The sequence below is a fragment of the Cydia pomonella genome, chromosome 23, assembly GCF_033807575.1.
Source record: "Cydia pomonella isolate Wapato2018A chromosome 23, ilCydPomo1, whole genome shotgun sequence".
Lineage (NCBI taxonomy): Eukaryota > Metazoa > Arthropoda > Insecta > Lepidoptera > Tortricidae > Cydia > Cydia pomonella.
The window spans coordinates 10,415,497-10,487,585 of NC_084725.1; the positions used below are offsets into that span (position 1 = coordinate 10,415,497).

Here is a 72,089-nt window from a genome sequence, read left to right on the forward strand (position 1 = left end):
AAATGTTTGAGTTTTGACTTTTTAGAAATTTTGAGCTACAAATATTTTTGAAGAGAAATGACGAATCCGCAACAGTGTTGCAACTGCAATTGACATTCGAACACAATATCTAAGCAACGCGCATGTTACATCGCTAAATTTGCCTGCAGGACATGGATGTATCTACTTACCTTCAAGTGGGCCGTAAACCTGTTTGCATTGTTATATTGTATTTAAAAAACTAATAGGTACTGCTCAATAATAAAAAGCATAGAATTATTCGTAAATTTGAAAGGTTTAGTGCACACACATCAATCACTTATCTAAATAAACAAATTATTAAAATCAAAGAATCTTCAGACTATAAAATCAGCAAAACAACCACTTCTCACAGAATATGTACTAACAGCAACACTAACCATAGATAGACCTTGGCGCCTTTAAAATAAGGTTTAAATATATTTAACAGTGTAAACTATACAAGTCTAACCCAGGCAAATAAAAAACATGCAAAGCAAATTAACTATAAACCGCAAACATTTGAGATGCCCTTTGAAACAGAGTTAGACATCCGTTGGTTTTTCTTAGCGGTTTACGATTTAGGGCGGACTCGTAAAGCTCAGTTTTTGCCGGCCCTGTTGCACACCGGAAAGAATCTTTCAATTTGGTATGCTCCGTCGAGTTCATTCAGTCATGTCTAAAACTAAAACATTATATTAATAATAAACCTTTATTTGTCCATGCAAAAAAATAACAATGCTAAAGTCCGTTAACATTCGATTTAACTTAAATAATATAAATTAATAGTTTGAATATTTATGCAGTAGTAAATTTAACATAATTGGAATGAATTATACTTAATTATAATTAATTACTTTTGGATTATTCGTTTTTAGATTATTAGAATATAGATATTTATAAATTTTCATTTAATTTTTGGATGGACCCCCTACGGGTAGCCTACTAAAGCCTAGTATAATACAGTTAGCATCAATAGTAGCGGATGGAACAACGCGCCAGAATTATCAGCCGTTCTGGAATACGTTTTCAAATAGAGATATATATCTACAGTTCGCGTTCAATAGTTATACAAGTGCGGAAAGTAGGAAATTCACAACGCGTGGGTATATTTTAAAACAGGACCAAAGGGTGTCTTTTAAATGAACGCGAGTTGCGATTTTTTTTATGGTAGAGGAGGCAAACGAGCAGACGGATCACCTGATTGAAGCGATTACGTCTGGGTTTGTTAGAATTAAGTGTTAGTTGCCTATTTAAAGAAAAAGATAGTCAGCGATAAAAGCTTGTGTCAAGAATGACATTATTGACCAGAAAACTTTTTTTTTATAAGCGCTACGCAGTCAATTTGCTACCTAAATAAAATGCGCTTTAAAAGTGTATTATTAAGTTGTTGTCGAAACATCTAGTTGCTACTTAACTAGTAAGTTGGAAAATCAAACTAATTATTGTGTTGAGTTTCCTATCGAACATTCGGCAAAAAATATTATGCGAGTAATTGGTTGCAAAATGACATTCGGCAAAATAATTTAAGCCAATGATTTAAAGAACCATAAAAAGAGTTTCATCCCGTTGGGAAGATCTCCTTCTTTTTTATCTTATTTGCCTAGTCGAATACTAACGTCTATTTTTAAAGAATGTATCCGCTATCTCGCTTTTGGTTTTGCCTCTTCTGAGGTGGTGGTGGGTGGAATGTATTGTTACACGATGGTGTAATAGGCGGCCGCTATTAATAGTTACTGCAGCCTTCGAAACATCGTTTTATACAATTATAATTAGGTTTATAGACCTTGTAAACATTTACGCTAGTTTACGCACTGTTTTACTGTTACGTTGCGGTGTGAGGTAGGGATTTAACGCGAATTTGTTGTTGTGTTTAAACTAGTTTTAATGAATTGTGTTTATTAAAATGTTTGGTTTTGCGGTAACGATGTGGAGTAATTTAAAACAGCTGTTGTCGTAATATGGTTGAATGCAATATGGTTTTGGGTAAATTCATTTCACATTTTGTTAGTTAATTTATTTCGAGGATTAAAGGAGGCTTCAAGGGATTACCTATAGAATTTGTTCGTGGCAAAAATTAGCAATGTTTTTAAAAGTACCTACATTCAATAGGTAACTCGTTTTAGAATTTTCATTTTTAGGGTTCCGTAGCCAAATGGCAAAAAACGGAACCCTTATAGATTCGTCATGTCCGTCTGTCTGTCCGATTACGTCACAGCCACTTTTTTGTAATTCAAACCCATCGATCAATATATATTTTTTTTAAATAATAAACGACACCACCGGCACTGGTTCGAATCCCGGTAAGGGCATTTATTTGTGTGATGAACACAGATATTGGTTCATAAGTCATGGGAGTTTTCTATGTATCATCATCTTCCTCGCATTGTCCCGGAATTTTGCCACGGCTCATGGGAGCCTGGGGTCCGCTTGGCAACTAATCCCGAGCATTGACGAAGGCACTAGTTTTTACTAAAGCGACTGCCACCGGACCTTCCAACCCAGAGGGTAAACTAGGCCTTATTGGGATTAGTCCGGTTTCCTCACGATGTTTTCCTTCACCGAAAAGTGACTGGTAAATATCAAATGAGATTTCGTGCATAAGTTCCGAAAAACTCATTGGTACGAGCCGGGGTTTGAACCCGCGACCTCCGGATTGCAAGTCGCACGCTCTTACCGCTAGGCCAACAGCGCTTCAGCGCGGTATTTTAAGTGTATGTATGTGTGTATGTATATGTATGTGTAAAGTATGTGTTTATCGTCGCCTCGTACCCCATAGTACAAGCATTGCTTATTTTGGGGCTAGGTAGATCTGTGTAAGATGTCCCCTGATATTTATTTTATTTTTTTATATATCATTTGTTTTCTTTTAATAACGTTTATAGAAATTGAAACATAAAATTCATAAATACCAACGTCAATTTCCTAAAGATATGGGTATGTCATTTGATACCAATTTTCCAGTGGTTTTTCAGTAGCCAATTATATTCAGGTTTTCATTCAAATATTGGGAACTGAATGCATATAAAATGTAGGTCACTGCGTCAGTGCGTCAAATTTAAAATGTAAACATGGCCGAAGCGATATCATCGATGTTTTAATACGGGTACCAGAGTATGTTTATATAGAGAAGGCCATCATTAAACCAAATTTGATGCTCAGTAGGGCTAAGATGGTCGGTTCTTTATTATTTGTCACCATGCCTGTCCCGCTCTAACAATTATGTAAGCGCGAAAGTGACAGGCATAATGACAAGTGATAAAAATGGAACCATGCTGCCACCGCAGGTCGCGAGCGTATAAGTCACTAGATAAGTATATTAGGCCGGCTGTTTGGATTTTTAGAATGAGGGCTACCGTTTTTGTGCTCACCAGGTGGCGCCACACTCAAAATTTTGCTTTGCTTATTTAAAAAAAAAACAATAAGTTCTAATATACACAAAGGTATTTTAACGTTTAAATGTGTATTTTAGATGTGCACTTTTTTCGAACCACTAACATTTATTGAACTAATTAATTCTAACGATTACCATGATTAATCTAAGATGGAAAAAGATTTACCATAATTAAGAATAGGGAGTAAATTTGCGATAAAAAAAGCTTGCAATCCCTAAAAATTCTATGCATTTGACATTTTGAATGACCTTCGTCTACACTAGCGCCCCTAGCGGCGAAATTAATCGCGGTAGCCCTCATTGTCTCGATGAGTATTCGTTGCCTGTTTGAAGAAAAGTATAGTCAGCAATAAAAGCTTGTATCTTCTTCTTCCTCGCGTTATCCCGGCATTTTGTCCCGGCTCATGGGAGCCTGGGATCCGTTTGACAACTAAAATAAAAGCTTGTATCAAAAATGAATATTTTGACACAAACTTATTTGTAAAATAGCTTACTGTTAATACGTACACTATGTCGGTACTTTTCGAATTTAATACCGGTACAGACAATGAGCGAAAATTGCACGTTGCAGTCGATAGAGATCGGTACAGCGTATAAAATTAAGAGCATCGTGCTGTGGAAATCATTCACATGGGAGCGGATCAGATAATTGACGATAAAATGATGTATGTGTTTGATAATAACGATAATAATATGTTCCACGTATCGGGGGAAAGTGGATTCTTTCTTTATTATCCTATCAGCTAAAATAAGTCCAGTGTCCTTAACTTTTGAGTGCAGAAGAGACATTTTTTTGCTGTATATGACTCATATATGTATCATGTAAAGTTTCATGAAAACTTAAATAAAAAACATTCGAACCTGCGTTCTATAATTTGAGAGGAGTCTTGAGTACTCGGTGATCAAATATTTTTTACAGACACCTATTTTATGAAAGCGAATCATTTATAAACTATGTTAAGTCAATTCACCAGCGGAATGCGTCCACAACAGACGATATTTTAGACTTCTTTTATTGCATCTGGAACACCTACTGACATAACATATATATATATATTTTTTAGTTCCGCTACCTAAAGGTTGTGTGCAAGAGATCGCTTTTTAGCGATAAGACCGCCTGTTGTTTACCTCTTCTTTATGTGTTGTATTATTTGTACTGTTTCTGTATTGAGGTGTACAATAAAGTGTATTTGTATTGTATTGTATTTTATTCACATCAATAATGATGTATGGATAAGTATAGAGATGGGCCGAATATGGAGTTTGCCGAATACGAATATTCGGCCGAATGTTCCGTCCGGATCTTATCACTCATACATTTTTTATAAATCATCCGAAAACGTCTTAATTGCAATCGCAGCTAGAGAGATAAACTGCTCCCTTGAAGCATTCAGATTTCGTAAAAGGCAAACGACTCGCGAACAAATTTTCTAGTGATCTTTTAGTCCCGTGAATACCTAGTAGGTATGCATCATAGGTACATTTTATAATGTTAATAGAAAAATTGTATGCAGAGTTGAATGAACATCAAGTATGAAAAACATTTGCCGAATATTCGGCATTTGAACAGAATAAATAATAGTACTACGTACAGAAGGTTCACTGTACAACAAAACCCCTGTTTATGTATACCGAATGTTCCTAAAACGTTGCCGATTGGACATATTATGTGTTGTCAGCATTATTGTCATTGCTTCCGCAACTAGCTGCGATGCAGTGTTTACTTCTTTTACGTCCCGATTCGAAGAATGATTAAGACACGTTTAAGATCTTGGAAATATCTTTAAAAGATCGATAACTAAGCGACATGTCAAAATTGACGTTTATTTTGATTCCGCTATGATCACAATAGGATCTAGCTACGATATTTCTAACGTCAAAGTGACATTGGTTGCCCGAATCAAGCTGCTTCTGTCAATTATACGACACACAAACGATATCTAAATGAGAACTTATCTAAACCAGATCTTATTGTTGTCGTCGTTTTCGTATGTCATTTTTCGAATCGGGCCATTAGACATGTTTTTGCGACTTTGCGACACCAATTTTTGTGCAGAGATTTACCCCAGCGAATACGAATATTGAAAAACTTGCCGAATGCCGGATAATTACCGGATATTTAGGCCATCCCTAGTTGAGAATGACAATAAATTCCATCGTCAATGTAAATTGGTTGACGGTGGTCGGCATTCTTTTGTATGAGGCCGTGAGTCATGAAAACGTTTTTAAGGAACTATAGGAATTTTGAAGAAAAAACAAGATTCTAGCTGGCTATGACGAGACAGCTTTAAGTGTAATTTAGTCATCGTGAAAAAGGAAATGTGAAAGTTTGGATAAACGATTCTTTATGCAAAGAAATACTAAAAAACCTTGTAAGTACATTTACATGATATATAATTTATTTTTCACCATACTATCATTCGCGCCTGCAATAATATGTTACACAACGAAAGCCGCAAAAATATCTGACCCGATCTTATTCGTAGAGCCATAAGAGCGTGTCACATATTTTTGCGGTCTTCAAAGAGTAACATATTATTGCATTGCAGGTTACGAGCGGCTGTTGTTTGACGTTTTGCATCGTATGAGAGCCTCAAAGCCTTCACAATCTAACAATCAGTTTTGCTATATTTCGGAACAACGGGGATTTTGTAAATCAAATCATATTTTTTAACAATACTTAAATAAAGCAGGTTTTACTAGTTTAATTAATTTCATAATTTTTGATTGGGATAAGTTCGCCATTATACAATTAATGTGTGTTCTTTCCTGTTTTTTGTTTCTTTTTGTACAATAAAGTGTTTTAATACTACTACTACTATAACTCCCACACACCTTAGAGCTCGTTCCCACTTGTTTTTTTTTCTTGTTTATTGCAGTCATGTACATGTCGGATATCGGATCCGGATTTTAATAGGATGTCCCAGTGGCAGAACATTTTATATATTATAATAATAATAATAAATAAATATTATAAGACATTATTACACAAATTGACTAAGCCCCACAGTAAGCTCAAGAACGCTTGTGTTGTGAGTACTCGGACAACGATATATATAATATATAAATATGTATAAATACTTAAATACATAGAAAACACCCAAGAATCATGAACAAATATCCGTGCTCATCACACAAATAAATGCCCTTACCAGGATTTGAACCCGGGACCATCGGCTTCATAGGCAGGGTCACTACCCACTAGGCCAGACTGGTCGTCGTTATATGAAGCTATTCACACTTGCCCGACACCGATTTGCCTGCAACTGGGACATCCGATTTAAATCTTTTACTCTAATTGATTCAATTTCAATTCAATTCATTTCTTTATTCGTTCATCACAGGTACATAAATAGGTGGTAACTCAGTATTCTAAGGAACAGCTATGATGTGCCTTTTGGCGTACGAAATAACTTCTTATTATCTAACTATATACATATACATGATTAATCAGAGTAATCATTAAAAATACGATTGATGCTTTCGTCACCTACTAAACATGCACGAAGTGTGCAACACGCGCTTTCTCACTTCGAGTGTACTTACGCAAGCGGAAGTACAGTCGGCGTAATTATTCAGAACAACCATTATAGCGATATTTTTAACGGCGAAACCGCGTCAGTTATATTGCATGTCATCATTTGTACTGAGATTCCGAATTTAAAAGAGGCGGCGCAAGTTACAAAACGTAGCGAATTATTTAGATATTGCTTGCTATTTGTGTCTTTATTTTGATTTAGAATTTTATCCACAATAAAAAAAAGTTACATACTCTGGAAGTGGTTGTTTGGAAGAGATCGCGTTTTAGCGATAAGACCGCCTGTTGTCTGCCTCTATCACTAATCAATTGTTTTTCTTTAAACTGTATCTTTTTTTTTTATGCAGAATAGGCAGGCGTTTGACCACGATCACACCTGATGGTAAGTGATGATGCGGTCTACGGTGGAGCACGCTTACCTATGAGATACCTATTTACTCTAGCCTTGAAGAGATTCAGATTGAACTCATACGGAAACACAGACTCGGGCAAGGCATTCCACTCCTTGGCAGTTCGCATATCTTTTACTGAGGTGTGCCAATAAAGAGTATTCTGTCTATTATCTACATAAAAAAATCCTCCGCTAGATTTTTCATATTTTTTGTTGTAATAAGTACTCGTAACAATAATAACTGATGGGCACCTCCTCTCATGTGCGAGAGGGCTTGGGCTGGCCCAATGTGGATTGGGGGCTTCACATACACCTTTGAATTTTTTCGCAGATGGTTTTGTTGTAGTACTTATTAGGAATTTGATAGTTATGGCACTCTACTATTTAATCAGATTACTGCGTTACTTAAAATTACTTTTATTGTAAATCTACGCCTATCCCTAGACTTGCCACAGGCACTATGTAGTGTAGTTCTTATAAAGCGAGCATCTGACCCCTCATCCCACAAGGGCAACTTGGCATCATTGGGAAAAGTTGGGTTTTCTCACGATGTTTTGCGTCACCACGTAAGGACTGGTATCATCAAAGGATATATGTATGATACGAAATGATAAAGGATAGATGGTAATTTCATAGATACCTACCAAGTATATAAATATTAAATACCGAAAAACACATTGGTAGGTGCCAGGGTTCGAAACCGCGACTCTTGGTTTGAAAGTCACGCCTTAAACTTAAGAGAAAACTGGACGGCCCTGCGTAAGCGCTTCTTTATACAAATACCTCTTCCTCTCTAAATATTAACATAATTTGGAGTATATTAGCCACAGCTCTTTTAATTATCTTTAGTTAAATTGTGTAGGTATGCAATTTGTTTTTTCCCTAAATCCAAAGAAACCTTAAGAATTCGAACGGAGGGACATAGCTATGGTGAATATACATCAAACTTTGTGAAAATATTTTCCGGATTGTAATATGAGGATGTTATTTGTATAGAGAAAGAGTCGGCCAACGATAAATATACTTGTTTGAAAAAATATTTTATCAAAATGCTGTCACTTTATTTACTTCTGGATAAGTACTTGTATAAGTAACACGCTTAAGCTTGTCACGGGGACCCCTCCCAGCGTCCAGCAAGATGGAGATTAATGACATTAAGCCCGCCTCTCAGTAAATCACCTAATGCGATAATCTTGTAACCAAAACAATGGGCTCGCCGCCCGTACATTTTATTAATTAATACATAAATAAACTATGCTCTGCTGGCTTTTTGAGAGTGAACTTCACATTCAACCAGTAACGAAAAAGGAAGGTTATTGTTTTTGACGCTTTGATGCTTCGGAGTACCTAGTGTTGTATGTGTGTTGGCCCCGCCACACGACGCTGTAACGTTGCACGACGCCGCAACATGACACGACGTCGTATCGTGGGCATGTGTGTTGGCTTGGCCCTTATACGGTAATTGCCTCGGTACGTACAGTCAGCATCAAAAGTAGCGGATCAAACAAGGTGTCAAAAGTATCTACCATCCTGTAACAGCTTAACAAAATAAGATTTTTATTACACTGCGTCGGTGGCAAACAAGCCTACGGTAAGCAGTCTCCGTAGCCCATGGACGACTGCAACTCCTGAGGTGTTACATGCGCGTTGTGGACCCTAACACCGCGCTCCCTCGTTGAGCTCCGGCAACCTGGCAATTTTTTTTATATGATACGGAAATATTCTAAAGATTTCTCTTTAAACAGGGCAATTTAAGACACGGCAAAATTTGATAGGAACAGCAATTTATCACAATAATGTGGATATTAAAATATTTAATGTAATTTATGGAAATGATAAAAAAAATGCAGGACCTAATTGGTTTCAAATTGTAAGTAAGATTTTTTTTTACTACTAAAAAGAATTTTATCCAAAAATAGCTTGTATAAATATATTGATACCATTAGTAAAAATTTGTCATCTAGCCTATTGCAGGCTAACCGTAATACTATTTAAATCAGGAGTCTCCAAACCCCAAGGCAAGGGCCAAATGCGGCCTGCGAGGCGTTCCAATCTGGCCCGCGGACACCCAACGCGTCAGCCCACGGTCCAGCCCGCGGGAGGTTGCTAAACGGATCCCAGGCTCCAGAGGTTCAGCATTCATTGAGAGTGGAACTGAACCTAACAGCAGAAACTAGACCACCTCGACGCAGAAACCGATGGTGGCTCGCACGAAAGTTTCTACACGATGGGCCATCATACTGGCCCACTGAGATGGGCCAGCGTGTAGAGGGGCTAGTGGTGTCGGATGGATTATGGCGCGGCGGAATGGCGATGGGATGGCCGTGGTGTCGGTTTTTTGTCCGCACCAGCGATGGGGCGTACGCGTCTACACGTGGCCCATTCCATAGATCATGCTCTCAATCATCGCAAGGCCACCTCGCTGGTCCAATGCTGGGCCATCGTGCCATGAGCCATTAAATTGTTAAATGAGGTAGCATTGACAGTTGACAGTTACTAAGAGCTTTCAATAACTTCTTGAAATGACAGTCGTTTGACACTTGTCACTACACGCGTTGCACCGTAAATGACAACGTCAAAATTAGCGCATATTTTAACATATATTATCGACTCATCTGATTGTAAATCAAAAACCAATATATCACCTTCCAAACCTGCGTTTAACAACTCAACTTCAACGTTTAATATTTCTAAAAAGCAGTAAGTGCCCTTTAAAAAGATGCATATTACTCTTTTTTGGTTGTAAAGTTACGTTATATTTCTTAAAAGTAGTAAGTGCTATTTATGAATAAGAAACTTAAGACCTTTTGGTTGTAAAATATAGAAATCGACATGTATGTCAAAACAATAAATACCGATTGGGATTAACAGATAATACGGTGTGGATTTCATAATGGCGGACAATGTGTGTTGCTCAATATGGAGCTATGCATTGCTTGTATGAAAGTGATTGGAGGGCTATTCTGTACGTTTTTATAATGTGTAAACGTGCAAATGCTTAATCCGTCTTTCATTTCATTTTATGGTAGTAGGTATGCACCACCTACTGAAATATTTAAATATAAATGATTTTTGAATGTTTCAAAGTGTACGTGGCAAATATTATCAAATTAGGATTTTCAGAATTTATTGAAAATTTACTCCGTTAACTTTTCGTGTAAAATATGTTTCTTGTTAAGACTCGGAAGTTTAAATTCTGTTTTTAAATTCAGAACCTTATTATGTAAAATTTAAATTGTGGAATTTGTCCTTCATAAAGGACTCGAGGATAGATAGATAGAATACTATTGGCACACCTCAGTAAAAAGATACAAAAGAAAAGAAAAAAAAAACAATTGAGTCAATGTAAAGTCAGACAACAAGCTGATCTAGGTGCTTATGCGTGTAAACCAGGGATCGGAAACCGGTATTTTTTGTATGGGAACGAAAACGGTATTTTTTCGTTCTTTGTTAATTATTTCATTTCTAATTGGGCAATTTAATAATACGAAGTCGTTATCTAAAAACACAACCGAGTCCTATATTTGGAGTATAAAATAAACCGAAATATATGTTTATTTCAAAGTTTTTCCAAAAAACCGGTTCCGATCCCTGGTGTAAACCACAAAAACCTTATAAAATATTTCCAGCGGTCGGTATTTAAATACACTTACCCAAAAACAAGAACAAAAGTAGCACACGCGTATGTAAACAATACTATCACATATACAGATACCAAACCAGCCAGTATATCGTAGCTTTCGCAATTTTATGACGGCAATGAGGGCCAGCAATGACTGGCTGAACAGCTTTTATGGCCGAGATATAAACGGTTTAAAAAACAACGGTTTCGTGGAAAGCATTTGTACATGTAAACGTGAGGAAAATTTGGTTTTATGAAGAGGAATTATACCTAGTGATGACATTCATTTAAAACACCAATAGTAAATCATTAAAAAAGCTGGTGGTCTAACGGTAAGAGCCTGCGACTTGCAATCCGGATGTCGCGGGTTCAAACCCCGGCTCATACCATTGAGTCTTTCAGAATTTATGAATTAAATATCATTTGATATTTACCAGTCGCTCTTCGGTGAAGGAAAACATCGTGAAGAAACCGGACTAACCCCAAAAGGTCTAGTCGGAAGGTCAGATGGCAGTCGGTTTCGTAAAAACTAGTGCCTACGCCAATTCTAGGGATCAGTTGCCAAGCGGACCTCAGGCTCCCATGAGCCGTGGAAAAATGCCGGGACAACGCGCGGAAGACGATGACAAATAATAGCTAGATTCAAATATTTAAATGTTTTAATCAAGGGCCAATTCTATAAAAAAAATCACACGCAAACTAGACTATATTTGCGAGGGCAGACTCAAAGAAAACCTTAGAAGGTTAAAGTTAGCTCGAATACAAAAAAACATTATAAATGTTTAATTTTATTTTTTTGTAGCTGTATATTCTTCCTAATTTTAGTATACAAATAGCTGGTGATACAGCTGAGCGATCTAACGAACAAAAATATAAATAAAAGGGTATTTTCAGAGTAATAGGGTTGTTTCCACCTACAAATCTTAGGGCAGAATTGTATCCCAATAAATTCTTTTGGATTATAAGAACATGTTAAACTACTTTTAGGGGATCTGTAATGACCATATTTTTGTAAATATTGAATTTAAAATATCTTTTGGCACACGTCACGTGACCAAACTCGAAACGTCTTTGAAGATTTTGATGACGTCACAACTCGCGGATTGACACTGTTGACAGTTAGGCGATAGACAACAAATGATAAATGTCGTTTGACAGCTCGTATCTTCTACGTGTGTATGTAGTTATGTGTCAAACCGTAAACTGTGACGTCACTTTTCAAAGAGCGTTTTGGGCGCGAAAGTATCCGTTAAAATATATTTTGTTCATTTAACTTATTTAAAGCCGTTTTTAGTATAAAGATGAATTTTAGGGCAACTTTAAGTTAATATAGAACGTAATACGAGCGTTTCAAAAAATTGGAAACAACCCTATTGAGAATCTTCTGTCGCAGTTTCACGCGTCGCGCCGGATCTATTGTTTAATTTCCTGCCCCCTCTTAATTATTACTTCTTCTATAGCCTACTGTACTCGCTTACTATCAGGCGGACTGTAATTACTGTGTACTAACGATAAAACATGTCTGCCATTGACCTGATGGCAAATAAATCATTAGGACTAATTTTCCACTTAAATTGGATATGCACTTTTGCAGATTGCTGCTTGCTCCAACGTCTGTCATCGACATCAAATAAATCAATAGACTTATTATAAAACCAGAATGATTGAAAATCTTTTCTTCTTAAGAGGTAGTATAATGTGCAGAATACCCCCGATGAGTAATGCCCCTCGTGACGGACAGCCGGCGACAGGGACACGGCTGATTAACGACTCGTTTAGGAGCTTTGTGTGAACACACGGACTGATACACTCAAGGTTTATCGTTTGCTACTTGACTACTTTGTGACCGTAGCTAGTATTATTCTAATAAATATTTAAACGCAAGGTAAAATACATGTAGAAAAATGGGCATGTTTATTTAGAATTGACCACTGTTTTTGTTTTATTTGCTTTTAAGAGCTCCGAATAAAACTTTATTGATGGAGCTCTTATTTTTTCCATCTAGGTACTTAGAATCTTGAGCATTTACGATCCTAATAGACGAAATAAGTCTTTCATCCGGTAATTTTTTTATTAAATTTCTATTGAAATTTAAATTGCAATAGGCAGCTTTCATTTTATTTTACTGGCATACATAACGTATTATTAAATAAAACAGTAATAAATAACGCGCTAAGGTATCCAAAACATCAATTGGGTCAAATATTTAAAGAATTACCATTATCACAAATATTTTCTTGCAATTAAGTACCAGAAATTGTTGCGATATCTACAAAAGGCTTAAGGCCAGACTTAAAAAAACAAATAATCGAAACACAATACTCATTCGACCATAAAATACGTAAACTTCTAAAAGAGACCAGCTGAACAAAACGCTATTAAAAACCCATTAAAACTCACGCAAATTTATCTTTAAACGAATTTACATTGCCTTAATTTTTGATGATATTTTAATTACTTTTAATAAGGTAAAAGAACTCCCAACTTTTCGGTTTCTCCCCTTTGAATGCATAATTCATACGTAAATCTAGATTTTTTCCAACACACGTTAAGCTGTGTCCACATATGCGCAGATAAGGCACGATCCCCATCCAAACTTTAATTAATTGAGGGTCGTGTCGCGAAGAAAAAATGCCTCGTCATGTGGACTTGCCTTTAGCGACACTTGACAGGGTGATTTGTGTCTTATATGGGTTAGTTAAGGTTGGAATTGGGGTGGATTGAGATTTTAGATGCATCATGTTGGTTGGTTAATTTGAAAGGGTTTTATGAAGCATGTATAGTTAGTTCATCTAAGGTTTGGGCTGTAAAGAGTTTTTTGACGTTCGGATCTTATTTTAGTTAGTAATATACCCATAAAATACAATATTCTTAAATACTTGAATGTTTATTATGTTTTTAATCACTATATTAGAAATCTAGGTGTACATTTCTATTTTATATGTAGGTAGTAGGTAACTACTACCTAGTAGTCGTCACGATTAAAAATTGCGTCGCGTTTTGTTAATACAAAACATCCGTTTCAATTTCAATTGTTTGTTTACTTTTCCTATTTTTTTTTTTAATTTAAATTGAAACTTTGAAATCAAAATAGTAGTTACCACAACACAGTGTAAGTAACTGTCTCTTTGCAATCATTTTTACTTTTAATTTAGACATTCTTTTAATTAGACAAGTTCATAGACTTAATTATATAGTAATGAGAATGATATGTATGTTTGTAATCATATTCAATTATTTATCAATAGAAGCAAAATAAAGCGATATTTAGTATCAAACAATAGTTATATGTTTTACAAGGGGGCAAAGTTGTTGTTTAACTATTGATAACCGAGCAAGCGAAAGATTCCAAAATTGAACCACGAGCGCAGTGAGTGTTTCGAAAAGTGGAATCTTGAGCGTTGCGGCGGTTTCAAGGCACGAGGGTTAAACAAATTTTGCCCCCGAGTGAAACACAAAATTTTCAACACACCAATCGGGGGAAAATATCAACTCAAAAACTCAAATCAAATTATTTTTGACGATAAATCTAAAATCATCATTTATAAAAATCAATTCTACCAGCCTTCAGAAGGAATAAACTTAAAATTTGCATCTGTAGGAAAGATGGTCGGCTTTTTATCATTTGTCACTGTGTCTGTCACGTTATAAAAAGTACGTAAGCGCGAAAGTGACCGGCATAGTGACAAGTGATAAAAATGGAACCATGATACCACTGCAGATTACTTTGCCCCACATGTAAATAAAATGCAACTTTCTCATCAGTTTTTGAACAATCAAGAGAGCCTGTGGTGAAAAATTATATTGTTTATGAATAAAACCACATGTTTCCTACTCGTAGACTATTGTTTGTGAAACTAGCAAACGCTTAAACCGATATACCTAAACTAAACTACATAACTAGCAACGTTATTGTGAACACAGCGCCTGAATAGAGGCACGTACAGCCAACAAATACCGTGACAAAAAGTTTATTGCGTTCGGAAGTTCGTCGAGCTGCACTGCAAGTGCATTCGTGTTGCTTAGGGAGGTTAGGCGAATGCTCGCTTCGAAATCATACGAGCGAATTTGCTTAACGCAGAAGGAGGAATTCAGATTTTGACCGCATCAGCTTTACTATTGCACTGTCTTATTTTATCAAGGAGACTGACTCCTTGATAAAATAAGTAACAACTATCCCCTTCATTAATGAAACTTTTCTCTTTCGTACAAATCCCCCCATCTCCGTTCTTCCACCGTGGGACTAGACGCGGCAGGGATCGGAACCGGTTTTTTGGAAAAGCTTTGAAATAAACATATATTTCGGTTTTATTTTATACTCCAAATATAGGACTCGGTGGTGTTTTAGATAACGACTTCGTAATATTAGATTGCCCAATTAGAAATGAAATAATTAACAAAGAACGAAAAAATACCGTTTTCGTTCCCGTACAAAAAATACCGGTTTCCGATCCCTGAGACGCGGACTTGCGTTTAACCCCTATGTCGTTACTCTACCACTGATTTGCACGAAACGCTGTGCATCAAGCTTTATCATGCGAACGGCTAAGTGTAAGGCCTGAATGGACGTTCGAAGCAGAGCGTTCGGCGGGGCGTGCAGCGTGGCGTCGGGTTCACAAGTGATTTGAGCAGCGTGCACTAAAACCGCTCCTATACGTTTGCAATTGTTTATTTTGCACGCCACACGCCCCGCCCCGCTGCACGCTCAACTCGAGCGTCCACTCAGGCCTTACACTAACGAGTGGACTTTATTTCCTGCAAATCTATTCCCAGTCCACTATGCTATGACTGGGATCTTTTTTCTTTGGACATACGTCCTTAAACTACGTCCAAAAGAGAGGTATGGGCATTGTGAATGTTATCTCGCTTTGTGTGGTAGGGCACAGCCAGTGGATGTCATTCCAGATCTAGAGCAGAGCCCAACTGGAGAAGTACCTCCACCTTACAGAAAACAGCAGCCAAATAATACTAGACCCTACTCATAGTGTTGTGTTCCTGCCGGTGAGTAAGGTTGCCAGAGCTCAATGAGGGGGGGGCGGGTTTAGGGTCGGCAACGCACATGTAACTCCTCTGGAGTTGCGGGCGTACATAGGCTACGGAGGCTGCTTGCTGTCAGGCGGGCCGTATGCTTGTTTGCCACCGACGTAGTATAAAAAAAAATCGAGAGTGAATAGACATCGTTTAGGTAAGCATGTTCCATCCTAGACTGCATCGGCACTTACCATCAGGTGAGATTGTGGTCAAATCTTACCTTTTCCCAATAAAAAAATACATAAGTCAAGGCAAAATAATTTGTTTATATTCTATCTCTCTTGAACCAGTGTCATTAGTGTCAAGTCATAAGAAGCAGGAGGAAACAAAATACATTAAAGGTTTTTAGCGGAATTTCATAGTTTTATTTAGATAATAAAGCTTAACTTATAGTCACTTTTTGCAAGTTACGAAGGATACTTCACAGTGTTAATGCACCTGTTATATTGGCCTCTCTAACGCCGTTCATGGAGACAGCGACAGTTTGTCAGATTGCGAGTAAACGTACATAGTTGCACGAACTTCTTAACGCGTCTCATGCTTGGCCGGCGTCATAATAAAGTAGCTTCAACGTAGATTCGTTAGTTTTTGTTTTAACTTAATTCCGTGACCGATTTACCTTCTCTTATTACTTTATTATAAACTGTCGCCCGCGGTATTTTCGGACCGATACGACCTTCAAATCTTAAACAAGTGTGCCTACTTCGATCTTAAAGGCCGGCAGCGCACTTGTAACACCTCTGGTGGAGCGGGTGTCCAAGGGCCACGATAAATGCTTACCATCGTGCGTTTCCTCCTACATAAACAAAGTTTCTAATACCTATACTGAATTCGAAAAAAATATACCGTCTCCGCTCCTTATCTGTGACGGGTGCAGCAGGCTGTATAAGTACACACCTTAATAAATAGAATTGATTCTTGTCAGCCTGCGTGTTTATGTTGCTACATTACACCTAATAATTTTAGATACAACTTTAACGGTAAACAAGAAACGTGATTCTCAGTGTTTCTTGTATTTGTTGTTTCTTTCTCTACAATGGTAAAACGTTTAAACATCAAACTTTGTATACTGCATAAAACATCAAATTTCCTAGCAAAATAAATGAAACATGATCATCATCATCATAGTTTCCTAGCCGTTTTCGGCCACAGCAACTGCTTTCTACCGCTGAGAGTGTCGCTGGTGCGCTCTCAAGTGACTGACGTAGCCAATCTTAGCAGCGAATGTGCGGCCACACTCGCTGCAGGTCAGCACCCCTCCGACGTAATTATATGTTATGGCCATAGGTGGTCTGGCCTTTAGCTCGTCACGCTTATCGTCAAGTTCTGTGCGTCGCCTGGCTTCGAATTCACGCACCTGCGTCTGCATATGCCTCCACTGTGGACGGTCACCAGCTAGACTCTCCCATGTCGTTGGCTCTATATGAGCTCTCTTCATATGCCGCTTCAACACATCTTTGAACCGCAGAAACTGGCCGCCTCGCTTTCGCTTACCATTTTGCAGTTCGCAGTAGAAGATGCGTTTTGTGACTCGGTCCTGGGACTCCCGGATGAGACATGATACGTAAGATACGTCCAATTTCGTTATATTATATCTTATAATCATGAGTTCAGTAACTAGAATTGCATCTCTTTCTTTAGAGTATTTATTAGTTTAGATGCGAATGTATATATTCGCATCTAAACTGTAATATATCTACTTTTGTCACAGTATCTCCAAAATTTGCGACATCCCGAATAGTTGCCCGGGAGAGTTGCACGTCAAGTTCGGGCACCTGTTAGCGAGTTATTTTACGCAACTTCGTCCAAACGTTACATGCAAACAGTTTAGATGGTTGGAGGTTGTCTGTGAAGTTTGTAACATGCGTTGTCGACGAAGTATTTGCTTTATTAAAACGCGCTTTCAGCGCTTTTCTGGAAGTTGTGTTCGTTTGGCTACCTTTTTCAGTGAAATGGTGATGGCATTTTGATTATTTAAAGTGCTAATCCACGGGATATTTTAGTTAAGGTACTTTTTAAACTTGAGCAACATGTTGGCTATACGTATAAAAGTCTTCTCTTTCTTTTTATCTTGCTAGGGTGTAGGGCTCGAACCATCTACTTCCACTGACTGGAGTCAGTGAAGAAGAAGAAGAATTTTATACGTACACAGGACTAGAGTCCTGGGCAGCTTGGGTAACCTCCTCCCACCCCATTCCCAATACACCCAACTCTTGCTCCACGGAACGGCGCCAAGTAGATTTAGGGCGACCATGTTTCCGTTTCCTGGGCGTCTTCCAGGTCAGGTCCACTTTGGATAGCTGAGTGTCAGGCTTCCTGAGGATATGCCAATTCCAATGCCATTTGCGCATCTCCTTGTGTACGGGTGCTTGTCCGTTCATTCTCCATAAGGGAGCGTTTGTGATCCAGTTAGACCAAAAGAGGCGCAGAATTTGCCTTAAGCATTACGTATAAAATTATTTTTACGAAATAGTTCAAATGTATTTTTTTTTATACTATCTTAGTTTGGATATTTACTTTATGTAAATACCAATAAGCACTGTTCTAAAACATCCTGGTCATGACATTAATACAATAAAGGATGCTGCAAAGCTGAATAATTAATCGCGATAAATTAAAATGTCTAGTTAAATTGTGGTATTACTTGCATGCACTGTCCGTCTGTGTGCGATGTATTTTCGCTCAGAACTGAATGCGTCGTGACGTAAAATAAACGCAAGTCAGGACGTTGACAGCACAATAAAATATCTTTGATACTGTATAAATTATTCAGTGTTTTAAAAAGAATAAACGCCAATAACCGTCTAGTCGGGTTTTTTATTCTTCAACGACAGAATATATCATTAAGATTGTCAAAAAAGTTAAAATGCACAGAGAATGGAAATTCAAATTGGTTGGATTTAAAAGTCAATTTTTACAGGAATTAAATATAGTCTGGTTTGAAAATAAAATGAATACGACAGCATTGTTTATTTCCGTATTGGTTTGAATGGAAACTCGTTTAATTTTGCATAACATGATCGAAATAGATGGTGGTTGACATGTTTGGCTCGAATTTCAATGAAATGCTTGGAATATTTGACGAATTGCTAAATTTGTAAAATTTAATTGTCTAATAACTTGATTTTATACCTATTTAAACATTGACATATATCTAAGAATAGTGCTAATTCGAGCCTAGTAAAGCAACTAGTTGCGACCAATCACGCGCGTGATGTAAACTCATTAACTAATCGAGTTGTGTCGTTAGACTACACGATTGGCTCGAATTCGTGTGCGTTACACCGCTGTACTGGCCCCATTCTTATTGCCCGTGAGGCCCGTGCTAGATTGAGATATATGTCAATGTATTTAAATAAGTACAGGATATGAATTGTATATCTTATTTCAAAACGCATCGGCATCGGCACGGGCCCGGTACATATGAAAAGAAAAATAGATATCTTACTAATGCCAGTATAGACAAATCAGCTATGGCAAAATCGCAAACTCAAACCGCCTCCGATCGGATTCAACAATATGTCATCTTTCCTGTCGGAATTCATGTCGGGAAGTCTAGTGTCCTGGATCGACATTTGTGACATTTTCACAGTCTCGCGACACCCGACACCCGCAGTGACGGACAATTTCGCGGTGTCCCGTAGACCGACATGAGGATTGAAAGAATCAGGTCAAGGATCGCACTGCGTAACGGATTTTGTTTACAAAATTGTACGGGAGATGGCGCTGATATGTACAGCGCGATTCCTACATTGCACTAGCGGATTCACATAAATTATTCGGCTTTTGTTTATTTTTACTTATTAAAGATTAGTGTGGACATTTCATTAAGTTGCATTGTATATGTCGTGGCCAGATCTTAGAATTGATCATTTCGTGATATGGTATTCATTTCATGAAATGATCGGTTGGCTATATGATGAAAAAGTCAAACATAACTATATCATAGAAGAATCAATTTTAAAATGGCATTTTCATAGAAATCCATAGTATGAATTTCGTCAGTGTATGATTTCACTTATGAATGAATGAAATTGTAATGAGTGACTGTAATAAACACACATAAAATATGAATGTAAGAATTTTGTGTACGAGATGTATTTGTTGTACGCGTGGTTTTTTTACTGTGCCATATGTTTTTGGATTCCTAACTTATCCAAGGCATAGTAATTAGCATACCTGATTTTGTAGATTAACTTAGAACCAACTCTTTAGTTTCACTTCCCACGTTTTCTTATATAGAGCCTAGACACCGCATCTCTGTGAATCATATTTAGACCATTTCCTGACAAAGGAATCTAGTACACAAATAATAGAAACATCAAACATACTAACCGAATGTTGGTCTTCATAGATCCTAATTAGCATCTCTGTCTTGTTCTACGTGAAAGAAAGAGATGCCCGCATGTGGTTCCACATTTAGTGTAGAAGTGTGAATTATAACAAACGCATGCGCCTTGCTGCCGTTTAGCACTTGTATTGGCGACCGTATGCGAAAATCCTTTGCAAAAGTAAAGTAACTTATCTTAGGAAAGTCAAATATGGAAAACGTTTCTTATGTCTCAGGAATACGTTTCAGATTTGCATATTCGTTTGCGTGCGTTAGGACGAATTATATTATTATATGAATGGATCCATTCACATACTTATGTCATTCTAACGGGAGAATAGTGTTTATTGAGGAAATATTAACTGGAAATCCAGGAACCATATGTAGTGCATTCATGACACATCATATACTTTCATAGTAATGTTTATCAAAAAAATATAAGATGCTAACAAATTAGCTACCAATATTTTTACAGGTGATAATACTCGGCCCCTGGAGTATTTTTTAAGTATGAAACATAGTAGGTTTTATATTACTTTTGGAGAAAATCGGAAAACAAATTTGCTACGTAATAACAGCCTGTTAATGAAATACGAATAATTAAAGAAGACCTCATGGCAAAAGGGTCGGTGGTTCCATGGCAGAAGTGTCGGTGGTTCCATGGCAGAAGAGTCGGTGGTTCCATGGCGGAAGGGTCTCTTGTGCCACTTGCGTCAGTACGTTTGCACCGTCCCATTGGAGTCTCACGGTTGGGTCCGCTGGGTCAGCCGCCAAGTATGCAGCTAAAATGAAACGTGTCAAGTATTCTGCCTTGGAGCCAATGTACGACTTTGTGCCAGTTGCAATCGAGACTGCGGGACCTTGGGCTTTAGAGGCGAAGGACTTCGTAAGGGATTTGGGTCGGCGGCTGAGGGAGAGAAGGTGCGACCCTCGGTCTGCTTCGTACCTGGTCCAACAGATCTCATATTCTTTCGCGGATAAGCAAAGTAATATGTTTTGTTTTAATTGATCTCATTGGCCATTCAGCGTGGTACCTGGTGGTCTTACTGAGTTCGAGCGTCAATCGCCCTCGACAGAAATGGCTGCCTTTCATCCCTTGGTTAACAATCTACTATTAAGTCGAAGGTTGCTTGACATATTTCACTCCATAACGAGTAAGAGACTTTTATTTCACGGCTATTTACCAGGCGACGGCAAATTGCAGAGCGATGGGCATTTTAGAGCGATCAGTGATTTTTGAATTTTCTGTTAGCAAATCTGTACTTATGTCGAAAACAGTCCCAAGTTTTTCATTAAGTGCGTTTTTAAAATGCAATCTGAATTGAGGTTTGAAAAGAGATTAGTTTCTGTGCGATTTTAGATGTTTATTTGTTTTAAAAGTTCGCTTATTCTTTTTATAGAAAGGATGCTCTAGTTTACTGATGGCTTATGAATGTTGTTTTAAAATTGCAATTATTTGACCGCGACCGGCAAAACGGCCCACTTTGTTGCTTGTCGTAAGGACGAGATTTGCTTGTATCTCTATACGATTAACCTGATATGGCGTCTTTATGCCAAGCGACAAAGTGTGACGTTTTGCCGGGCCGCGGTCAAATATTGACAATAAAAACGCATATACTCATTCAATAAATATTAGCTAGATGGTTCATAGAAAAAAAAAATATATTTAAAATAGTATAAAAATTAAATCGACTAATAATATTACTAGTATTCTACAACACTCGTGGAGTCTAAGTGTTGTAGAATACTAGTAATATTAGTAGTATATAAGCAGTTTTCGATATATTCAAGGTAGGCGCATTTAGACGGCATGGCACACTTCCCCTACCTGACCTTATTCCAATCAAAATGAAAGCACAAAGATTTTTTTTTTTATATAATTCAATATACTTACCTACATGCGGTATCGCAAAAAAAGCTGTAATTAATTATTTGCAAGCAATGTGCCAATTCAAAATTGTGCCAACAAGAAGTATTTTACTAAAAATAAAACCAGATTCAATGTCGAACTAATAACGCATCATGAATTTAAAACTACTGCCTTGTTGTGTTGTTAAAAAACCCTGAACTAAACTTTCTACAAGGAAAATTTCTTCTACGAATCACTTTGTATTATAATAGACATACTTAACTAACCAATTATAGACCTTAAGTCTTACGCAATAAGGTATTAGTCGGTTGATTGTATGACGATGAGCAATGAACGCACTTGAAAACGCAAAAGGTAGTCATCGGTAAACGTTTGTGGTTTTGGCAATTGAAATTCATTTTGAGTGTGAATTGTAATTTGTTGTTAGTCAATGTATGACTAACAGGAAAATTTTGTACTTTAAACATTATATTTATTTTAAAACGGGGATAGGTGCAATAGTTTATTCCATCTAGATTTAAATAAACAACACGTGTTGAATTACATACTTCGATATAGTATTTTATGCAACAGTTGTATAAGAAGGGTCAAAAAAGGCGAGTGGCGTGAGTTACAATGTGAGCCGGAGCCGAAGGCGTAGGCGAACATTGTAAAGGAATACGCCACGAGCATTTTTTGACCGACTTATACAACGTTGCATATAATATTTTTCCTACGAGTCAACAAAAACAAATCTTAATTTAGGTAAACAAATTACAGCAAAAGTATATAGCCAAGACGCGCGAGCATACCTTGTTACGCGCCCAGCCCGCCCCGGGCCGCGGCCGGCCGGTCAGCGACACCTCCTCGTAACTCATGAGGCCCTGGTACTTGCTACTTGCTAAATTAAATTTATGGACAGTTTTTTCTCAATTTTGGCCACCGTAGCCTACGGAGACTAACAAGCAACGCTAAGCCGTCTTCGTAGTCTATGGGTGTTGCTATATTACGGGTGTCACATGCGTGTTTCTGACTTATGAAGTAATTATTTTTACTATGCAACCAAATGAACATTTTGTAAGTTGGCAGCAATGCACTTAGTTTAAAACTGTATTCGTTTTGGTTTTGTTAGGTTGGTAGCCATTAATCGCAGTAACGTTATAGCGATTAAAAGCACAAGAGCTTTTATGAGGAATAGACAATATAGACTTTTCTTGAAACCTTTTATGTATGTTCTTATATTCGTGTTAATGAATGCATAAATTACAGATAACAGTAGAGGAGTAGGAAAAATGGTTAATAGTGATTTGATTTACAAGGGAGCTAAGTTATTGTTTAACCGCTCGTTAATACCCGAACAAGCGAAAGATTTCAAAATTAAACCACAAGCGTAGCAAGTAGTTTTGAAAGTTGAATCTTGATCGTTGCGAGGGTTTCAAGGTACGAGGGTCACACAAATTTTGCCTCCGAATGAGACACAATATTTTTCACCACACCAACGTGAGGAAAATACTAACTGTAAAATATCATTCAAAATCAAACCAAATCAAATCCAAAGTAACGTTATTAAATATTGATCATTCAAAGTCATCATTTAAAAGTAAATTCTGGCAGCTAACATGAGGAAACAACTTAAAAATTGCATCAAATTACTTTGCAACTCTTGTGGATAAAATGCATCTTTCTCATTCGTTTTTGAAAACAGTAGATACATCATTGGCTGAATGAATGAGTATTGAGTACCGTCTTGTTTCATTTAGATCCATACTGAATAAACAATAATATTTTAAGATTATTCTTTATTATTTCATAGAAGAAAATTGTGCATCTTATTTTTTATCGGTCACCGGTGACCGCAGAGCTGGCAGCTTTCTCGCTCAAATAATTAGTCTTGCGATTCAGCGAGGAAAACTGCTAGCATCTACGGCACCATACCGCAGGAGGATAGTTTTTTAGTATTTTATTTAAAGATTATTTATTTTCAGATCTTGGTTTTAAGTTTTGTAGTTTAGCTATTTAGATTATATTTTATTTAGATTATATAAAGTACATGTTTAAATTTTCAATATTGGTTAAGGAAATAAAAGTAAATATAAGTAAAGATAGAGCCGTATTTTTAAAGTTTTTCAATCTCTATTTGTGTTACCTAAGTGTTTTAAAAACTCTACTCACTATTCTATCATTGTTAAAATGCGTTTCATTTAAAACTGTCCTTTATCCATATGGCGTTGACATTTAAAAAAAGATTGTCTGCCAGTCAACCTGCCTATTATGGTCGCCACTTCCATTCTCGAAATAGTCATGTCAATTTGTGTTAATTTGTACAATGAAAAAAAAAATGCTTGGATGTTAAAAGCTAGCTAAGATTAGGTTCAGCAAACCGTTGGGTGGGAATACGTTTGTGCCGTACGCCACTTACATTGGTTTGCAGGAGAGCGAAAAGATACAAAAAAATTTTTTTTCGTAAAGTTTTGTATTTATGAAATATTGAACTTAGTTATCATTTAAACACGTGGCAAACCAAGAACAAGCGGGCATCTCGCTCGTTTTCCGTTTCCCTTGCGCTATGACATGGGGTTCTTCAAGAAGCAGGTTTTTAGGGTTCTCAAAGGTTGGCAACGCATAAGTGGCTCCTCCGATGTTGCTTATGTCCATGGGCGGCGATGACTGCTTCCCATCAGGCGGCTCGTCTGCTCGTTTGCGACCTATTACATAAAAAAAAATTTGGCACTTACGTTTACTGTTTATAGTGCAAATATTTTAAATATATAGCGATATGGCAATAATAAAAGCATTTTTATTATTGCCATATCGGTTTTGAAGGTTTTCTTTAATAAATCTACATTATAAGAAATCTTTGCATCTTTTATTGTCTAGGAATCAAAATTAAATTTCAGGTAAGAAATTAATTAAATGATTAATTCTTTAATCAATTTTAAAGTCATATCGGGGAACTTTCTCTGATCAAATCGGGGAAATCCTGAAGAAAGGCCAGGTCAAGAGCACCCTAAACCGACGAGCGTGTATGAGGAATGTCATGAAGGAAGCGAAAGAGGTATGTCAGGATCGTAGCAAGTGGAAATCTGTGGTCTCTGCCTACCCCTTCGGGAAATAGGCGTAATTATATGTATTTATGTATGTATCCACATTAATTATTAATAATTATTGCGAGCAATGACGCTAATGTGTCCGAAATAAAATACAATTTAGATTACTATAGAAATCATGCAATTACATACAGTAGCTACTTTTCTTTATAGTAAAAAATAAAATGCATACTGAGCCCTCCTACAGAAGTTTCATACTGATTCTCTGCAGCAAACTACACCACAGTCGCATGCTGTATGCAATTATTTCCCGGCCTATGCCTCAAAGGGACTGTAAATCTGTTGCTCCGGATTGGACGAAATTACGGCACGTGTGGAGGTGCCTTAAGCTTTGTCCCTCCGTACAGCACTGTATTGGATACACAGTGAGACTTGTGCGGTAGTCGAATATTAAATGAATGGTAATTAAAATGTGTACAGGTTTCTTTTAGGGCGTCCGCTGGCTGGCGCGTTTGCACGGAGCGGGTGAGCGTGTTAACGAAGAATAGTATGAGCAAAGCTCTGGCGTGGACACGTGCGACGAACATTACCTACAATGGCGCACGCGCGTGCGCTCGCTCCGTGCACCCGCGCCAACTAGCGGACGCCCTTAAATATATTTCGAATATTTTCTATTCGGTGATAAAAAATAAAAAGGTAAAAGTTTATTACGCTTCCACGCTCTTCCGTGGTGTAATATTCTTTATTGTATACAGCATTGTTAGTGGCCACTTTTAGCTTCGCAATACTAAGAAAATCTCTTCTAGAGATGTGTTTTTGGCAACGAGAATGTTATTATAAGACTATGTAGAAGGGTGGTTGGTGTGGACCAAACGAACGATCATCGATTGATGCCATCGATCGATTGGTGTGGTAGCGTTGCCTGATCGACGGATACACCAATCGAACGATGTTGATCGATACCATCGATCGACATCGATCGATTGGTGTGGTAACACCCTAAGACAGCGGTTCTTTTCACATAACGATGCCTTAAAGCTTCTGTAAATTTTAATCTCTTTAACTAACACAAGTATCAAAATAACTAGAGATCAGCAATTATGGACTGTTTGTTACATTTTACAGATGTTTAAGTGCCTTGAACCTATCACTGTCAGAAGTCCGTCAGTTTATTCGGATACACGGTGTATAGAGGTCCAAATTGTGCCCCCCAACATTTCATACGTCCAATCTTCATCCCGCCTACACATTGTTAAAGCTAGTAGTTTACAAGACTATAGGTATTATAGGTATACAGGTGTAGGCACGTTGCTAATATGTAGTCAGAGTAGGTTTGTGTCGAGTAGGCCATCTTCGAAAATGGAATGATTGTGTGCGTATAGACCTGTTTACATTGTTTAGTGTTTAGAGCGAGTTCTCACATTTCTCTCAAAATACAAGTAGTAAATGTATGAACTTATAATAAATACTATTATTTGTATATTTTAAAACAGGCCTTTACCGCACAGCATGGCCACAGTCTTGATTAGCCAAAATAATACCTATGTGCAGTTTTTGTATAATTTTAGTTACTTCTTGAATTTTTAGAATATTTTATTAACCGACGGAACGTACACAGAATTTGCTGCTGCGATAAACTTACAAATGACCACTTGTTTAGTATATAAGCATTGTACATGTATAAAAAAATAAAATATCATTTCTAAATCATTGGCTGAAGCGGTAGCGAAGTCAACGTTTTGACTCGGGCAATTTGCTTTTGTATGTTCAGATGTTCTCCTCTACATATCGCATTCTTAACCCTTTTCCAGGCATAGTACGATTCATCGACTACATTCGCGCCAATAGAATTTCAACCTTAGCTATCGGATTTAAGGTTCAAATTAGATTGCATTTTCGGAAAATGTGACTTGCTTTCAAATGATTCATCAAAGCTGTATGTATTGGAATATATTTGAAGTTTTTGGGAAAACCTTGTAGATTGGTGCGGCCTGGGAAAGGGTTAACTGAATCTTATTCTTAGCTACATAGAATTTTTCTGTGATTTCGTTTTTTGGAAAATGTTCAAAACGTTGGAGATTGGTATAAAAGACTTAAGTTCCATTACGTTCTATGTCACTTAAGACCATTCTGAGTACGCTGTGAAAATGGCTCAACGAAGGATTTTTTTATACATGTTTTAAGCTTATCGATCTTATCGCGAGGTCTACAGCTCACAGAGCTACTAGTTATACTCTTGGCCTACTGAAGTTACCTATCCTTAGTATAAATGTTGTGAATCTACTGTTTTGCCTGAACTCTGTCGTAAACTTACGAGGCAGGTGACAAAATTGCTTGCATCGACATTATTGTGGTCAGAGCGCCGCATATTAAATTTCTTGGTAAGACATTGCATGTATGTACATTGTTCGTATACGTATATATGTATTAGGCAGCATTTACACGAGAATTGTATTGGCGTTAGGAGTATACCTATAGGTCAAATAGTGAAAAGTGTACAGTAGTTTTAGTCAAAGGATAAAATAATTAAAGCATATAGGTTTTCTTGGTTTGCCCAATGAAAACAGCCTGCAGCCTTTTGGGTTCAGAGTGATCTGCCTGCGAAGCAAGTGGTTCCGGGTTCAATTTCCAGTGGGCCCGGTTTATTTAGGCGATGAGCACGGTAATCTATCTACCATACTTTTACTATAACAGGAGTGTTATTGATCTCAATATCGGATTGATTGGTTCGTGTAAGGAAGTGCCATAACTAATATTTATATTATTATTCGTAATCTCATATCAGCGTTTTCCTGGTTGCTCCTTAAGGAACCCGGGGCCCATTTTGGCAACCAATATTATAAACGCTATCAAGTAGATACATCTGCAAGCGATACTATAAATCTCTTCAGTATAATTCGAAATTCGGTAGCTTAGTTGGGTAAGAGCGATTGGATCAGTGTTCCAAAAGGTCGCATATTCGAGTCTTACACGAAGCGCTAAAATTTCAATTTTATTTAAAAACCAATGTTATTTACGGTTGTTATGGGTCTCTAAATTATTATAAACTTATTCTTCACGGCAAGCAAATGGAATAACCCCATAGATCGGTGTAGCTAGTTCGCTTACCATACAATAGCGTGCGCTAGCGCTTACGAAATATTGTTCGACGAAATGTTTTCTGAATCGTGTCAACGTTCACACACTACACTGCGACCTAGCAAAGTATTATTTATTTTTAAGTATAGTTCGTACTATCCACGATAACGCGCAGATTTGTGAAAATGTAACCTTTAGTTACATGACAATATGTACGGTCAACCAATTTGATTCCTAGGCCACTATAGAACCATGTCATAATGACTTCTACGGCTGTGCTTATTGAGTGATGCATATCATGTATAGACTAGTTAAAGCGACAAGGTTCTATAGTGGCCTAGGATTCAAATTTGTTGACTGTACATGTCAAGACACGCGTCTTTGTGAATGACACGATCTATAGACATATACGCACAATAGTTGATAGCGGTGGTGACCGAGTGGATTCAACGTCCGATTTTCAATGCGGACCGAAGTTTTTCAGAACTTATGTACCTGCGGAATGCCATTTGATATTATTTACCACTAGATTTTCGGTGAAGAGAAGCATCATCAATTCATCAGGAATACAATGTTATCATCTTCATGGCGGCCTGGAGTATGAAAGCAAATGCCATCTGATATTCCAACCCAGAGGGTCAACTAGGCCTAGGTTCAGTCCAGTTTCCTCACGATGTTTTCCTTCACCGAAAAGCGGCTGGTCAATATGAAATGATATACCGCACACAAGTTCCGAAAAACTCATTAGTACAAGCCTGGGGTTGAACCCGCGACCTCCTAATTGAAAATCGCACGGTCTTTCCGCTAGGCTAACTGCGCTAAAATAAATTAAATAGAGATGCGAAAAATGCTTCACTGAGTCGAAAAGATTGATATCTTTCGCTCGCGGAGATATATATCACTCATTTGACTTAGTGGATCTGTAGACTATATTGTTCACGAGTGAGTAAAGAGAGATGTCAATCAATCAGATGCACACAGCCGTAAGTGCGATCAAGATGGCGACCTACGCGATACAATCCCGCCATGTTTTCCCGACACCTGCCGAATCGCTCCGAAACTGTAGTTTCGCATATTCGCATCGCCTCACTCGTTTGGCTGAGATAGATGAGTTACTGAGCAAGTTAAACCTTCAGTGAGTTAAAGAGTGAGTGAGTTCAAAAAGATATAGTTCGTTTAAATCACTCACTCGTGAATGAGACATGTCTAATAGAAAAACACTGTGTTACAATATATAGTGTTTTAGTTACTTCTAAAAAGCTAACGCAGTTACGCTGCAGTGTACGCTAACCAAGATCCACCGCCCACTTACAATCCATTGTTGAAGTACTATTCAATCTTCTGGCCTTCGACTGAACCAAACAATAAATCTACTGATTAATAACTTTATAAGGCTTACAGATTGACTTCACACGAATAGGTGTAATAAAATACACGTTAATTGTTACACTTTAGTATGTTTTGATAGCTATTCTTTTCAACTTAGGGAACAAAACAAATCATTTTAATTACAGATCGTGTCATTCACGAAGACGCGTGCCTTGACTCGCATTATCATCTTATTATAGATTAGATTTGACATTTCTGCGTGTCATCGTGAATGACACGTACTATAATATTGGGATTTGTGCTTTTTAAGTAGTCTCACTACTATATACAAAATTTTAAACAGAAATAGTCATCAATTAAAGAAGAAGTGACCAGCCCTCTGGTGGCTGAGGCTGGTTACGAACCCGGTCTCTTCTTAACCCTTTGAACGCCAATAAGTCGTGCCCGTGGCGCCAAGAACGCTTATAAGTGCTATGGCGTACGGTCTAGGTATTAAATATTGACACAGACAAAGTGACAAACACATGTACACACTACCTTAATGTGTGGCCAATAAGGTCGTGTATACATACCTTTGGCATTTTGACCGTGTCGATATTTAATTCCTTGACTGTACGTTGTCAAAGTTCATACGATTTATATTTGCTAGCTTATGTCAGAGAAGCCTGCGCGGTGACCAGAATTTTGACTGGACACTGTACACTGAACAAACACATGTTTCAAATTGGAAAGAAACAAGACGCGACATGCAGGTTCTGCCATGAGTCAGAGGAGACTGCAATGCACATTCTCTGCTCCTGTGGACCACTAATGTCAAAAAGAAGTACCCACCTAGGGCGGCACGTATTGCAACCCTATGAGGTACAGAACATTACGGCCCAAAGAATCTGGAATTTCCTGGATTCAACGGGCATCAGTAATGAACTTTAAAGGGCTGTCACAATAGACCAATGCCTGGTCGACGTGGCATTCAAAGGCCCACAAACTACAATAATAAATAATATGTCAGAGAAACTGGCGTGTGCATGACTTTCTTGTATAAGGGGTCTAACTATAATATTAAAAGAACGGTAGGTGATCAAAATACATTTATTTGGCACAATGAATATAACCTCTTCCAATCTAACTAACCACACGACAGTAGTACGCTTGTCGCTTAGACAAGCAATTATATTGTATCGAGTTCTAACAAAACAAAACGTACTGACCTGCTAATAATACAATCAACGTAACCACTTGTAATTTGCATCGACTGTCATCGTTCGACTGTCATCGTTCGAATGTCATCTCCCGAATGCTCGTTCAATATTTAAGATGGAGGGATCGATCACGTGACTCTTCACGTGATCGATCGTTAGAAATACTTTTAATAGTATAGTTAGCTTATTTAATCTAGAAAAATGTATTATAATCACAAAATATCTATATAAACTAAACAGTATCCTTACACTTGGGTTTGACAGATGGCGTTCAAAAGTTTAAAGTCTTACCTTATAAGGCTTAGTAGTATCAGTATCTACATAAAAGGACTGTTATATAATATATGTATAATATACGTATAGAAGAAATGTTGCATGAGCTCCAAAATTCCCAGACACGATGTGAAATAAAATTTACATGTGTTTTAAATCGCTGTAGATTTAAAGAACAGTCAAATTCTTAGATAACCTCGAAAGCTGTAAAACGTAGAGTTATGACTGATAGTAAAACAGACGTGTGCATATATTATGGTTACCAGCTATTGAGTTAAATTTTGAGTTAAAAATCTGTATTCTACAATTTGAAAAATCGAATGCTAATTCTTCTTATTAATAACTTGTTAATAACGGGTTTTTTGCAACGATAAATCCGCATAACATATTTTTTAATAATATTAAGGAATATAGCTTCGAAAATGAAGTAATTTTGAAAATATCAAAATCTTCTAAACAAGAAGCATTAATTTTGTGCCATAGCAACAGTAAACATGATGCCTTGGTAAGCGTTACAGTACTGCAAGTGTCGCCAGAGTCTGAAATAGATATTATTTATTTATTTTCTTAAACATTGTACAATACATGAAAGTACGAATTGGGGACTTAATGCTAGAAGGCATTCTCTACCAATCAACCATGAGCTAAATCGAGAGATTGAGTTGGTGCAGGGTCATAAATACAAGAGTTAAATTTAAATGAAAACGATCATGATGAAAGTTAGTGATTTTCTAAATTACCCCGTTTTAAATAACCTTAATGCACCCTTGTTAATTACAACGAAGAAATACTAATTTATAATACAAAACATTCAGGCCATTGTTATTCGCTAAACATCAATTTGCATTGTCTTGTAGATGGTATCGACACCTTAAGGTCGAGCTTATTCCAGCCACATTTTTATTATTCGCAGCCATAGTGTGTGTTTTAGTTTTTAAGATATATTACAGTACATATGGGGCTACTTTATAGCACTAGTGCGAGAAGTAGCATATTATGTTACTGTGTCGAACATTTAAAGGGCCATATGTACTGTAAAACGTTGTACGATACATGTGCGAATAGGTAATTCGCAACTCGTGTCGATTTAAAACACTCCCTTCGGTCGTGTTTTAATTTATCGCCACTCGTTTCGAATTTCCTATTTTTCGCACTTGTATCGTAATGTACTATTTTATGATATGTCTGCTAGTTTTAAGGTATTTATCTAAGTTGCCTGAAAATAAAGATTTTAATTTAATTTCATTACATGTGTGTAGATACAGCAGTGTATGTAACTGTATATAATTATGCGTTAAATACTCGTGAGATTTTATGAAACACGCTTCCAGCTCGTTTCATAAAGCCACACTTGTATTTTAATGTCTCTCATTATGTAGCAGTCACATGAACTACTACTTATATATTAAAAATGGTCTTCCTGCAACGATTAACCCGAATGACTTAGGAATTTATTAGTGAATATAAAGACGATATTAATCATTACACTGAAGAAACACTAATTTATAATGCGAAACATTTAGGCCATTGTTGTACGCCATGCATCAAGTTGCACTATCTCGTAGATGGTATCGATACCTAAAGGTCGAGCTTAATTATAAGAACACGAACTGTGTGAACTTAGGAATTATTCTAGGAATTTTATTTGTCTTAGCATTATTCTAGGAATAGATTTAGATTTATTTCTTTCATAATATTAAATTACAATATAAATTATTTCAAGCTATTCTATAATATTAATATTCTAGCATTATTCAATTATTCTAGGAATTGTGTTTGAATGTGGATTACATTTATTTAAACTTTTATAGAAAATGTATAGCTATTTTAAAAATAAAATTAGCTTTAGCTTCGAAGTCTTGGAAGTGATATTGTGCCTGTGGTTCTCGAGAAAGTCCTATATAAGTATAGTAAAGTTTCGGTAATACATACCAGGTCTTTTCTTTGTAGTTCTTTCTGACTTGTTAAATAGAAATATAACCAAATGGAAAGGCCCACTGGGCAAACTGAACTCAGGTAGACAAAGAAAGAGATGGGTTGATGACATAATAAAGAAAATGCAATAGCAGGAAATTATTGGGAAAATACTGCTGAAGACAAAGAAAAATGGAAGAAGATGGAGGAGGCTTTACCCTCAAGGGATCACACATCATAGAAATATTATAAAAGGAAAGTCAATTTTATAACAGATGTGTGAGAACAAAGCTTAAATAATAATAATAAAATAAAAATAGAAATATCGACCAAACACACTGCGGTCGAAGTTTTTGCAATAATTTACTAGTAATAAATTTTTTTAGCCTTAAAATAAATAGCCGAATTTAGCTAAATCGAATGGATTTTAGGTCGTCTTTTTACTTTTTTGTCGACAACTGATTTTTTTATGCACTGTACTTATACGGGACAAGCGAGTTCAAGTCACGATTTATGACCACTATATATGCCTTATAATTTTTCTTAAATACCTATCGACAAACATACTAGTGATTATGTAAATTATACCTAATATAGAATTCATGAAACACACATTTCAATGAAACAAATTTTCATTGTATTATTATTTCTATATGAAACCCTAAAAAAGCCCAAGTTCACAGTGTACTCTCGAAAAGCTTTTAAAAAAGAACAATAGCTGTCTGAGCAAGTGAAACGCAAGGTCGTTGCTCATTGACTCGCAAATGCTCCATAGATATTCAGACATAGACAATGTAGATTAGTCATCCGTCGACAAGCGCTGACACTACGCTGACTTGTGTTAGGGGGTTCACTCACGGTACGATTTATCTTTACAATCCTTCGTTACAGATCGATCAAAACGATGGATCGGTAGTGCATGTTTACTTAATCGACGACAAAAACCTGTACAATCATGGATATCGCAACGATGAATCGCCGTTGTATGGTTCTTTGCGATTTGATTTTTGTCACATTCTTGACGAAAGCCCCGCAGGCGCTCCATCCCTCAATCGCGCACCGATCGTAACGTCCAATTGCTCCATGTATGCCTGGCAATTTCGAAGCGACTGATCGTGCACGATTCTCGTCAGAGTGATTGAAGCGATTAATCGTACCGTGAGTGACCCCCCTTACAACGCACCAGCTTGTCAAGATGGCCGTGTTAAAATTATGGAAGGTGGAGGCAAGGAACAGACTCTCCTTAGGCAGAACTGTTGCAAAAGTGTCCAGCTGTCAGCTATAATTAATAGTTCCAAATCTCTCCAGAGTAGCGCTAGAGTAGCTAAGAACCTAGGCGTTATTGACGGAGTGAAGTGCGCTGTCTATGATTAAATTTTTTTCTCAGGTATTCTATGTATTGTAGCGCCACCTATTTATGGTTTTTTGTCGGTCACTTTTTGGTATATGGAGATTCTGTTCCTTGCCTCTACCTTCCATAATTAAAATGGGTCATTGACGGGTTTTCCGGGAAAAAAAAGGAAAAAATTATGTTACAAGGCGGTCAGTTTTATATGATTGAGCCCCAGGCCCACTTGCGCGTTCCAGGGTAAGCCAACTAACTCGGAGTTAACCGTTTTCATAGTACAGTTTAACCCTGTACAAACGGTTAACTCGGAGTTGGCTATCCCAGTAACGCGCAAGCGGCGAAAGTGGCCCTAAAGGGTTAAGGATCTAAAAAACCAGCGCGCCGATGAAATATCACCAAAAAATCGATAAATGAGACATCAACCTACCCTTTTTATTGGCACCTGGCAATAAAACCTCCATACAAAGTGGCGGAGGCTGGCCACACCATAAACTTTTTACCGGCAGCTTAAAAACGGAAAAAACGAATAAAAATGCCTCATTAAATGCATTATTACTTTTTCTCAGGCCCGATGCTTAAGGGCAAACGAGTTGTTTGACCAAAACTTCACTTTAAAGCGCTTTTTTTTGTACCTACGTTTCTTTTTATTTATTTCCTGTTTTGAAATGGTGTTTTTATATTTATAAAATAATCTAAAAATGGTTTCTTTCTTGTTTCAGGTATGTAAATTTACCAGAATACTATCAGACTTTGGCACTACTAAAATCTTTGTAAGTATACTTAACTACAAAATTAGCTGATAAACCTTTTAGAAAACTAGCTTTTGACGTAGAATGATGATGTCTGTGATACAATCTATCCTATTAGTATTTCCCTATAAAACTATCTCACTATATATCAAATTTTATATAAATTGACTCAGGTAGGTAACAGAAAGACAGTTAGTTTCGCATTTACAATATTATTACAAACAGAACATCCTACCTTCTCCTAATTTTGTATTTACATACGTTGTTTCAGTTTTTTTTTACTGTCATTAACTCGATTACTTTAGTCCTTAACTAGCAAACTTCCCCTTAACATTTTAAACCAAATTACCACATACGCACGCCCAGCCCATAAATCATGGCAGTCAAGAATGGCGGAGTTCAAATTTCAAATTTGGAAAAAAGAACGCCCCGGGTGCGTTCCGAATACCGCCACCGATTCGGATTTGAGGATCGGGACGTGTCTAGAATACGCTCAATTGATCGCTGTGTCACACTAGATAGAGCAAGTGGTCTAATCTAATATTAAAAATCTGTTATTGATTGATATTTTTCCATGTGGCTGGCACCAATATATTATTGCGTGCTGGCTATAAACTTAAGATACAAATTTTAAAGTTAAATGAGATTTTTAAAGTTTAAATTGGCCTTTAGGTAAGACAACTCGCGTTTGACAAGTATATGAACATAGGTACATGTAAATGTAAAGCTATGTGCGACTTTGCATTGGTGCAGGAGGATGGTATTGCGGGATCTACCAATAACTGTGGCTCAGTGATCCAATGGAGCTTGTCCTACGACACGCTAAATATTCTTCTTCTTCTCTCATATATTCTTTCGTAATGATTAGTCCTGAATTTTACGAAATCTAGTGTAAGGAATCTACAGCTACCATAGATAGCAATAAAAATCTGGCTGCGAGCTTGCCGCGACTGGATTTGCGCTGACGTTCCGATTTAACGGTCGCGAGATTTGAAATTCGAACGCTTAGCGGTTTCACGCTTATTTTGGATTCATGTAGTTTAGTTATGATATCAGATTTTGAAGGAAGTTTCGCTGCAATAGGTATGTACTTAAGTTTTGTCGGTAGGTGGATTGATTATCTTTGGTTTATTTGAGCTTCTAGGAAGATAAATAGGTAGTTCTACTTCAGCACAGCAACAGCAATAGCACGAGTTCCCAAGCAGTAGTGTTACCTCTGTAATTCTTTACTATACTTAAGTCAGTTGAGAGTAGATGAAAATGTTACATGATGTTACCAAATGTTAAATCCTGAAGGGATTCATCTAACTTTATCTATGGGAGCTGTAAACCTAATATGCCTAAGTCCTACTACCCTAATCAACCCTAAACAACCCTAATTCCCTAGCCCTACCATACATTCAGTTTACATATAAATAAATATAATAAATAGGGATGCCTGCACCTTTGCTACCTACGGGTACAGGCGGAAGGTTGGTAGGAAATGGGTAAATGGGTATTTGGATAATCACTGCTAGTTACACAGACTCATGCAACTAATTAAGGCTGAAGGTGTCTTAAGCCACAGTGATGTAGGTTTAAAGATCCAGGCGGTTTTGTATTTATTATTATTGAAGTTTGTGGGCCTTAGAGTGCCACGTCGACCAGGCAGTGATCTATTGTTACAGCCCTTTAAAGTTCATTACTAATGCCCGGTGAATCCAGGAAATTCCATATTCTTTGGGCCGTAATGTTCTGTACCTCATTGGTTTGCCGCCCCAAGTGGGTACTTCTTTTTGACATTAGTGGTCCACAGGAACAGAGAATGTGCATTGCAGTTCCCTCTGTCTCCTGGCGGAACCTGCATGTCGCATCTTGTTTCTTTCCAATTTGAAACATGTGTTTGTTCAACTTACAGTGTCCAGTCAATATTCTGGTTACCGCGCAGGTTTTGTGCCTTTTGGTTTGTTATAACTACCTGAAAATGTACAAATTGTTTGTTTACTTTTATTTAAATACCTACAGATACAGTACCCCTAGTGTAACTTTGATCGACATCATAACGTGACGAACGCGTTTGCGTTAAGTCTCATTTTGTATAGGATTTTGAGTTTCCAAAACGTCCCGCTTGGCGCGCTCTTTCGAAATCAATACAAAATGAGACTAAACGCAAACGCGTACGTCACGTTTGGAAATCGAATTTATTTACACTAGGGGTACAGAGCACATTGTAATATGCCTACTTGAATAATAAACTATCTTTACAGTACACATGGTGCTACTTTACTGCACTAGTGCGAAAATTAGCATATTACGTTACTGTGTCGAACATTTAAAGGGCCATATGTACTGTAAAACGTTGTAATTTAATTAATTTGCAACTCGTGTCGATTTAAAACACTCCCTTCGGTCGTGTTTTAATATATCGCCACTCGTATTGAATTTCCTATTTTTCGCACTTGTATCGTAATGTTACTATTATCTTTATCTTATCTTTAGAGTATACCTACTAGACACGGTATATTACAACTATTAAGTAAAATCTTAACCTATATTACAATAGGTTCTATAAGATCAAAGGTCCTAGTTTCCCCGTCTTATACAGATTCCAATCTTATTTGACATAAACTAATCTATTCCCAATCCCATCTTAACTTACATCCATTCATCTCGATAACCTTTTACTAATGCTTATATATTAAGTATCCATATAAAATCGTTTGATCAGATCTACTAGATATATAAACAGGCATCAGACCATTTGCATCTATGTCTTGATATCTGATCGATTTGTTATTCACAAGGGCTAGTTTTTTTAATACTACGTCGATGGCAAACAAAGTTAATGCCCGTTATGGTAAGCCATAACAGCAGCCTATGGACTGACACAGTTGCAACTCTAAGGGCCAGTCCACACTAACGTCTTTGAGCGTCGGCGTCTAGTCAGCGCTATGGAAAATGGCGTCGCTGAGCAGTAGCGCCAACGTTGCGTCGATAGACCATAGATAGGCCATAGAGTTGACTAAACGTCGACGCTCGAAATATACTATTGTGGGGTCCCTCTAAGGGTATACATGCGCGTTGCCGACCCTTTAAAAACCTGTGCACTCCTTTTTTGAAGAACACCATACTGTATTCCCCTGACAGTAGTATCGTCATATTCATATGTTGTCCAACTACGTAGAGATTTAAAAATTGTGGCACCATCTCATCATATTGGTGCGAAACACAAGATAGACAAGTTCAAATAGAAACCTAGCCTAGTTGGCAGTGACCCACGAAACTGGAGGTCCAGGGTTTGAATCCCGATAAGGGCTGTTTAATTACTAATAAATACCTATACATTTTCTCGAGGAGCTGCAGTATGGGATTCTTCAAAGGAGTGTCCAGGTTTTAAAGTGTTTACAAGCCTGGAGTTGGCGTTCATAGGCTACGGTGATCGCTTACCACCAGGCGGGCCGTACTTTTTTTGCCACCGTGGTATGAAAAACTCGACTCGGGCTCGCAAAGCTATAGGAATACGTGCGCATACGCTTGACAAATCGTTTTTGCAATCCTTAGAGCGAGACAGCAGAGGTTAAGGGTCATGCCATCATGCTCTTATTGGGTAATTGTAAGTATATTATGTGGAGAGTGAGAATTATATTTTGTAACTTTCTCGAGTCATGATCATGTCTGACCCCACGTGCGTGATATTAAAAATATTAACAGTTTGAGCAGGAGGTCCCGGGTCCGAATCTAGTAAGGGCATTTATGTATGTTTACCACGAAATTTGTTCCTTAGTTCACATAAATATTAACCCATATGTTACCTGTGTATCTATTTATCGACATAAGTAATAAGTATGCATATGTATAGTCGCCTAATATCCAAAGTACAAGCTTTGCTTAGTTTGGGCCTGGTTAGGTCGATCTGTGTAAGATGTCCTCAAATATTTATTTATTTTACTAACACCTCAATGACTTATTATGGCGTGGTCTATGTCCAGCAGTGAGTGAGCAATATAAGGATCTTGTCTTATACCTTTCAACGAGCAATTCTTGTATATATATTTTTTTTTTTCTAGCTAGGTCTTATTTCTGGGAAAACGCCCAATTTTGAGTTTTCAAAGCTCGGTGTCCCAGATACTATAAATAATGACTATAATGAGTACTAATCGCGTACCTGAGATTATTTCATCATTATCCACATAGATTCCAAAATCATGGCATATTTATCTCAGGCTACATATATAATTTTTTTTTTAAGCTTTTGTAGTGTCGATTGAAGGCACAGGGCCCTCGCTAATGATACGGGCGACCCTGTGTCCGCGGTGACATTTGCGAAGGGTTTTCATGACTTATGCGATGCCGGGTCCGGCATCACCATCAGACAAAACAATGGTGATGCTCAGTTTTTAGAGACCCGGCGTTGTTTTTGTGTTTGAGCTTTGATGGACCCATGGTCCCCGCATTGAGTACTGGCGGCCATGGGCCCTGGAGTTGGTGGTTGAGATTTGTTTTTTGTGTTGCGAAATATTTAAAGTTTTGATATTTTAGGTTGGTTGTGCGAGTTGGGACCGCAGTAGATGTTGATAACACTACTCGACGAACGCTGCTGCCCATACGTCGGTATTCCCTTAGTCGCCTTTTACGACACCCACGGGACGAGATGGGGTGGTGCTATTCTAAGACGCCGGCACCACACGGCGACAGGCTACATATTCCTTTGTATTATTTCAAAGCAAGCTTAATTTCTCCTAACATTTCACATTCAAAGTCACAATACAATACGAGAGGAGACCGGGGCAAATCAGAACAATAATTATTAATACGCGATCAGCGACCGTTAAGCCCCGCCTCCCCTAATTACCGGGGACAAAGGAGCCAATGACTCGAAAAATTACTATTGTACCGTCTGCAGACTATGGCGGGGTGACGAAGGGCTTGGATATACAACGTGCTCACGAAATACCCGAAAGATTTTAAGTGTGTATCATATCAAAGGCTAACTGAAGGTTAACTGGAAGACATCCCTGAAAGGGATAAGTTCGCCTTTGTACAAATGATGTATGTTCTGTCCTGTTTTATGTTTCTTTCTGTACAATAAAGTGTTTTACTAATACTACTACTACTACGAGTACATACTTAAACATAAAAAATTTTCTGGAAAGGCAGTTTTAGAGTAAATACCAATTAAAAAAATATTTTTGCAAGTTGTTACTAAGGGTTGATAAAACGCGATGTTGTCACTATGATGCCTAGTCTAAATATCCTTTACAGTACATATGGGGCTACTTTATAGCACTAGTGCGAGAAGTAGCATATTATGTTACTGTGTCGAACATTTAAAGGGCCATATGTACTGTAAAACGTTGTACGATACATGTGCGAATAGGTAATTCGCAACTCGTGTCGATTTAAAACACTCCCTTCGGTCGTGTTTTAATTTATCGCCACTCGTTTCGAATTTCCTATTTTTTGCACTTGTATCGTAATGTACTATATTGACAGGTATAAAAAATTACAAGTAACACTAATTTTTTTTTTTGCTAAACATTTTTTTTCTTCTTTTGGCCTCACATATGCGTGGGTAAAATCTTGCGGGTTCCTCGTGAATACTTTGTATACTGATGGCCTTAGTAAATTGTCAAGTATATATAAGTATCAATGATATTAGCTACCTAAAGGCTGGAAAAGATCGCTTTTTAGCGATAAGACCGCCTGTTGTTTCCCTCTTCTTAATGTGCTGTATTATTTGTATTGTTTCTGTATTCTAATGCCCATCGTAATAGTCACGCGTGTTTGCAAAATAATAATAATCACTATGTATCTCGAAAACAATAGTTATTTGTGCAACAAGAGAGGAAAGTTGGTTTTTCTTGCGAGTGTTGATTTTGAGTTCCGAGTAAGCAAAAGATTCTATAATTTAATCACGGGCGAAGCGAGTGATTCTAAGTTAGAATCTTGAGCGTAGCGAGGGACTCAAAACACGAGATGTAAAATAATTTTCCTCTCGTGTGACACATACAACTTTTCACCTCAGTAGTGAGAATATATTAAAGGTTAAACAAATTCAACATCAAGTAAAGTTAACCACATTTATTTACATTCATGAACGAAAGTAATCATCATTATCGACAGCTTTTAGAGATATTCCTGTATTCATGGCCTTCACTAAATTAAAAACCTACTTTGTCTCACTCTCTGAAGTGACGAAAGTAGGCTTGTTCGAGCTGCTGAGGTGAAAAGACAATATTAAACTAACAAACCTGTAAAATTGTTAAAACATCCGTCAATATTCCTAAGAAAACGGAATTACTCTTTCCCTAAAAGCTTAAATCTTCATTGTAATTTACAACATTTCACTCCAAACTAAATTAAACTTTATTCGAACAGTTCCACAGTTCAAATTTGCGTAACATTGTAACGGTCATTACATCGCACGAACATTCAAAATCCAACTCTATAGTGTTTACTTTACAGTCGGAATTTGTTTAAATTAGAAAGGGTCATATAAAAGAGAATTTACAACTATCACATACGAGAAGCTTCAGTGGATGAGATATGGGGTCACTCTTAATTCTTATGAATAGACCCTGGACTATTTATCTGAATCTCCCATAATATTTGTCGAATATAAATTTATTGGTGGTTTTATCAACTTTATTGGTTCCGTATGCAGTTCTGGTGCCAGTTCTTTGATATTATGAAAATTCAAAAGTATACAGAGTGGGACGTAACAGTATTTTTAAAATTTTCAAATTTGATGATCGATCTAAATAAATAAATATTATAGGACATTATTACACTAATTGACTAAGTCCCACAGTAAGCTCAATAAGGCTTGTGTTGAGGGTACTTAGACAACGATATATATAATATATAAATATTTATAAATACTTAAATACATAGAAAACACCCATGCCTCAGGAACAAATATCCATGCTCATCACACGAATAAATGCCCTTACCAGAATTTGAACCCGGGACCATCGGCTTCGTAGGCAGGGTCACTACCCACTAGGCCAAACTGGTCGTCTAGGAATAAACAAACGCAAATAACATAATAAATATTAAAAGTTCATTCCTGCCCATTCACATAGCCAAAGCCGAATCTTTTTTTGTTATATTTAAGAATATATAAAACTATATAAACACATAGTTACGATTTTAAAACTATTTTTCTCTCCATTGACTTATTTTTCCTTTCCTTTCGAAATTCTCCGAACTTATATAATAATTCAAAATTTAAAAATAAATCTAACGAAGGGGCATAGCTGTTATTAATATAAGTATGTAAGTAAGTAAGTAAATATTCTTTATTGTGCACCATACAGTTAAAAATAGTCAGGAAATGAAAAAAACACGTAAAAGTTAGGTAACAACAGGCGGTCTTATCGCTAAGAAGCGATCTCTCCCAGACAACCTTTGGGTAGCAGGAAACTATGAACTTACAACATTGAACGGGTAGTGCCGATATACATATAATTCAACAAAATGAAGACGAAAACAATATAATACATACCTACATACTAATAAAATAAATACATATATACATACATGCATTATATATTATACAATCATAAATAAAGGCAAGTTAAGGCAGCGAAAGGTAATGAGTCTTCAAAAGATTTTTGAAAACGGGAAGGGATTTAGCACGTCTACTGTACATAAAATACATAAAATTGTAAAAAAATATTTTCAATAATGTTAAAATCCAGAGAGGAAATGAGGACTACGTTTGTATGGGAAGGAGATTTCGCGCAGGTCCTCCATTTTCCTCTTAATGCAAACGCAAATTTTGACCGCGACATAAAAGTCTTAGTATCAAAATAATAATAAACATAACGTACATCTAATTATAATATGTTTCCAATAGAAGCATATTGGTTACACAAATGTTACATCACTAGTGAAAGGCGGGTCAGGGTTTGAACCCGCGACCCGCAATCACTCAGCGAGGGATTAGGGTTCCGTGTATGCTAATATGTTAACAGGTAACAAACAATTACGGTTGGACATACACTTAGGAGCAAAACTGTCCAAATAGTAGCATATTAGTAGAATGAGGAGAAGTTGATGTCGATCAAGGAGAGGGCACATGATTAATACATAACTGTACTCCTTGAAATTTTCTACAAATCAGCTACAGATTTGAACTGCCGTCTGACCTTCCAACCCAGAGCGTAAAACTAGGCCTTGTGGGGATTAGTCCGGTTTCCTCACGATGTTTTCCTTCACCGAAAAGCGCCTGGTAAATATCAAATGATATTTCGTACATAAGGTCCGAAAAACTCATTGGTACGAGCCGGGGTTTGAACCCGCGACCTCCGGATTGCAAGACGCACGCTAGGCCATCAGTGCTTCTTAAGAATATACTTAATACATATACACCGTGTTTTTATTGAATTTCGTTAACTTCGGGGTATCGGTAAGTACGTTTAAGGAAACTAAATGGCATAGTTAATTTCCAAAAAAAAATTTTTTTTTGTTTTTTTTTTACCTTTTTTATTTTTATAAAAAGTAACTAACTGTTGCATATAGCGTTGTTGTAACACGGGCATTACATTTAACTCAACCAAACAATTGAAAACTGTGACATATCAATGTCATTTCGAACGTCGATCGTCCGAGATAGTACTTACGTTTAGTAGCAAATGTATGAACTCGCACTAAACACTAATCAATAAGTAAACAGGCCCTAAGGCAACTGTACACGCTCGTAAGTGCCTTATAAGATAAAAAATAATGATTGTTGATCTCCGAAATGGAGTTAATTAGAATATCGGTGTCTTTGAGAAAGTTACTTAATTTAAGCTCAGGAATGCACCCTCGAAATTAACGCAAATCAAAAAAAACACGGTGTATAAACAGTTATATGACTGTTTTAGCAAAACTAAAAAACATCAAATTTCACTGCCACAATGACCTGAATTTGAATTCACTTTGCATAATAATTAAACAAAAAACACAATCCAACTGTAACCTCCTTTCACGGAAGTTAGTTAAGAAGACCATTTTGTTCTCACACTAATCAATCATATACGGAACCGCCCCACAAAAACCCAAAAACCATCCTCATACAACCAGTACTCCACTTACCATATTTGGACCTTATGCGTTTAAAATAAGGTTTAAAATGGCACAAAAAATTACTTTATGTCGAAAAAACGAAGAACAATCACTTAATTAATGCAAAATCGCACTTGACAGCGAATTCTCGCCGCCTGTCAGGTTGCATATGTTAATATGTCAATCTGTCATGTGGAGAGGTTTTGTAATATTAAATGTAATATTTATTTGCTTAATATTTTAAGTATCATCATTTATAATCGTGTTTGTTTGTTTCTTGAATCGGAAATTGTGCGCGGAAACGTGATTACGCACCGTGCGGTTTTAGATGAAGTCCCTCCCGCGGACGCTTCGGCTGTGGAATGAGCTTGCCGAGGTTTTCCTAAGGGGTTACAGTATGGGGTTCTTCAAAAAAGGAGTGTACAGGTTTTTAAAGGGTTAATTAAAATCAAACCTAGGGGCACAGCTGTGGTTGATATACGACTAATTGTGTCAAAATATTTTCAATAATGTTAATGCCCAGAGAGGAAAATGGGGACTGTGATTTGTATGAAAAGGTGATTATCACGGGTCCCCCAGTTTCGTTTTAATTTATACTCGTTTGAAGGTTTAGTTACATACTAAAAATATGATTATTTTTATATTAACGTCTGTTGATCTATGCTTCCTATGGACTTATACAGATTTAATAAATAAGGGTTGGAATAACACGATAATTAATTAGAGGCAAGACTCGACGGGCCGTAAATTAATAAGTAACAAGAACTGACACCCGGGAATATTATCTGCAAGTTGTTTACTGCCTTGACCGGGAAATAAGCCGTTTCTGTATTGTTTTGTTAGGCGCTGTCCTAACTTAGAGGTCGGAAAACTTTTCAGTGGGGGCGTTCAAACGTTTATAGAAACCGCCAATCGAAATACATTCATTTATGTAGTTTAATTGTCCCACTGCTGGGCAAAGATTTCCACGACTCCCGATCTAGTGCCTCTGTCGTCAAGCTCACCATACTTATTAACCTATCGAATGAGCTAATGCTTTTACGGATATTGGAAAGCGATATGTAAATGTACTACATACCTATACGAGGCCTGGACGTTAGTGAGATGACGATATGAGTTGTGCTGGTGTCCGACTTTATTACCTACATATAACATGAGTGTCACATGATTATCCACCTGGTTTCTTGAGCTTAATAGTCGCCTCCAAACCTCCCCTTATAGCGATCCCATTCCTCACTCAAAGTTTACCTTAAGTTCTTATTAGCCTCACTGGATCACTGTTCACTCTGAGTACTGATAACGTCGGTCACAATCTACAAGAGACACATCATTATTCTAATAACACCATAAGAACGTCCTTGACTTGATCTAAAAGCAAATATCACTCCCCCGTAGATTTGTTTTCACACAACCTCCTTTTTCCTACTGTCGTTCTCATCTACCCTCTCAACTTCAGCCAAAAAATCCTAACCTAACCTAGAAGCGGTTATTTAACTTAAACGTGACTACTAGCGCCATCTACTCCATGACGTTGGCAAATATTAGCCGGTTCGCAATACGTTCGTGACAGCCTCTTCCAGTTGTTGAGGTGTAACACAGCAGACCTGCATGATGCCACCGCGCGCACCGGCCGATGATGAAAAAACTATGTCAGTGTCGCTTGTCTTTTGTTTTTGCCTTGTAAAACTTTCTCGACAATTTGTTGACGAATAGGACAACTCAGATTAGTTTTATGTTATGTAACGCTTAAATGCTATATTGTTGTTGAAAATTATTTCTTAATGGGCTGCCTCTAACGCAGCCCTTTCTTATGGTTTAAAACTATATGTTGCGTGTGAGTGTGCTCCGTTAGTGGCATTGTTTCAGCGTGTATATGATCCACAATAGCTAAAGTTGCTTCAAGTGTGTCGTACTGCTTTGCCGAGTGAGCCCTTAGCATAGGAGACACGCGTAAGCGTATCGTAATACGCGCGTAGAACGAGAGCGCTACGAACGATTTCGAACAAGTCCGCACATGAAACGGCATCGTAGCGTATGAGATTTCTGTCGTCATTACGACAGGCGTAGCGTAATAACAAAACTTCTGATATAATTGAACAATAAAAAATCTTCATCTGACGAGAAAGTAAGATCGTCGATACATCCGTCGAAGACATCTGACGCTAGTAACGCCATGATTTTAACTAAGATTTCACTTATAAAACGATTACGCTTACGCGACACTTACGCGACGCTTGTGGTGCCCAGAACTCTACGCGTTTCGTAGTCTAAACGTGTTTACGATACGCTTACTCTTACGCTCCGTGTGCTGAGGGTCTTAGAACAGCTCTTCCCTCAAGTCACTGGTTTACTGTGTAGAAACGGACTCCCCATGTTGATAACCCATGTAAATTCACATGGCAACATCTTGACTATTATATATTGAAATTCCTAAGCCAGCAAATGTTAAAAATTAAATTTCCATATTATATTAGTAACTTATTACCTAATATATTACTAAACCTATGTTAATAATGTTTGTACAATGTAGTACATTGATTATTATGGGCATGTAGGCTACTGCAGTACTGCCAGAAAGCGTCTTTACCCTATCCGCTGTGGCTGTGTGTTTAAGGTAAGTTAAACTACTTTTAATAATACCTATTACACTCAAGATCAATGCATATCGATCATTCTGTATACCTAAGTGCTCTTGAGTAAAAACAAAGGTAGTCTAGGTAGAAGTTCCCTGCGGTGTGCATTTGACCATTAATTGGTTGTTTTAACCGCCTAATTGCTTGCACCTGTATATTTCAATTACATACCCGGATTTTAGCCGTCTCTACCAATATCCAGCGAATATATCATTGAATTTTATAAAATTCTAATGCCCCTTCTAATACGTATGAGGAGAGATTTGGAACAGACCCTTAAATAATGACCCGTATTTTTTCATTAGGAAAAAAATGGTTGGAGTGTTTTTAATTGGATCGAACCTTCCTTCGGTACAAATTGCTTCAGGTATCGTATTTTTAAACGTATTTACCATACATTACGCAACAAAGGCAAATCACATGCCAACCGCGTTAAACAAGGAAATATCTAATTACCAAAACCTCATTAGGACAAGTTTGCCATCCAATTATATTAACAAGGAGAGTCATTATAACGTCCCTTGGGGCCTGGTGTATGGTGTTGCGTAACATAGGTGATATATGATTTTGAATTAGATATAATTATAAGTACCGTAAAACCACCCAACTATAGTCCAAAGCTCCCAACTATGGTCCACAAATAAACTCAATTTTTCTCGTTCAGGTGTGTATTTTACTATATTTTTGAAGTTCTAAGGCAAAGTATGTTTATAAATGGAAGGTAAAACTAGGAGTAAACCACAAGTAACATTGGTATAGATACTTAATTTCCTTTTGAACTTGTGGACCATAGATGCAGTATTGGACTATAGTTGGGTGGTTTTACGGTACTGTAAACAGCGAAAGCTAGAAATAACAATAAATAAAAACAACTGGAATAATAATTGTACCCACCTGACATGTTATACCTAACATTATAATAGACTGATGTTATATTATGTAAGTTAGCTATAAATACTTCTACATATGAAAAATTGTATTGACATGTAAAACTATGTTTTATAAAGGAATAAATGAATGAATGAATGAATGAATGAATAATAAATGTATAAATGTGCGCTGTGCGAAGCGCTTTTTTGCATTTAAAAGAAGATAGGTGTAGCTAGGTTATGTTGATATTAAAAGTAATAAATAATTAAAGCAAGAAATATTACTTTGCTAATCCGCGAGAAAATAACGTGTTAGTCAATCAGTGCTAACCCGTTATACTTACTTGCGTATTTTTACATGCAATTAATGTTCCCACCTTCCCACCGCAAAAATAAATACGCACATAAATATAACAACCCACCACCAAAAGTACAAAACTCGACACGTGTTTCGCCTCTCTACGAGGCATGCTCAGGAGATGCTGGAGATGTTGACGGTCTGACACCCGACAACTGAAACCTCTTCTTCTTCTCGCGGATTAGCAGAGTAATATTTCTTGCTTTAATTAGCATGGATTTCCGCAAAGTAACGCCTGATACTATTATTTCTCAGAAAGTGCGCCTTTAAAATCTTTGAACGCAGTTTTATTCATCTCCAATAGTGGGTATTGCGAATACAATGAGTTATCTTTTATTTTAACTCTTTTGTTCAATGACCTTACAATGGCATTGCGATATTTTGTCAAGAAAACAAAAGCGACAACAGAAACAAGAAAAAATTCACATACGTGAAGAAACGGGAGGTTTTTGGGGCAGATGTCCGCTGGGAATATCGGGAAAGGTGGATTGGAAGATAAGGCTGCGGCGAACTTAACGCGGAGGGTAGTAGTGGTACCTAGTAGTAACCTTTTATTGTACAAAAACACATATTATAAGTAACATACAATTAGGAAAACCGAAGTACAAAGACGAACTTATCTCTTTGAGGGATCTCTTCCACTTAACCTTGGAGTAGATGCAAGAAGAAAGTGAAAAGAGGGTGACTAATACAGCAACATTTACAACTAGGTACCAGAAAGACAAATAATATAAATACATACTTAATTCAGAGAGATAGTTTCACTTAAACATACTGAACTTTATTGAATGTAATACTTTCAAAAAATTTCGGCTGATCTTTCTTTATTCACTCCGACCTACAAACACTAACAAGATTGATTGTCGATCAGATCAAGATAGAAAAGAACATTGTACGAGTTTAGTCCACGAACATTTATGGTGGAAATCCATTTAGATTAGTTTTTAATACAAACATCCAGAAGTTTAAGTTAATTTAACACACGTAATAACATCTAATTAACTAACTAAACTACCTATATTATGAAGCTTAACTTGAACTTATAAATAAAAAATGCTCCCCAGATCGTCACTATGTGTTATGGTGCCCAGAAGACTGGCAGCGTTACCCCTTTGGATGGCGAGACAGTCTCTAGCCGAAGTAGCTGCCAGCCCTCTGGTCAGAGGCATCCACAAGGCGCTGGGATATCTCTTTAAACTTAGTTTAGTTAGTTTATTTATTTGTTATTTAAGTTTATTGTATTTTATCATTTTGTGTTGACCCAATATATATATATTTAATACACGTAATTACGATGTTGACTGTAATTTTGTTCTTCAGTAGTCTATCATTACTAATCTAAACTCATGCGCATGTAACTCCTCTGGAGTTGCAGGCGTACATAGGCTACGGAGACTGCTTACCATCAGGCGGGCCGTATGCTTGTTTGCCACCGACGTAGTATAAAAAAAATCTAAAACCGCGTCTTCTTCGGCCGCGGCCTTACTTCGCACAAGTTACGCGTTTTGTTTCAACCTACGGAATCCAATGAATAACAAAATATATCCACTCTACACACTTATTGGATGCGTAACAACATTAACACCATTTCCAGATGCACATTAAATATCTATAGGCGGACCTTATACCGGTTTCCTTCTCCGAAATGCAACGAATAAATCTTAAACGAACTAGATCAATTATACAGCGTTTTTGATACGACCGCATGACCAAAGGGCAGTTAGTTTAGGTTTTTTTGACACACTTTCATAGGTTTTATATAAAAATGACGACTTTTATTTTTCCATATATATTCAGCAAGCAATGTTAATCCAGTAATTTTGTCGACTTTTGTAATGGGGTTCTTACTTAAGATGTTTAAAGGTAAATTGAAAACGTTTCTATGAAACAAAATTAAATTACCACCACAATAAGCAATAAGATGTACTGTACTTACTTATTAATTAACTAGGCAAAAAGCTAATCCATTTGTTGTTAAGGGAGTTCCCTCTGCCAACAGTCTTGCTGTTTGGCAGAAGAAAAAATTGTATAAGCAAGGGTTTTTTTTTCTTTTTTGTTTTTTGCAGACCTGTTTATATGTTGGCTCAATGAATAATCCAAGTTTGTGACCTCAAGCGCCGAACGCACCTTTGCCAAAAAACGAAAACACTTTGTTTAACTCAAAATGACGCATTACGCGATGTCACAACTGTACAGAAATTAAGTATGCTCTGATTGTCAAGAGGAAAGTGGGGGACCCGCGCGAAATCACCTTTTCATACAAACGTAGTCCTCATTTTCCTCTCTGGATAATGACATTATTGAAAATATTTTGACACAATTTGTTGTATATCAACCACTGCTATGCCCTAACGTTTGATTTTTTTGAATTTTTAATTATTTTGTATAATTGTTGGTGCAATAAAGAATATTTACTTACTTACTTACTTATTGTAAGAGTTAGGAGCATTTAAAATTTTGTATGAAATCTGTTATTTGCTCCTAATTTTTACATTAATCAAAAAACTAGTCAAACGTAGGGGTGTAGCTCTGGTTAAAATACATCAAATTATGTAAAAATATTTTCCATAATGTCAAAATCCTGAGAGGAAAATGGGGATTACGTTTGTATGAAGAAGCGGCTGTCCTCTTTCCTCTTAAGACTAAATAAAAAAAAGTGTTTTCATAATTTTATACCACTAAAACCGACGTCTAGATTAAGTTTGCGGTTATATCAAATATACACACTAGAAATTTGATCAGACCTCAAAAATGACACTACGGGAATTGCGCCGCGAGTGACTCAACTGTACCACAAAGTAAATAGCGGCGGCGCGCGCAGGAGCAGAGAGTCCGCTCAGTATAAAGTGCCATTTTCGCCGCACACACAGACGTGACGTGGCGTTCTCGGGCACTCTCGGGCAGAGCTTAGTCGAGCTGTGTGCGCGTTGCTCACTTGACGTCCCCGCCGCTACGTAGGTAATACTGTCATGTACGTCAAAATGCAGTCTCTAAGGAATGTAAACATGATAAGATGTATGTATAAACCTATAAACGAATCAATGTATGTATGTCTGTAAACTTATATTACCTACTCCTTTTTAAAGTTCGAAATTAATACAGAAGCAACCCTAGTGAGTCGGGCAAGTTTAGGTATGTATTGTCAAGAACTGCGAGAACGGACCTTCTGTTTATTTTTTATTTTGTGACTACTGCGCGCGGCTTGACAACGTCAAATATTGTAATGCCGCGCAAGAGGTTTAACATAAATACCTGTAGGTTTTTTTAGTCAATCAGAACTTTTTGATACCGAGATGATCGAGGATCGACGATCTTTGGTTCAGATGATCGAGGATCGACGATCTTTGGTTCATTGTCCAAGTATGAAATATTCTAAATCAGTATAATGTAATCTAAGGAGTATGCCTTTAAGTTGTTAGATTTTTTTTCAATAAATATATTGTTTTTGTTTCAGGTAAAATTTAGCTTTTTCCTCGCAAGTGTGATGAAAACCATTGTGTGTAACTCCGGGGTAAGAATATTGCGCACGCACAATCTACTATTTTTTAAATAATCTTCAACGCTCATGTAAAACCTTCAGGAATTACAAATACCTGTAGTCTACAGGTTCCGCTTACAATCTACCATCGCTTTGCTTGCCACCATCGTGCTGAAATTCTCCAGCCAACTGTACATAAGTAATGCCATTTCATGAACAAAATTATCCGCAAGACGATTCACTTAATAGGTATACCCAAAGGGTGAAGAAATTACAATTTAACCCCAAGAAACCCTTGTAAGTATTTGAACAATATGAAGTTACAATTAGAGCCTTTGCTCTGTCGGTTGGATTCAATTAAGGGGTAATCGGAAATTTCTGTTCATTATCTTTGATGTTATTTTGGGAAAAGGTCAAATTTGGAAATTCTTTGAATTAATTTAGGAATTAAGGAATTAATGTACTTTTACAGTACATATGGTACAACTTTACCGCACTAGTGCGAAAATTAGCATATTACGTTACTGTGTCGAACATTTAAAGGGCTGTATGTACTGTAAAACGTTGTACGATACATGTGCAAATAGGTAATTCGCAACTCGTGTCGATTTAAAACACTCCCTTCGGTCGTGTTTTAATTTATCGCCACTCGTTTCGAATTTCCTATTTTTTGCACTTGTATCGTAATGTACTATTAAATAAGTGTATTAGATGTGTACCTAAACACTTTGTTTTAAATGAAAAAGAAGACACGCTAGACTCATTCATAAAATAGACACACTAAAGACCTTCAACAAAACATAGAAACATAACATACCAGTGCCCCTAGTGTAAATTTAGTCGATAGCGAAACGTGACGTACGCGTTTGCGTTAAGTCTCATTTTGTATGGGTTTTTGAACAGCGCGCCAAGCGGGACGTTTTGGAAATTCGAAAATCTCATACAAAATGACACTTAACGCAAACGCGTACGTAACGTTTCGCTGTCGAAAATATTTACACTAGGGGTACTGATCGCACTTTTAGCTGAAAATTTCGGACACGGCCGCCCGTAACATCGGGGGCCAGTCTCACCAAAATGCTACTACATAGTCACCAATAACCACAACAATAGACAGTACCTACGAAACAAAGAGCAACCGGCCGCCCGTAATTCTAGCGAGGGCCGATTGACTCACACCAATGACTCTACAAACGAAAAAAAAAAAAAAACTGTTTACACCAGCATGCTGGTAAAATATAGTCTACTAATAACTGTTATAAATAAACGGGGAGATTCTTACACAGATCAACCTAGTCCCAAACTAAGCCAAGCTTGTACTATAGGTACTAGGCTACGATATACATACGAATATAGATAAATAAGACTTATACATAGATATACATAAAAACACCCATGACTCAGGATAAAATATTTGAAAGCCATTACCAGGATTCGAACCCAGGACCATCGGCTTCATAGGCAGGGTCACTACCCACTAGGCCAGACCGGTCGTCAAATTTTGCCCGCGATTTCATCGGCGTGGATGTCACCTGTAAGCCTAAGATGGTCGGCTCTTTATCATTTGTCACCACCATGCCTGTCACGTTCTAACTAGTATGTAAGCGCGAAAGTGACGGGCATAGTGACAAGTGATAAAAATGGAACCATGCTGCCTCCGTTGAGCTATAAAGGCCAATCAAATTGTATATCACAGTCGTCAAAACCAGCTCAGTAGATAGTTCTGAACTTCTGATGGTATAATTGACACACATACCCATCCACATACATTGCATAGGTGTAACGGCACCAGTATACTAAATGAAGATGATTCATCTATATATGTAAATCGAACCTAAAATGCTAAGCCAATGGTCCATATATATATATATATATATATATATATATATTTTTTTTTTATATTATAGGACATTATTTTATTACACAAATTGACTAAGTCCCACAGTAAGCTCAATAAGGCTTGTGTTGAGGGTACTTAGACAACGGTATATATAAATATTTATAAATACTTAAATACATGGAAAACACCCATGACTCAGGAACAAATATCCATGCTCATCACACGAATAAATGCCCTTACCAGGATTTGAACCCGGGACCATCAGCTTCGTAGGCAGGGTCACTACCCACTAGGCTAAACCGGTCGGCGGTATAAATGCGAAAAGAAGGAAATTCGCAACGAGTGACGGTAAATTAAAACACGACCGAAGAGCGTTTTAAATCGACACGAGTTGCGAATTACCTTCGTAGGCAGGGTCACTACCCACTAGGCCAAACCGGTCGTCAAATTACTTACTATTATTATTACTTTAATCCACCATGTGAGATACATATAAAGTATATATTCTCTCTAACCGTTAAACTCACTCTTATCTGATCCATATGAAAAATAACAACAATTTACCAAAACACGCTCAACGGAGCTAAAGGGGAAACTCGGCCAATATGGCACGGCGTTCACTCAGGCAATAAATCAATAACACGATATTAAATAAAATTCCCTTCATATATTATACGGGGGCGTACGCATTGTGTAGAAAAACGACCGGTATCTCTTGACCCGCCCTCCCCTTTGGCACCTTTATTGAGTTAGAACTACTAGGGAGAAAGAAATAGTACAAGAGAGTTCAAGATGTGTTGGTTTTGTCATATGTCATAGGCGACTAATGTTTTTTTAATATGAGAAGTTATTGCTTATTAGTATACAATTGTAAACGGTAGGAAATGATAATTTATTGCGATATATATCATATATATCATTTGAAGCAGGATATATTAAAAGGTGGTATTCAATTCCTAATCGTTTTGATATAAAGCAAATTGCAAATAATGACAGTGCTATAAATGTTAGACTTATTATCATTAAGGTTATTGACTTTTGTTGGGATTCTTTGTTTTTCTATTGCATCTTGAGACGTGGGTTGAGATTGCAGATATTTTCTTATTCGCAAATACTCGGGGACAACGATCCGACGAATGAATCCATTAAATAATATCTGATTCTATTTTTTTTCTGTTATTTTTTTTTGTATAATAGCCAATGAAATCCCCTGCACCAGATACGACCCGGAGCGTGGATCACAGCCCCTATCCCTAAGTCGGCGACCAAGTTCTTTCCCAAATTCTATAATTCATGTTCCTATTCCTTATCAAACGGTATTTTATCATCTTATTGGAGTTAGTTAGCTTAGTTTAGGAGATCAATAGTCAGACCAAGCTAAGTTGGCAACGATTTTGATACCACAGCCTGCGCAAGAGTTATTTTAAATGTCAAAGTTCTATGAAATTACGTCGTTTGCTTTCCATAGTCTGCCCTATCAAGATCGCCACCAATCTCCACACAAATCCTTCCAAAAGGTACAAAAAAAGTTTAACACCTCATGCAACTGCGTTGAACTAACGTTCGCTAGTTGACGGAAGTAACAGTGCCATCTACCGGGACATTGGGTAACCAAATCCGGTATGCGTTTCGTACAAGTACTCCTAGGGCGTTTAAGTGGGCAAATGTCACTGTCAATTTCTTTAAAAAAATAAGTGATATTCGTAGCCGCATTACTGCCGCGATTGGAACTTGTTTTGGATTGGATTGGATTGGGTCGAAATATCGGGAAATAAAAACAATATAAAAGGTAATCACGGTTTATATCCCGGTCGATTTAAGTGTAGTGAAATGAAACTAACCGTGAATCATTCATAACTGCGATTGGAAAGTTCAATCTGTCACTCATTGCTTTTGTATCTCCTTGGATTTCACGGGCCTAATAATCCCGGTCTTTTGATAGGTTTGCATTGTGGATATAGATCCAACACATAGAGGTCCCTTGGAGAGCTTTAATGTCATGTAGAACGCCTACTGGAACCCGCTCACAGTCGCAACAATAAACACCCTTGAACCGGTCGCAGCAGGCATTGGGACTATTGTAAAAAACCTGTCACTCATTATTATTGGGAAACTGACAGTGACAGGCCGCAGCAGTAATGCCGCAACGGTAATGCAGCTATAGTTGTCATCCTTACTCTACGAAGACCGCGTAATGCGAAGCATTGCTTTGATTGCTTACAATGTTTTAACAATCCTACCGAGTCCGAAGAAATGTGTTACGCCGGGAAGAAAAGTACATATTTTATGAGATAAGGTCACTAATGGGCATTATCAGAAAAAATGTACGATTCACTTTTTTTCCAAAAAACATCAACTTTTGGGTATACCTACTCAGAATAACGAGGAATATCGATTTAAAAAGAAAAAAAGTTTCCGGAAAAATTATCAGTTTTGTGAAGCATTTTCCTATATTTTTTGTATGGACCATCATAAAACTGACACCCCAAATTTGTATGAAAAACTGGGGGCACTTTTTTTTCTTTGTTTTAATCAATAGTCCTTAATCCTGAGTCGAGATAACCCAAGAGTTGTAATTTTATTCGAAAAAAAGGAAATGGTACACTTTTTTCTGAAAACCCCCTAATACTTATTTCTAAAACCCCGTGTCGGCTCTGTACCCACTAAACTTTATACTCTACATGAAACTTAACATATCGTACGTAGGTAGAAATCAACGATGCGTGTCTCGTCTGCTCATCACCTAGCTGATGATGGCGTTATACGTCACGGACTTCCTTAGGGTGTTACACATGGACGTACAGACTGGCAAACTTGTTTGATATTTTTTATTTAATATTATACGACATTATTACACAAATTGACTAAGTCCCACAGTAAGCTCAATAAGGCTTGTATTGAGGGTACTTAGACAACGATATATATAATATATAAATATTTATAAATACTTAAAAGCGGTGGTGGCCGAGTGGATATGACGTCCGACTTTCAATCCGAAGGTCGCGGGTTCAAATCCTGGCTCGTACCAATGAGTTTTTCGGAACTTATGTACGAAATATCATTTGATATTTACCACTAGCTTTTCGGTGAAGGAAAACATCGTGAGGAAACCTGCATACATCTGCGAAGAAATTTAAAGGTGTATGTGAAGTCCCCAATCCGCATTGGGCTAGCGTGGGGACTATAGCCCGAGCCCTCTCGCACATGAGAGGAGGCCTGTGCCCAGCAGTGGGACGTATATAGGCTGAATTATTATTATTATTATTATTAAATACTTAAATACATAGAAAACACCCATGACTCAGGAACAAATATCCATGCTCATCACACGAATAAATGCCCTTACCAGGATTTGAACCCGGGACCATCAGCTTCGTAGGCAGGGTCACTACCCACTAGGCCAAACCGGTCGTCAAAATTTGAAGCGTGGATGTCATACACTGAATTTTCTGTAATTGTTTTTCCAAAAAAAAACAAATTAATAAGTCTTTTAAGACTCCTAGAAAACTGTAAGGCAGAAAAAAAAACGGTATTGGCATTGTTTGATTAGATTCGGTCCGTGTGCACGAAGCGAGTCATGCGACTGTGGCGCCGTCGCCCTAGTGGGTGTGCGACATGATATTGTTTATTTGACAGTTGCAGCTGACAAATAGTATGAAGATGTTGTCCCACAAACGTTATGTGTTCACCACGTCGTACGCTGGCGTCGCTTTGGCCTTCCGCCACCACCCACTTCGCACATAGCCAATACATCAATCAAATCAATCATTGGCCTTCGATTACAGACTACACAAGCAGTGTCAGGTAGGGCGACAACGTTTTTCATGGCTGTGTAAGCCAATACGGGAGCGGCAAACACGACAGACTGCCACTCGCCGTGTTGTATTCCACGCGGCAAAGCCATCGTGGGTGAAGTGAGCTCTCCACAGACACTGCATCGCCTGGGACACAAATAAAGAGACACAGAGTTGCCCAAGATCTGTGACTCTCTGTCGACCTCACCAACTAGATCCGCGGGAAAGACAAGTCAATACGCGCGGTGTCGGATCAGCTGCAGGTGCATAACGGCTGGCATCGAGCCGGGTTTGATTCAAGTTTTCCTTCTCTGTTGCTATTTCTTCCGTTAATCAGCAGGAGGACCACGTGCAGGCGAGATAAGCCTGGGCACAAAGATTCTATTCGTACCCCTCCTCCCAGCCAATACATAGAAGTCGCTTATACAATGGCTGCCACTATATTACATATACCATTATATAGAATTATAATCTAATACTAACTAATTATAGTCAACAGTATGGTTGGTGGTACAAATTGTTTTATGTGACTCTCTAAAATACTAGCTAAGCTAAGTCACAGTAGTAGTAGTAGTAAACTCTTTATTGTACAAAAATACATAATTATTAAAAGTAAGATACATACATTAGAACTGACTCTTCCAATTTATAATTCAAAACAGACCAAACATTATTGGATGCTTTTTTTAAACTTGTGATGTTCATGGATTTTTGCTGTCAGCCTTACCACGACTGTCTTAGAAGTGTCTAGCTGACATATACGCTGACGTCTGCGTAACTTTCTATGCATCTCGCTCATACTCACATATCAGTGCAAGCGAATATGTCAGTATCAAACTGGTGGTAGCCGTACTGGTTTATTTTTAACCAAAAGTTACCGACATGGTAATTCAGGGCACGAATATTATTATCTATGTATGTTCCATACACCTCTAAAGTTCCTTGAGAAAATTCACATGAACATAAATACAAGACATACTTGACAAATACACCAAACTAGTCACCCGTATGCCCCCTAAACCGAGGACACGGGGGCCAAACGGAACACTTGATAAATAGCAAGGCGTTATAACAATATCGGGTTACAACATCGAAGGTTTTTCAATGGAGACAAATTCGCCCGATCTACCCTCCGGCTTGAAACAGTCAAGTGTCGAGACAAATTGGGATTATATGAAAAATGTGTAGCTCGGTCGATTCCCACGATAGAATGTAGCGTAATAGAAAAACGGTCAGCCATTTGTTCTGGTTTGTGTTGTATCCAATCTTTAGATTATAGCTGTACTTCTTCCTCGCATTTTCCCGGCATTTTGCCACGGCTTATGGGACTCTGGGGTCCGCTTGACAGCTAATCGCAAGATTTGGTGTAGGCAGTAGTTTTTAAGAAAGCGACCTTGTTGGGATTAGTCCGGTTTCCTTACGACGTCTTCCTTCACCGAAAAGTGACTGGTAAATATGAAAATGATAGTTCGTACATAAGTTCAGAAAAACTCATCGGTACGAGCCGGGATTTGAACCCGCGACCTCCGGATTGCAGGTCGCACGCTATTACCGCTAGGCCACCAGCGCTTCAGAGATTATAGCTGTACTGTTTTACAATATTTTTTCAACTTAAAGGAAAAATTAGATATTTTTTTATGGAGGATAGGTGGTAGAAATTAACCGCTTCAAACTAGACTCTAAATTGCGATCTTTTGGGACACCGGCTCAACTGCTCTTAACCAAATGAGCCACCGAAGCTGAACCATAAGCGTGCGAATTTTTCCATTCCTTGCTTTTTAGGGTTCCGTACCCAAAGGGTCAAACGGGACCTATTACTGAGACTCCGCTGTCCGTCCGTCCGTCTGTCACCAGGCTGTATCTCATGAACTTAGGGCAAAGCAGAAAACACGTATACGTAATGACAATATTTCCACGCATGTTTGTAAAGATACAGTAACACCCGAGATTGAGTGTACCTCTAAGATTTATTAGAATTTCTGTGAGGGCGAAAAGAAATCAGGATTCCCATTGTGTATGTGTACGTTGGAATTTAATTTAGCACCCCACTCCATGTTGTATACTGCCGTTAAAAAACGCTCTTTGCTTAACTACAGCAAAGTCTAAGTCCCTCTCAGCTCAGCACACGGAGCGTATTTAAGCGTATCGTAAAAATGTTATGAGTACGAGACGCGTAGAGTACTGGGCACCAAGCGTCTCGTAAGCGTAATCGTTTCTATAAGTGAAATTTCGTTAGTTGAAATCATGTAGTCGCTAGCGTCAGATGTCTTCGGCGGATGTATCGACAATCTTAGAGCTGGTTCCCACTTGTCGGATGTAGCCGATGTAGGATCCGGATTTTAATCAGATGTCCCAGTGGCAGAACATTTTTTTTTTTTTTTTTTTTCTATTTATTTAGAAACAAACAGTCATACACAATTTTTGATCAAAACTTATAGACAAAAAATAGACCTATAGTTTCATATGTAGAAATAAAATATAAACAGGTCCGTGGCTATTACAAAAAACAAAAATACTTAAATCTGTATTTTATAATAACAAATACTTGAAATATGTAAATCAGTGATTTGATAAGTCTGCAGAAAATAAGTTACATATACATCGTAGTCTCGTAGTACATTAAATTTAAGCAAATAACAAATTCCAGTTATAATCAATATTTAAATGCATTCTTAAGTTGTGTTAGTGAACAGTTAAAATGTCTAAATCATTAAGTTTTTGATTCTCATTAAAAAAATATTTTATATGAAGCTATTCACCCTTGCCCGACACCGATTTGCCTGCAACTGAGACATCCGATTAAAATCCGGGCCCGACACCCGACGAGTGGGAACCAGCTCTTATTTTCTCGTCAGATGAAGAAGATTATTTTTTGTTTTATTACGACGACGCTTCGTGTGCGGATTTGTTTGAACTTTTTCGTGCTCGTAGCGCTCTCGTTCTACGCGCGTATTACGATACGCTTACGCGACGCTTACGCTGACGCTCCGTGTGCTGAGGGCCAGAACTTTTTTCTTTTATGTGTTTTTTTTTTTTTTTTGTAAGCATCACTAATATATCAAACGATTCGTATTTTATGACGGCTTAATGGATTACCAATAAAAAGCCATGACGCCCATGATGTATGTTACAGCACGACTAGGCTGAGTACGTTACGGCGACAGACTGCTGCCGTATCAAGATCTTTAAGTTATGAAAATATATACATATTCAACTGTAAATATGTGGCAGAACTTTTATAGAAAATGCGATGTGGCAGTGCGTCCATATACGGGAAAAAGTCTTGTATGGGATTTACTTGTGCCTTACTCGTATTACGCAGTTTCGAGAAAGGCGCTGTCTGTGAACGTGTTAATAATATGCAATATTTGATGATACCCTCCGTTTTTAGGGTTCCATACCCAAAGGGTAAAAACGGGACCCTATTACTAAGACTCTGGTCCGTCTGTCTGTCTGTCACCAGGCTGTATCTCATGAACCGTTTTCACAGATGGTGTATTCCTATTGCCGCTATAACAACACATACTAAAAATAGAATAAAATAAATATTTAAGTGGAACTCCGATACAACTAACGTGATTTTTTTGTCGTTTTTTGCGTTAATGGTCCGGAACCTTTCGTGCGCGAGTCCGACTCGCACGTGGCCGGTTTTTTAACTTTCTTCTTGGTACATAAATGTAGCGGGTACGAGCGTCAGTGTACAACACTAAACCATCCATTTAGAGAACATGTGCAGACAGTCCGATATGGGTTGTATTAAATGAAATCATTGGAATCACTTACGGGTTCACCACGCTTTTTATTTTAACGAATAGTCTGCATTGGATTCATTTCGTATATGGAAATAAACGGACGTTTCGTGAAATATGATAGGACTGTTCAGTACCCCTAGTGTAAATATTTTCGACAGCGAAACATGACGTACACGTTTGCGTTAAGTGTCATTTTGTATGAGATTTTTGACTTTCCAAAACGTCCCGCTTGGCGCGCTGTTCAAAAACCCATACAAAATGAGACTTAACGCAAACGCGTACGTCACGTTTCGCTATCGACTAAATTTACACTAGGGGTACTGATATCACTAATTATACAGGTGTCCCGTATCATGGGGCTTTATCGAAAAAATGTTTGGCATTTTCCTACATTTTGGCGGATCAAACATTTTTCTCGATTTCGGGGTTGGTCCGATAGTTAAAGTAGCTCGATTTAGCGATTAGAATCAAATCCTGGTTTTAAAGCCCCATGCCATTATTTGCTGAGCGGACCCCAGGCTCACATGAGCCGTGGAAAAAGCCGGGGGAAGAAGAGTTGGAAGACATGCCGTAGATACTTTTAATTTGTAGAAGTACACTGAAAGAAATGTTTGCATAACTGTAACAAACATTTTGGTTACTGTTTACACAAAAAATGGGACTTGCGAACTATGTGTTATATGTTACAAAACCGTGTTTGGCTATCAGTGTTCAGGTATTTATTATACACTACAAAATAAGTTTTGTAAATTTATGCAAAGTTTATTTTCTTATAGCCGTAGTTTAGTTATTTAGTAAAGTTACAAAACCAGTTCGGCTATTTTTTTTTTTCAGTGTACTTTATGAACAGCAATTCGATTCGGGGGTATAACGTCTTTGCAATCAAGTTTACTAACATGTGGACGGACAAGACAGCTTTGTTTTCTTTTTTTATAAATAAACAATAAATATTAGGAATCTGTGATATACACACAAATAAATGTCCTTGCCAAGATAAGAACCCGGGACCTCCTGCATCATTGGCTAGGAGTACCTAGGAGGCTGTCAAAACTCCGTAGATACTCCATATACTTATAGGTTATGCCAGGGATCGGAACCGGTTTTTTGCAAAAACATCGAAATAACCATATATTTCGGTTTATTTTATACTCTAAATGTAGGACTCAGTTGTGTTTTCAGATAACGACTTCGTATTATTAGATTGCCTAATTAGAAATGAAGTCATTAACAAAGAACGAAAAAATACCGTTTTCGTTCCCATACAAAAAATACCGGTTTCCGATCCCTGGGTTATGCAGTATACGTCAAAATTTTCCTAAAAATACTATATGGATTGGATATACATATCAGTCTCAAAATTGACGTTTTTGTTTGAAGAAACGTCGCTTTTAACACTTACATATCTAATCCATATCGTATCTTTAGCAAATAAGTTTCTTAAAGTTCGAATCGGGCCGTTACTCAGAAATGTTTCGTTCGATGAGATTAGTGTGCAGCTAACTGTACATCAGCTCCGTTGTCTTAAAACACTGCGAATAACCTTTACCATGAGAATCGCTATCTTAACATCGAGACAGCGATAACGAAACGATAACTGAAGATATCGTGATTGCCTTTCCTTGTAGCAGCGTAATGGCTTTTAAATAGTGTTCTTTAAGGCCTTGCTAATGAAAAAAGTAGAAGTCTGTTAATGACTATTGGCAATCTTTCGCGTGAATATATTGACCCCTTTATATAAAGCTGCAAGTTTTTTTTTTAAATACACACTATTCCTGTGCGAAACAATCGTTTCTATTTTTTTTACACAACACAAACAGCTAACAATCAAATTACGTAACAAACAGCTAACAATCTTACGTAATATGAATTAATATAATAGAACACAAGCCAAAACAGTTTCCACTAGTTAATTAAAGCAGAAAAGCTCAAAGGGAACTTGCAATCAAGTAAATCGAAAGCTATTTAACAGGTATTTTAGCTGACACTTCATGCTTAGTATTTGGGAGAAGAAAAGGTACAGGTTTAGCACATGCGAAACGCAATATTTCCGATGTGGAGTAAGCACTCTTAAATTTACTTATTTCTTAATACAGTTGCTCAAAAAGTGCTACTTTACGTAACTGTTTAGCGTTCGTAAAGTTGTTTTTTGCGTACAAACTTGCCATAAGGACGAGATTTGCTTGTATCTTATACGAATTATGGGACGTTTCGCCGGCGTCGGTCACATATATACAAAAATTTTAATATACTTACTAAGTTTATGTCTACGTATTTTGAGAACAGTTAAAATGTTAAAATGTGAAAAATAGTTTTGAGCGCTTTTTCTGTCAGTAGTCTTTTAAAAAAAAAAACACTTCTGATCTGAAGGCGTTGTAAATTATTTATAAAGTTATGTTGTATTAGGTATAATTGTAAATAAAATTGTTATTTTATAATATATATATATATATATATATATTTATTTATTTTATATCACGTCGGTGGCAAACAAGCATACGGCCAGCCTGGTGGTAAGCAGTCACCGTAGCCTATGGACGTCTGCAACTCCAGAGGTGTTACATGCGCGTTGCCGACCCGCGTAAGATTTGCATCTATGGACCGCTAAGAGGATGGCCTTTCTTGCAAATATAATGTACCAACCATTGTAACTCCTTTTTTCGCAAATAAATTATTATGAATTATTATTGTAACTGAACCGATGCCTTGAGGTTTGTTCCAAAGCGAATAAAAATAAACCTTTCTAATCAACGTAATTTGGAGAAGATATATGGTACCTATCATATAAACGAGATACATATCTTACGAATCTTAAATTAAATAATATATTGCCACACCGCAGGCAAGACCTCCCGCGCTTTAAGCAATTATAAATAACTATAATTGGTTACCTACTGAGATTTGTTTTATGCAAATAACTACCATATTAGCATAAGGAACCTTTTAGAATCAAAAAGTATTAAGAGTAAAAGTTTTATATTTTCATACATGTTTTTAGTGCGTAAAGTGTACTTTAAAGGGCTCACTGATTACCAGTACCCCTAGTGTAAATATTTTCGACAGCGAAACGTGACGTACGCGTTTGCGTTAAGTGTCATTTTGTATGAGATTTTTGACTTTCCAAAACGTCCCGCTTGGCGCGCTGTTCAAAAACCCTTACAAAATGAGACTTAACGCAAACGCGTACGTCACGTTTCGAAATCGAAATTATTTACACTAGGGGTACAGTACACTTAGTGTAAATTTATTAGATGCCGCAACGTGACGTACGCGTTTGCGTTAAGTCTGATTTTGTATGAGATTTTGAGTTTCCAAAACGTTCCTATTGGCGTGCTGCTTCTAAATCCCATACTAAATGAGACTTAACGCAAACGCGTACTTCAAGTTACGAAATCGTGGATGGTGGATGATGGTACCATAATATTGCATTGTCACCCGACTTACATATGTATGCAAATTTTCAGCTTCATCGGAAACCGGGAAGTGGGTCGAATTTAACTTGCAAGATTTCATTACAAACAGACAACGGTCAGGTGAAAGTAAATAAAAGCTTGTAATAAAATGAAAAAAATACAGTAATATTTATTAAAAATACTTGGACTTCGAAAGTTACTTGTTTTTTACGAACGAATGCTCTCCTACAACATTTTTTTTTCTAATAAAATATAATGTTTTAGTAAAGTAACGCAGTTGTTGTTGGGACATCCCAAGTGTTTTAAATATCAGCATATCAGCTATCGTAAAAACTTCGCTGCATTGATGAAAGCCTACCATAGAAAACATTATGAATATAAAAATAAAATGTTATATTTTATAATAATATAATAATAATAATAATTCAGCCTATATACGTCCCACTGCTGGGCACAGGCCTCCTCTTATGCGCGAGAGGGCTCGGGCTATAGTCCCCACGCTAGCCCAATGCGGATTGGGGACTTCACATACACCTTTGAATTTCTTCGCAGATGTATGCAGGTTTCCTCACGATGTTTTCCTTCACCGAAAAGCTAGTGGTAAATATCAAATGATAATTCGTACATAAGTTCCGAAAAACTCATTGGTACGAGCCAGGATTTGAACCCACGACCTCCGGATTGAAAGTCGGACGTCATATCCACTCGGCCACCACCGCTTCGTTAATATTCGTTATATCGTTATATTTATCGTTAATATCGTTATATTTTACTACCTAATTTTTTAACAAGATATATTTAGTTTATGAGCAGTTTACCAAACTCTATCTTCCTATAAACGAGACGATATTCCCTTACGATCCCCAAACCTTGATACTGATTCTAAAAAATTACGATCCACACACACTATATCATGTAATGTACCTTTCTTTATATGTTTAATCTCGCACACATATATCATATGTGATGGATGAGATATTGTATTAATAAAGAGATAGTTCGGTATGTTTGTGTTATTGTTTCTTCTTTATTGGTTTTCTATATTCGTTCGCATTCAATATTAATAAATGTTAGTATAGAAAAGTAGCTCTTTAGGTCTTCAATAGTCAATATAGGGTATGTAAAATATTGTGTAAGTACTTCTGTTATGAAATAAGTTCTTGACTCTAAGAATCTATGAATTTTCTGTCCGAAATCAGAGATCAGAATCAAAATCAGATCTTTTATTTGCTTTTCCCTTATAAATGGGTAAAAATACAATTATACAATATACTCTATTACATGCTAAAATTGCTTATTCTAAGGCTATGTATTTAAGGTCGTGCGTATTAAAGTTATTTGCGTCGTACATGTCATTCAATAAAACTAAATTACAATCATTACAAATTGTGTAAAATAATTATTGTCGTGCTTTAGCGAAAAATTCGTTAATTGTGTAATGCGGTCTATTTATAAAGTTTTTACTTTTTATCAAATATATGTTTTTACAATTCTTTATGTCATGATTAAATTTGTAAAAAAATTTGATTGTCATATTATTAAAACTGTTATGAAAATTGACATAACTTGATTTTGTTCCTAATAGTTTATTTTTGTATAAATAGGTATTATTTTTGATTATTGTGGTTATATTACGTAGGCGTTAAATATTAGAGACTTCAAATACACATTTAGGGATATCAAATGGGTCATAACATTTTTTTTAATATACATATTTCAAACTTTTTGGAAATTAAGGTAGGAATTTCCTATGTAAAGGTCGTTCACATTGCTGATGGCAAGAGGAAATAAATGGACAAAAGAAAGTAGCAAAGTTACAAATGAATCACCGACAATATTTGATAAAACTACAAATAGCTTTTATCTTCACAGAACTACACAAATGGTTCCATGACGTCACACCCGACCACAAAAATGACAATGGGACCGATTCTGTTTTACAATTTGATAAGGTTTTAATCTCGTTTTGATACGATCTTGTCATTTAATCAGGCATCTCACGCGCTTCAATAAGTGCGAGCGAAATACCTTATTAGCCGACTTCGCAGGGCCTGCCGTGTGTGGATCTCGTTCGATACCTCCCTGAAAGGGAGAAATGAGAGGCTCCTTCCGCCTTTCGGCTGTGGCAGCTGTGGCGGGTCGCTCCCCACCAATGTGGGGAGGGCAATGGTCGTCATTTTGAGGACGATATGTGCTGCTGGTGTTGGCCAGCTCTTCGCTAACGATTGTTACTCAAACCCACGACCCCTAGCCTAGTGATACCGTTTGAGCGGGGCTAGGTTTCGGGGCCGCGGAGAAATTTCGTTATCTGCCTCTCTACTCTACTATGTACTCTTGCATATTCGCGCGATATAGTGGCAGAAAACGAAATTTCTATGTATGCTTGGTATGCCCTCTGATTGCATTTCATCAGCACCTATTAGCGTGAGCCGGTAGCGCTGATTGGTTCTCTCGGTCAAGGTCGTATTAAAATAAGATGAAAACAGCGACGGAATGTGTATAGACGAAGTTCTTAGTAGATTTTTTACTCCGAAAAACTGTCTACAAAAAGGTACAAGTTGGAACCCCACGACATGTAGCGACTGCAGACGACAGGTCGCGGTACCACGACTGGTTTTTATGTATTTCTGTGAAATAGGTACCATTCGAAGTCAGCGACACGAAGCCAGCAATCAGTATTGCCTCTCTCACTCTCACTTGGAACCAACCTGCATATGGCGCTACCGTTCTGCAGTCGGGGTCCAAATAATAACACAGCGACATGACACGGCGACGTGTCCCGACGACACGCCGAGTGTCAACTCGTACCTTAACTGTCACTTAGGGTCTCCAACACCTATCGACGTAGAATCGGTAATAGGCGATAGAAAAAAGCTTTATAAGTGTTGGGATACCCTTATCTGACACGTATTACTGACAGTTACACTGTCAAACATTACAATATTTGACGTTTTCAAGCTGCGCGCAGTACAGTCGAGTCGCTCGCGGCAAAATACACGTGGCATTATTTTTGAGCTCCAGTCAGACTTCTATAGTTATTCTAGTTCGTTGAATGAAAACCAAATCAAATTGTTACAACAGAATAGGCTTCAATGACGTCCCAATGACAATGATTCAGTTCCTCAATCAGACTTTTTAATTCACACCGTCGAATAAAAATCACGATTCGTCATCGCAAAAAATAATGATTAATGATCATTGTCCACATGATTCATTGCCAAGAATTCTCATTAAAAGGGAAACTTTGTTTTTGCCACTTAACGGAATTAAGAGGTTTTTGCGTAAATTTACGGAATTTTGTGGAAGAAAAGGAGTTTTGTTTCGAGGTGACATTTTAATTGCTTTTTATTTGTTGTTTTTTTGAACTTGAGCGGTAAAATGGAATGGAGTGGCTTTTCGAGTTCGTGGTCTGAATGCCGATCTTAATATTTTCTGAATGCCAGGAGTTAATTCGTTCAACTTTCTTGCTAAGAAAATTTTACGTTAAGATTGAATAACATCACTGCATTATTATAAATATTATAATACTAGATTTCACCCGCGATCTCAAAATATCTACATACCAAATTTGATCTTAATTGGTTAAGCAGTTTATGCGTGAAGGGGTAACAGACAGTCAGAGTTACTTTCGCATCTATAATTAACCGAAGCGTTAGCGAAGGTCTACGTTTTGACTCGGGCAATCTGCTTTCGTATGTCCGGATGTTCTCTACAAGTCGCAATTCTCAACTGAATCTCGTGAAATTTTGTAAGCAGGTTCAGTAGCTACATAGGATTTTCCTGTCGTTTCGTTTTTTGGAAAATGTTCAAAATAGTGGAAATTGGCTTAAGAGGCTGTCAATACCTAAAGCGCGCACACTGTCTATTTGTATCGGAGTAAATGAGATAGCACTGTCGCATGTTACTGGGCCTGGGCAAGGGAATAATAAGAAAAATATTTAAATAAAAAAAAAAAGTGGATTATTAGTGTAATATTTTACTCAATAGCGGTTTAGATATAAATGTTTTGAAATTGTGATTTTAATTGCAGATCCATAAGTCAAAACAATAAAGACATAAAACCATTTAATTGTGATTTTAAGACCAATCTTTGCAATTATTTTCTATCGAGCCGATTTCGTTCAATCATGTATCGAGTACAACCACGGTCTTTGAAATATAATTAATATGAACATATATTTTTCTTACTTGACTAAAACAAATAGTCTTTCTTAAAAAACTGTTTAAGTAACATCAATTTCAAGGACATTGGGTGTTGACAGCCTCTTAAAGAACTTAAGTGCCATTACGGTCTATGCATTTAAGACCATTGTGAGTACGCTGTGAAAATGGCTCAAAGAAGTTTTTTTTTGTTTTTACTTGTTTTAATCTTATCGATCTTATCGCGAGGTCTGCAGCTCACGAAGCCACTAATATTAGTAGATTCTGCTCGCGTCTTTGTCTGCATAGTAGACACCTACAACTTTAATAGTGAATGCATGCTGATAAGGGATAAAAATTATCATATGTCCTCCCCGGGGCTCAACTAAATCAATACCAAATCCCATTTTTGGAGGAACGGTCTGGCCTAGTGGGTGACCTTGCCTATGAAGCCGATGGTCCCGGGTTCGAATCCGGGTCATTTTTTGTGTAATGAACACAGATATTTGTTTCTGAGTTATGGGTGTTTTCTATGTATATAAGTATGTATTTATCTATAAAAGTATTTATATCGTCGCATAGTACCCATAGTACAAGCTTTGCTTAGTTTGGTAAGTTTGTCCCCAAATATTTATTATTATGTCTTTATTTCCATCTAAATTGGTTTAGTGATTAAAGCGTTATTCGTATTTATAACTTTACTACATTCGTAAAGATAATTGAATCGATAAATAAGATTATACCTATCTATTATTACTTTCTCACTCTAACAGATAGCTGTTACCTGCTCTAACTAACAGTGGCGGCGCGTCACAAATATTCGTAGGGAACCCGGAGCTAATTTTGCTTTCCTTTTCTCCATGAACCGATCGTGAAAGTACTCATCGGGCTGAAGTTAGACAAGCCGGTGGGAATCGAGTTCTTTGAATGATCCGCCACTGCTAACTAACAACACAAATCATATGAAAGTATCAACGACCTCGATATTTGGAATATGAGCCACCAATTTATTTTACGGCATGTAGTTTATGATCCATTTGTTGTCTCTTATTATATGTCAATGAACCTATAAGTACGTGTAATGGCAATCATGCATTAGTATGTAGTACTTATTGGTGATGTATTGACGTTGGCGACCGGTTTGGCCTAGTGGGTAGTGACCCTGCCTACGAAGCTGATGGTTCCGGGTTCAAATCCTGGTAAGGGCATTTATTCGTGTGATGAGCATGGATATTTGTTCCTGAGTCATGGGTGTTTTCTATGTATTTAAGTATTTATAAATATTTATGTATTATATATATATCGTTGTCTAAGTACCCTCAATGCAAGCCTTATTGAGCTTACTGTGGGAGTTGGTCAATTTGTGTAATAATATCGAATAATATTTATTATTGACATGTTAGGGACAGATAAGGTAGATTTTTTTTCAATAGATTTTTAAATGGAGAAAAGAATTTTTTTTTTACAAACTGATCATTTTTGGATCATAAACGGCAATTGCGCCCTCTTAAACTAAATAGCTGTATCTCAAAAGAAATGATTTTAAAAATAGCAGATTAATAAACCGGACAAGTGCGAGTCAAGAGCTTACTGTGCGGGTAGCTCGATTTCGGTAAAATTGTCCCTTAATATGTAAGTATTTACTTAGTTGGTAAACTGAGAGGTGAAGGTCTTGTATTGACATTTTATTATTTTATGCTCATCCGGTTATGTCTGTGTTTGTGATCTCTGTATGTACTAACAATAGTCTTGTAAGTTATGTTGTGTAATACTAACACTTTTATGGGTTTTTTGCCTGAAATAAAGGATTTAATAATTAATAATAATAATAATATACCAACTAGGTGTTTTACTGCTTCATTATGCGAGATCTAGTGGAAAGTAATGTAATCTATGTCAATACACGTGTCACCATTATTTTGTACGCGTATTAAATTTATTTGTATACTGTTAAACAATGTTCAGACTCGTGTACAGATTACTGAAGCAAGTACTTTTGTAATACTCATTCGGAACCTAATACGTCCTAATTGTAAAATTGAATCACCATCCGATTGTTTATTAGGTAGTATTTTCACAAAAAAATAGCATTCTTCCATGTTAAAGGCCGCCAGCGCACTTGCAACCACAGTGCGCAACGGTAATTTCTTACCATCAGGTGATTCGTCTGCTCGTTTGCCTCGTATATCATACAAAAACCTTTTTAGTAACGGTTAATTTTACCAAAGATTCAGCAAAACTAACACAGCAAAACTATACACTAATAGTTAAAAATATCATTCGATTCCAACTCCAGAAGCAATCAACCTTTTTGTCGCGCGTTTGTTACGTTGTAAAACAAACCGAGGGCTATCCAGCCCTGTCGATTAGTTGCTGGTCAATTCCAGCCAATCGCGGTGCGCGGTCGCTTGACAGCCGCGGCCAGGGGTACTAAAACTTTTTAACGGGATGTTTGTTTCTGATTTGGACAAAAAGTTCGGTTTTCTGTACGTGAATTTTTATGTTATTGAATGTTACTGCATGTTAAAATGTTTTAAAAATGATATATTATATTTAAAAAAAAAACAGACTCAAATGAGAGCGACATGAATCTGAGTTAATATTTTTTTTTATGGTTAGAGCTTTAAACTAGATGTTTAAATATTTTGTTAAATACACGACTTCCTTCCGTAAATGTAGTAAAGCCATATAATTCGGGAAGCCTGGTTTTCCTAAAAACAAATGCATAGAATATAATATAATTATTTTTTAATGGCAAAAAACGTTGTATATCCAAGTAGTAAATGGCGAAACAGGCGAAAATATTAAAAGTATAAACTAACAACACATTATAACAAAACATAACAACACATTATTAGGCGAAATTATTAGCATACACGAACATTAGAATAAGTGATTCAATGACACCGCACTGCTTGCGTTGGATACTTTCGGAGAAAACGCTAGAATGAATGATATAAGATTAACTGAAGAGGTTGAAGCATAAAAAAGGAAGGAATAAAGGAAGACGTTGATAACAAAATAAGAAATATAAAAAGGGAAAGTTTGAGAACCCTCATAAGGGGCCAATTGGCGCAACAATCTCTCTAATGTACGGGTGACGCACAATGTTCACTTAGAAGAACATATAAGTGGATCTCTTTATGAAGGATAAAAAGTGTTATCGGCTGTAGTTTTTTCTGTGGCAAACTTTAGAAGATGTAGAAAACTCTGTTTTTTTAGAGGTAATTTTATAATTCATTTGTTTTGAAGTTTTTGTTATGAGTGACGCAATCTGCAATAATCGTTTCTGTCTGGCCAAACATCAGCACTGTCAGTAACAAGTTTCGTGCTTCGGGTACGATTCAAGTTTTATGTTCTGGTTCTGAAACCGTCACGGTTTTAGGATTTCCCTTAATTCCTCATGGAACTTATCAGCAAGCCATCATCAGAATTTCACAAACAAACTTGGAACTTATAAACAATCTGATCAATAATAATTTTCAGAGGCAGCAAACAGAAAATAACTAAAAAACCTTTTTTTTGAAGTCGGTTAAAAGTAGGTAACGCCCGAAAGTTTGAGGACCCTCATAAGGGACCAATTGACGCCACGTTATTGGTGACGATGTTCACTTACAAGGACGTGTAAGTGGCTCTCTTTATCGACATGTTATCGAGTGGAGAATTAGGATTATCGTGGGCATGTTTTTCGGA

The 72,089-nt window shown here is 37.2% G+C and overlaps 1 long non-coding RNA gene across 1 annotated transcript; it reads left to right on the top strand.

Annotated features, from left to right (window-relative positions):
- The first annotated feature begins 3,434 nt into the window (after window positions 1–3,434).
- LOC133530654 (uncharacterized) lies at window positions 3,435–52,279 on the top strand. The gene is made up of 3 exons (XR_009801346.1): window positions 3,435–5,763; window positions 35,060–35,110; window positions 51,437–52,279. It is a non-coding gene; the product is annotated as an uncharacterized LOC133530654 (long non-coding RNA).
- Window positions 52,280–72,089: the final 19,810 nt, after the last annotated feature.